The sequence below is a fragment of the Centruroides vittatus genome, unplaced genomic scaffold, assembly GCF_030686945.1.
Source record: "Centruroides vittatus isolate TY-2023 unplaced genomic scaffold, ASM3068694v2 contig_854, whole genome shotgun sequence".
Taxonomy (NCBI): Eukaryota; Metazoa; Arthropoda; class Arachnida; order Scorpiones; family Buthidae; genus Centruroides; species Centruroides vittatus.
In genome coordinates, this window is record NW_027122558.1 from 2,049,064 (window position 1) to 2,110,011 (window position 60,948).

The window sequence follows — 60,948 nt, forward strand, 5'->3', positions numbered from 1 at the left end:
GCAATTACACTCATTGTCATCTACGGACACCCAGAGGCAGAGTTAAGTGTCATTTATTTATCCATAAACCTGGTTTTGGGTTTAAATAAAAGCTTTTTTATTCTTATGATAAAATTCATATAGAAAATTATGAAATCGAACTCGAAGGTTATACATCTTTCAATTAAAAAAAAAACATTCGACCTCACTGCGATCCGATCTAGCGCTCTTGTAGTGATTGCAGGCCCCTGGTGATAACATTTGTCTCTAGTTCATACTAGCAAGTAGCGAAGATACGTAGTCGAAAGACCAGTTAATCTACCGACTCTGGTGGAAGTCAACATCATTCCCCATTTTTTTTTTCTTTTTTCTTTCCCAATATCCCCAGCAGTCGGCGTTTATGGTACTTCGTAAACGTCAGCGGTGCGTCAGTTCCGGCAGCGTTTCACTGGATTTTGAATATGCCCTTTCTTTACAGTTCCATGCAGCAATTAGCGGTCTCTTGACATTGGCAATAGGGGTGGGATCGGTCTAGTCAGTCTCTCCCCAGAATAATACCAGAGTCAATAGATTATCCGGTATCTGAATGCCTATTGTATTCACCGTTAATAATAGAGGTAATAAACAAGTTTGCCGATAGGTGTTCTGCAATATCGGTTTGTTTATATCCTATGCAGAAAAGCATTGCATAGGTGTAAAATAAATGTTATAATATCAGTAAATTGCATTAGCAACTGTATTTTACAAACCTAATCTTCCTATTAATACATTATTCTTATTTAATACAAGTACAGTAGGCTTAAAATAAATAAATAAAAACTAATAATAAATAAAATTCATAAAAATTAATTTTACATAAACTTTTATTTTATATAGTAAAGGTTATATTTAAAAAGCGATGGACAAATTCAGTTTATCTAAATAATTTAAAATCTAACGGAATTTTCATTACATTATATGTCAGTCAAGTAATTAATACGCATTAAAAACATATAGTTATTTAAATTACTTTTAAAGGTTTTAAATTATTAAGTTCGTATTGATTTCGAGTCATTTATTAAATAAAAAAATTCAGACGTTTAAAAATTAAAATTTTGTCATCTTTTATCGTCGTCGTCATTGTCTATTTGTTACAAATTACAGTCAAGCTGTATAAAGTCTACTATTGTAAATTATTAACGTATATAAAAATTTTGAATCATTTTAAGCATATACATAACATTTCATTGGATATAAATTGATAATTATTAAAAGCTATATTCCGTTTAGGTGAGATTGAACATTTTGGTTGCATCAAGCGAATGAGATGCGACCAAGATCACTTTTCATCTTTGATGTATACGTTAATGTGAATTTGTATACGTCACTGTAATAACAAGTACTGGGCAGTCGATCGTTGCTTTCTACGTATTTAGGAAAAGTGAACCTAATACCTTAAAAACTAAAATTTCAAAATTCAAATATATAACGCGCATTCGTTACTGTAAAACACGTGTTCTACCCGGGAAGTTGTTTCTTCTCGGAGACAGCTGCAACTTTTCTCTCCGATGGACATCGTCGCTTTCGGGGCACTTTAATGCTTAGGTGGATAATTGGGGAATTTAGATGGAAAAGCATCCGGAGTCGGTGCCCATCTATTGCGCGCAATCTGCACTAATTGGTCATCGATTGCGTTACCGAATTATTTTATTAACAATTGATCCTCAAAATGCTCGTTACGTATGTTAGACTCGATGTTGCTTGTCGGAGATTAGTAAAAACTGGTAACTGGTTATGTAACAAAGAAACAAAGATTACACCGTCTCGACTCGCGGAAGGTCAGCGCTGAAAAAGGGGATAGTGAAACGAGGTCACCGTCACCGCGGCTCCCCGAGGGGTCAACAGCGCCACCGACCTTTTCTTACGTAACGGAAAATATTTACAAAACATTACCGCGACACAATGCGTTGTGACAACGACGTCCTATAGCATTTAACAAAAATTTCAATCGTTGATTCCAATAACATATACGAGCCTTTGCGGTTAATTTCTTATCTTCACGTGGAACGAATCTTCTCCAGCGTTCCAAACGATTTTCCGGCACTCTTAAAAAAACGCCTTTTATCGTCTTTTTCACTAGGATATTCGGTACTGCACCCGTGAAAAAAAAGCAGGTTGGTACGTTTGCTAATGACTAAATGAGTAAATCTAAATAACTAAATGCCTTAACGATTAAATGCTAATAATTAAATGCATTAATTAATAAAAGATAGTGACTAAATGACTAAAAATCAAAAGATTAAACAACTGAAAAATAGAATGCCTTCTACCGTTTTCACATTATAACGAGATTCTTCTTATCCTTTTTCGCCCACTTTCGAACTCCACCACTTCTCTCTTCACTAACTCTACCTCTGTTCTGACTCTGTCCTTCTTCAACTCTCGTCCCTCTCTCACCGTTTTTTCTTCCCTTTCTTTTGCAACCCTTTCTCCACCTTTGTTTATTACTTTCACGACTGCTTGTAAAGATTGGATATGGACCGAAAAGACCTTAGTTGGGGGTAAGAGTAGGTTCAATATCACTACAAAATGGATTGATATGATATCATATGACATATACTTGTGTAAATTATATATTGTGCATTATATATAGCACTTGCCTGCGTAGTGTAGTATTGTTTTGCCCCCGTACGTCATACTTTTCCCGTTAGCAATGGAGACGTGCGTTATGTATCTAACTCCGAGAGAAAATTTTTGAATCGAGATAACGTGACTCGCGGTATAAATCGGAAGTTTACATACGGTTAATCTGGTCCTTTTCCCTTACGATTTCCACTTCTGGACTGGACTTTCGTGTATCTAACTTCGCTCTCGAGATTAAGGAAGGACAGAGACGGACGGACGAAAGTGGACAATTATAGGTGTACAATTTTTCCAAATTCCAGCCCAATAAGTACCCTCCAGTAACCGAGTGGATAAAACCACGAACACCGGTAGTTGGGGGGTTCGTGCACTAGCCACGTGGCGTTTTCCGGGTTTTCGCCGCGTCTGTAACGCCCGAATAGAGGTCAATTACCCTTAAAAAGACCTCCCGGAAGGCCTCCCCTTAGGCAGATCGCCCAAGTGTTGCGTTGCCATAACTTATCAAACAAACTTGGTTATGACTAGCGTTCAACCAATAGTAGATAAGTCCAAACGGAAAATTGGTAATCACCGAAAGTCTTTTTCCGTTTACGGCGTTTTCCGGTGTCCGTGGCCATCCTACGGTTTGCATTCGGTCACGGTTTTACAAAATCCGTAGCGGGGCAAGCTTTCAATTCTTTTCCCGGGAAAGTGACTGTGGTAAATTCAATCACGTCTTCTTATTTTTGTACATAAAATATTACGTGCATTAAATCGAAACCTCTTTCGACTTCTGACTTACTAATTGTTACGGCATTATTTTCCTAGCTTTTTCTATTGTTTCCGTTTATATTGTTATCTGCAAAAATCTGCCAAATCATTCATTTTCATCTTCGCCTTCCGTCCGCCGCCGACTTTATTGTTCGTAGAGCCGAGGGAATTCCACCGTTCGACGATGGGTAAACTTACAGTAGATTAAAACTATCTTTTTCTCGACGTCTCCATTACAATTATGTTATTGGTGTTTAAAGTTGGGTGCCTTACAGTCAAATTTATTTGTTAATATGTTTTCTTCATTGCAGAGGAAAATGACTAAGAAAGTTCTCCTACATTTAGTTTGCGAAAGAGATAGAACATTCGAAAGAAGCAGGCATTTAATATTTTTCTAATTCAGAAAATAAAGATGGCAATTTCATTGCTTTCGGAAACGCAAGTACGAGCGGTGGCTTGTCATACGTAAAACGCTGTTTATCCTTTGGTCGAGAATTTTAACCATCGCTTGGCTAACGTCTAAAAATTGTATTAATACCTCGTTAACTACGTAGGATGGAGTTTGTACCGTACACGATCAAGTGTGATTAAAGTTTGGTTTTTGCTAAGATATTTGACTGTTTCAATTCGGTACGACAAACCGACGGGAAGGAATCCGCGAATGCAGGCTGGATTCTCTACACATTTCTTACTAATAACTTGTATATATAGGGTGAAGATGCCGGATATGAGATACCATTTTTATTTTTGACTATAAAAAAATAACTATTACACTTGGAGCTTCACAAATTACAATTTCGAATAGGGAATTTAATATATTTAACAATATAATTGCTATTTAATCCTAATTTTTATTTATACTAGATAAAATGAAAAAAGTCTAAAATTGCGTCTCAGGTGAATGGTCTCCTATTATGAGATAGTATCTCATATTAGGTTTCTTCAGGTTTATAGTATAAATACCAAATGGAAAAACAAACCATACCCAATAAAATCACACTTTTAATTTGCACTTATTAATTAAATGTAAACTAACATCAATCTTCAACATAAAGGAGATCTCAATTAACGTTAATTATTTATCAAAGATCAAAAATAGACTTAATCTATATCAGTCTCAAGATATAATAACAGCGATTTTCATAATGGCACTTTTGAAACAATATCAAAAATTAACAAATACAGATAGCTTAGAGATCTCTTCAAAAGGATTCCAAATTTTACATATCTAAACATAAAGAAGACAAAAAACGATTTTCTGTTACTTCTCCAGTCCTCATAATAGCTCAAAACAATAGCTACATTATTTTTTCGAGCTAAATTTATTACGTCAATGTTGCGTGTATGTGTGTAGTGGTCATCTAAAATCAAGATAACTGGATCATCATCACTCGGTTTTACAAAAATGTTGAAACTACTTTGTGAATTGGTGGTCCCAGGTTTTCCTTTTAATTGGGGCCATTTAAAATATATAAAAAAGAACTTAAATTAATATTGAGAACACATCCAAATTTTACAGAATGGCTTCCTACTTTTTTTCTGACAGAGAAAACAATAGTACCGCACTAATATCGTGAAATTGACCGTATAATTGATACAATAAATTTAAATTAAAAGAATTTAGCGTATTGATAACGTTGTTAAATACCTCGTGAACATTTAATATCAAAAAATATGTTTTTGCTTCCGTGAAAATTCGCACGCCCACGTTCTAACAGCGCCTCTGGCAGGCGTGCACTGACATACGTTTGGAGCTGTTGCCAGGACGCTTCGGACGACAAATTTAACAAAATTAGTATCTTTGAGTAGTTACAAAAAAGTTCCCAGTTTATGCTGCTAAAAGCACATACCAATTGTTTTTATACATAGAAACAAACTTCAGATCTTTGGAGAATGCTCTATTGAAGAAGAAACAAAATTGTAAGGATTTCTTAATTGAAATTATAAATTCGGAAAATTCATTTTAAAGAATGCCACAACTTTAAAAGAAAATAATAAATCGTTTTATAACATTTAGACTTAAACTTTTTGGTTTAAAAAAGAAAAATTAAAGTACCAAAAAGTTATATTCAATAATATGATGGTACGAAATGGCACAAATTCAAATGAATGCTCCGGGAATATTGAAATATATTCCGGGTTTTCTTCACATCAGTAACAACTAAATAGGATCCAGCTTCCAATAAAAGTCTTCCCGGAATGCATCCCTTCGGCAGATCGCTCGGTGTCGCGTTGCTGTAACCAAATAAACCAAACTAATTCTAACCAGCGATTATTTATTGTGACACGGTCACAATAAATAATCGCTGAAACTTTTCCTCACAATCTTTTCAGTTGTTTTAGTGGTGGTCTTGCCCCTGTACTGTACATCATACTTAGCGACTTTCATCACGTGCGGGGCCATCACAACACACGAACACGGATCACTTTTCAAACAACAGACTGGTATTAATTAGTAGTAGTTGACTATCCAGGACAACCGCTACTTTTGATCGAATTGAGTTCAACCTCCATTTGCAACAGCTCCTTTTATCTATCGGCCCAGCAGTATGATGGCATTCGAATAGGAAAATTACATAATACAAGATTACAAGTGAGTGCAAAATATGTTTCAAGCGGTTTTGGAGGGTGGGTGCCGAGTTTAAGTATTTGGTCCTTTTTTTGCGAAATTTGATTGGCTGGCGGATTACCGTTTGATATTTAGCCGTGAATGGTACACTTTCTTATTGTTAACATTAGGACAAAATATCATACGTTAAAAAATTTAAGAAATCACATTTTCAATTGGTGTTAGATTGGGCACACGGTGTGATAAACCCTTGCCTAAGATAATCTTTGTACCGTATTTTCGCGGAATGACTGGTATGCCGCATAAAAAACGGAGGAGACCAGCATGCCGGAAACCTCGGGGTAACGGCACGTCGTTTAAACTGCGACTAAAATATAAAAAAAAAATTAATCAAATTAACAAAACTAGTTGTTAATTAAACGTTAAAGAAAACATTCTTCCGAGTACAGTGAAATAATAACATTGTAATTTGAATGACTTAAAATCAGGAAGGGAGTTTTCCATTACAGGACAATAAAACAATTAGCGACTTATTGACGTTAGTTAGGACTTGTAGTAGTTATTCGGTGTGGGCTACACCGACCACCAACCCCGAACTTAAAAGTTTCACCTTATTTTTCAAATTTCGCACAAAGCCCATGTTAATCGGTGTAAGCCGAGATAATATACGGCGAGTTACTTAAATTTAATACGTTTATTTTTGCGTTTTTGAATCAAATAACAATAAAATACATCTATAAGTAACAGATATGTAATATCAACGGTGCGGCTTCTTTATATTGTTTAAAATTCAATTTCTTTAAAAAAGATCTTTCTTTCTTAAAAATAATTGATGGAATGTCACAGTTAAGAACGATAAGTTCAACCGTTGTTATTTCATCAGAGACAAAGACTACTGGGTTTTATCTTCGTTATTCTTTATTTTACTATACATTTCGGGTGCAATCTTTTGGTCTAACTCGCACCCCTCATCGGGTGTTACATTTCTATAAGTGGTAGAAAACACATTTATTACATTAATTATTGTAGTGGAAATTTTTACAAGTTACACAAAGTTATTACAATTTTTTTACATGTTACAAGAAGTTATTACAAATTATATTATTATTAACATTATAGTGAACTAACCTTTTTTACATTTAGACATTCAGTTACGAGGTGTTGATGTTTTGTCCCCTAAGGCATTTCTAACGGCCTTTCTGTCGGTTTATTTGCTTTTTTTAGTCTTTCCCATTTCCTCCCGTACTTCGTCAATCTCCATGCCATTGTTTAAGTTTATGGTGTTGTTTTTATTAACTATTGCGAAGTGTTCTTTGAATTTTCGTAAATAATTGTCCTTCTCTTTGTGGATTATTTTTGCACTTTTGATATCGATGGTACATCCAAATTTGCTGCAGTGATTGGTTATATTTGAGTCTGATTGCCGCTTCGTGTTGTTTTATTCTGGTTTTGAGCTGCCTTCCTGTTTCTCCTACGTATATTGCTGGTTTTTTGCATGTACATTTTATTTCATATACCACTCCTGCTTCGTCTAGTTTTTCGTTATTTTTAATTTTATTGATGTTGATGTTGTTTCTAATTTTATTTTTTAGTTTGGCTGCTAGTATAATACCATTTTTTCTGAATACATTTCTATATTTTTCATATGTGCCTTTAACATAGGGAAATGACGATTGCACCCGAAATGCATAGTAAGATAAAGAAAAACGAAGATAAAATCCAGTAGTCTTTGTCTCTGACGAAATGCGGTCCACATAAAATAACAACGGTTGAACTTATCGTTCTTAACTGTGAAGTTCCATCAATTATTTTTAAGAAAGAAAGATCTTTTTTAAAGAAATTGAATTTTAAACAATAAAATAGATATTTAAAAAAAGCACTTTTGGAATTCCATGAGTATTTTATGTCGTTAGAAAGAAGACAAAATGAAGAAATTAAACGTATAATCATAGCTGACAGTTTCACAGTTTTAGAATAAAAACTCGTTGGTTTTTTAATGCGCCCTCTAGAGAGGGATGTACAACCTCACTTAAACCGGCATGCCGATTATTGCCATATGAAAATATCTGATTTTATGGTCTCCCCGGATAAACTGGCATCCGGTCATTCCGCGAAAATACGGTAGTTACGTGGGGTAAGTATACACGGACAGTTCCTATACTCTATGCTTTAAAACTTGTCCACCGCACCGTAGCGACCCTTGCGGCTGGGGTGACAATTAACTTCAATGTGTCATGCGTTGATTGGTTGGTGTATAAAAAACATCTAATCCATCGCAATAATCGATGCGTTGATTGGTTGATGTGTACATCCCAACCGCCAGGATCGCTCGCAGCAGTTGAACATGATTTTGCCCTCACTGTCCACTCCATTTATACTTACTCCATGGGTAGTTACTAGGGTTTCTCAAACGGGTCCCGGGATCCCTTGCTGTTTTTTTTTAACCCGTGAAATCTCGCAAATTTCTTAAAAGTTCGCTTTTTGCTTTTTTGTGTTAAGATTGAGGAAATTTTTCAAGTAGAAAGTATAATTAACTCATAAACTGTCAGAATACATTTATGTTTATTAATTTTTAAGCCTGCTTATTAGTTTTTTAAATTTTTGCTTGTTATGACATCTCACACCCATATCCATTGAAATGGAAAAGGCATTTTTAGTAACGGGATTTTTCATTATTAAAATAATAACCAGACTGAGTGATCGGAGTATCGACCATCTTTGGTTTTGAAAATCTTATAAAAATCTACAGTAATATTTTGTATTATGTTTTATTTAAAAAACGAAAATTACCCTCCAAGTTAGAAGTTTGATCTAAGTTCATTTTATTCTTTAAATTTTCAACTGAATTCAAAGGCCCGAAATCTCGGGAAACAGTTCACTTTTTTCCCGAAATCCCGGGACAAGCAAAGGACCCGGTAATGAGAAACCCTAGTAGCGCATAAAAACAGGTTTGACTGTACTATGATGTAATACAGTAGCGTGCCGTCCGTGGAAGCTGTGGAAGCGCCACTTCCAGGGGTGGATCTAAATTGGGACTAATAGGACTTAAGCCCTGGGCCCCAAAGTATCAAGGGCTCACAAAAATTGAATTATTATCATAAATTTTTAGTACTTTTACATTAGCAATGAGCACTTATCGTATAGTGAAAAATAGTTAATATTAATAATATAATAATAATGATAATCAATCAATCAATGTTTATTATTTGATATAACGGGTGTTATTACAAAGGGGTTAATATGGAACACCCGCTTAAAGTAGAATAACTGTATCGGTTCAAATTTGTCTACTAAAAGACCGCCCCAAACCGGAAAAGCATAAAACATACTTGGTCCAATCAAAGAATCAAATAATTTAAAATAATTATTTAATGAAGAGGTTTTAATTTTAATAAGTAACTTGATGAGATTGGAAATTTTAGATCTTGCAGCAAGTAATCCTAATAATAATAATAATTTATCGTATTATCTGTATTAACAAAAATGGGGTCTCACTGGACTTGAATAAGATCTAGGCCCAGAAGAACAGACCTGCCCCTGGCCGCTTCCCTTGTATTTTCTAAAATATGAATACATATTGCGCGATTATTTTCATATTTTAACGTGTCTCGAATTACTTAAAATAAATATTTTATTATAACCGCATTATGTATCTTATTACAAATTTCTATATTACACGTGAAAAAAATGTTCAAATTGCTATTGTATATTCGAATATAAATTCGTACACGGATATTCCGAATGGAAGCGCCGTATTGTCGGATACGGGACAGCTTCCACTGTGAAAATATTAATATTTGAATGGTGTAACGCAGCCAGATTATACGCATTCCCCAGTGGCGTAGCGAACATAACTGGCGCCCGGGGCACGACACTTTATTGGCGCTCCCTCCTCCCTCCAGAAACACGTATAGTTTGTCTTCGAGACCATTTGGGCGCCCGTCTGAGATTGGCGCCCGGTGCACGATACACCCCTTTGCACCCCCCTCGCTACGCCACTGGCATTTCCCCATGCGCCTTACAAAGCACCAACCTTTGGCGGTTTAGCTAGTGGATGCTATACACCGAAATATCGTATAACGCTTCCGATTAGGTTTATTTATAATTTTCACGGAAACACAGCTTCCCTATCATCAAATGTCACCGCACGCCACTGATGTACGTAATATAATAGAAATGTTAGAAGTACGTAATAATCTAATACAGCGGTTCCCAACCACCCAGTTTTTAGATTGACACAATTTATTTTTTTTAAACCTTGTGGTCCCTGCTAACAACAATGAAATCAAAGCGGTCCCTGGTCAAAAAAAGGTTGGGAACCGCTGATATAATAGATTATTTCTTACTTCTATCGATTGGTGTTGTTACTTTTTGCCCGGGCAATCTGCTGGTTTAATCTACTTTTAGAACGTAACATAAAACAACTTTAATTTTTTTACACTATTAACATTCGGGATATAAAATAAAAATCAATTGGCTGGTCACTCGTCGCGTAAACAAATTCCAGAAATTATCAAGTAGTATGTTATTTATATAGGCTCTGTACGGTCGTCCACTTCTCGGTAAAACGATCTGTACCGCGCGCGACCGGAAGGAAGCGAGTGGACGGTCGCACCTTATCTCGGTGCCCTCTGTCGGAGCTTTCAAAAAACTGGTGTTTATCGGTGTCGGACACGATGGACGGTAAACATCCGACGACGTAGGGCAACCAAATAATTCGGTTATTTTATTACAGTCAAAATAGAAAAATTTGAAGTGACGTAGAAGCAAAATGCACTACTATGAAAAAACTTCAAATTTATAAATGTTTATTACATTACAATATACGTCCTTACTTTAATTAATTAAACGAATACGAAAGTAGAAATTACTTAACCTAACCATCATTCACTTCCAAGTTAATTTTAGGGCCGCTGGTTTAAGTTTTACAGAGTTTTTTAATATCAGAAACATTATTATTAATGTAAGAGTAATATTTTATACCTTTAATTACGTTAAAAGTAAGTAGTCGGTGCATTTTACAAAGTTCTTTTTAGCAATGGCGGCCAACGTTCTTCGCTTTTAATATAAAGGTAAGTTTTCCTCGTATCGGTATTTATAATTGGCCACTTACTGTAATGGCTCAACGTTTTTAACCACGGAGAATAGTCGAAAATCGCAGAAAAATAGATGGCGCCTACGGAATTATTTCGCCATTTTCTGTCAAGTGTAATATTTATCGACTAAAAGCTTGGACAGATGGCGCCAGAGTAAAGTGCAAAGGCGCGGTGGCCGAGGGTTATATTTCCGGCGGTCGGCGGCGGGTTTAAAAACGCCGTTTCCGAATTGCGCGCGGGAATACGTTTTTATTATTATTTTTCTGTCGACTTTCACGGGAATTTTTTAAAACTTTTAGAGCAAGGCGGAAAGGGAAAGGAGGGCCCGTTACGTTTTAAACCAGCGGCCGTCCGTCTCCCGACCGCCTTATTATTAGTTTCGGCTTTAAGTGGCTCCGGGCGATAACGCATTAAAATAGAAGAGAAGGACTCTTCTTTTACGAAGACGGCTTTTTAAACAAAACGGCCGTCGTCTCCCGCTTTTCTAAGTCGTCCGAAAGGGTGGTGCTTTAAGGCTAAACGGACAAAAAAAAACATAACGCCGACCGGCGGTGAGCGGTACGGAAATGGACGGTACGACGCGACGTAAACAAAAAATTACTTTTACTTAGGAAAATTTCGTGGTATTCGTTTTCCTTTATCTTCTGAGAGTGCCGGGCCCCTCCGCCTCCTACCGACGCGGCTTTACCGCGGCGCGCAATTTCGGACGGGCGGGAGAGGGGGGCTTTAGACGCGGGTTTCGGCCGACAGAGGAAAGAGGCGGCGGGGGAAATAAGACGATGGACGCCGGCTTTACGGCAATCTTCTGAACTCGATTAAAATCGGCCTGGACGGAAAAGGAATCTCTCACCCGCCGCTCTCCTTTACCGCTAACGGGGACGGAAACGCAACTCCGATCTTCCTCTGCCCTCTTCCTTCCCCAAAACCGCATTAATTCCTTTCGGCGCCCGATAAACCGCGGGTTCGGTCCCTCTTTTCCCGGGACTATAAACCCGCCTTTCGGCCCGGCGCGGGCTTTCTCCGCTTCCTCTTCTCCTCCCCCACTCTCGGTCGAGTGGGGTGGATGGCGGCCCTTTCGTTATTTTCTATCGTAAGAAGTGCCAAATCCGGGAACCACGAAATCTTTCCCCTAACCGTTTCGGCCCGATCCTCCGGCCGAGGTGTTTCCGTCCGCCGCCGCTCGGCCATTTCCGGTTTACTTAAATGGCCACGCCGGCCGCCGATCGAATATATCGGGCGAGCACTCTTCTCCCGTAAATCGCTACTTATACCGTTTTTTTTCTATCGGACTGTCAAAACGTATACGAGAATCGGAGTTGTCGTTTCCCCCATCCCATTTACTTTTGGAGTCGAACCCGTCCGAGATTCCTCCCGTATATTGACGAATTGCAGTCGCATACCAACGCCGTTTACCGTCGATTGGACCACAATCCGACTAATCCGAGTGGAGCGGACGAAAAGAATTAAACGTGGCCACCGCCGTGGTTAAAGTCGACAGCCAAGAACGTGTTTAACTGTCCAGACGAAAAGTATTTTAAACTTATAAATGGTAAATAAAAACGTGGTTATTAAAATATCCGATAAACCCAGTCGAAAAAATGACTACTTACGGACAATTTGGCCGGATTGCGGTATAAATACGACTCGGTCCTACTCGTACTTTCCGCCAACTAAAACGCATCGGTATGGCGCGACGAAGACAGATCGTCCGAAACGAAAATTATATCCACCCCCGAAGTAATTTCGAATATCTCGTTGGAGAGACAATGTGCAAAATTTCGAGATTTTCTATAAAGCGGTTGCCGAAATACAAGTCATCGAGGAGTGCAAACAGGGCCAAAAACGCTGTATTTTCTTCTTCTTCCACGGGTAGAAAACAAACTTTCGGGTTTACAAAAAGCTGAAATTTTAAACTTAAGCCTTTCTGGTTATTGGTGGGGTGCCGGCCGAACTTCCGGATCGGTAGGTCAAAGTTCACGGGGGTTTCCCACCGGTTTTACGGCATTAATAATTTGAGCGGAAACGAATGAATTTTATTCAAAATGCTACTCGGAATTACAAAAGCTCAAATTTATACCAATTAAAAGTTTTTATAACGATTTTTCTAAACGGCGTGTCGAAAGCGTCGGTCGGCGCCCACCGAAATGAATGTCGATTAGCGGCCGAGTGCCGACCGAATCGTACGTCATCGTCTTATGTCCTGACGTAATAATACAATTACTAAACAAAAACAATTGATATCCAAACGAAAACATCCGAGATATAAAATAGTTCCTCCGAGTAAAAGTTGATGACAATTTACACGTCGATCAACGTTTTCTTGAGAGTTTTTCTTTGATAAAGATAAGCTCGGCGATGGGGAGCGATACCCACGCGACTTTCTCCTGTTTTTAGCTTACATTTCGCCTTAAGCGCCGAGCTCGTCTTTACCAACGAAAAACTCGCAAGAAAACGTTGATCGACGTGTAAATTGTCATCAGCTTTTACTCGGAAAAACTGTTTTATATCTCGGATGTTTTCGTTTACATTTCTAATGTCGACCGGAAACGTTAAGGCCCGGGCTGCGGTTTAGCACCGGGAGGAGTAAAAGTCGGCCGTCCCGGGCGTCGCACGGCAGGTAAAGTGGCCCGCACGGCCCGGGAACCACCTACCCGGTTCTTACCCCCTCGCCTAAGAACAACCGCTCTCCCCGGGATACGACACGTCCGGAATTTGTCCGCCGAACGGAAAATAACTGGTTCCGGAACCTGGATTTGTTTTCCCAATTAAAAGACCCCAGAAAACCGGAGGAGTGTTATTGGGACGCCGGCGTCCGTACTTACGCTCTCTCCCCGTTTCTGTTCCTTTTGTTCCGTCATGGGAAGACCGAGAGGCTAATTCCTTTCCCGTTGGCCCACCGCGTAAAATTACTCGCGCCTTCTCTAATTTCTCATTTTCACCAGTCCGGCAGACTTTAACTCCGGTCGTTCGGTTTTCGGCGGGGGACGGCTCCGCCCTTTTCTCACCTACTCTTACTCTTTCTCCGTCAGACCCCTTTCGCTCCTGCCAGCGCCCTCCGGTCCGGTGCCGGGGTGGGAGGAACTCGGGGGAAGCCGGCGACCCGCCGAGAGGTCGAGACCGCCGGGATCCGGGTAAACAGGACGGGAGGACAAAGGGACGCGGGGAAGACGCTTTCCCACTGACACACTTCCTCGGCGTCGACCCGGGGAGCGGCCGGGACCAAAAGCGAAAGTCGTCAACAAGGGCGAGAAATAACTTTTTCCGCTCGACCCCGGATAAGAATAGATGTTTATCGGAAGAGAAAGTAAACAGGGTCCGGGCGCGAGCATCTGTCTCGACCTAAAAAAACCCCCGGGCCGCCCGGCCGGACGTCCTCTTCGCTTTCTATTTCGGGCGGAAATTCTTTCGGACCTGCGCCCGTCGCCCTTCCGGGCACCCGATCTCGTCGGGCTTCTCTTTCGGGGCGCGGACGCCGGCGGCCCAGGCGTGGCCCCGGGCCCCGTCCGCGCCGAGTTATTAAGTCACGAAAGCCAGTAACGAATCACCGGAAATACCGGAGGAGAGACGTAATTAAAGCGCGGAGACGACAGCCACCGGCTGGGCACTGGGTCAAGGACGACGATCGACCCCGGGCGCTCCGATCAGCCGGCGCCCGGGGGCTGGGGCCCCCCGGCTTCCCGCTCGGCGCGCTGCCCCGTCGTCGACACTTGTCGCGCGTGCCTTTCTTTCTCGCCCTGGTCCGTTTCGGGACGGCGAGACGATGCGCGGCCCGCCCGCCCTCTACGGAGACTCTGGGTCCGGAAAGACGGGCGGCGGAACGACGGTTCGGACCCGAGAAGGAGTCGGAACCTCCGACCGGAAGGAAAGAAAAAGCGGAAGAAAAGGCAGGATCCGGAGCGGACGGGAGAGGTGAAAGCTGTTCGGGCGGTCGACGGCCGCGGATACTGCCCAAGGGCGCGCGGCGCGACTCGGCCGGGTCCACCTGCCCCTAATTGGGCGGCAGGTGGTGAAGAGGAGGCGACGGAGGCTCGTGCCGCGGGGAAGTCGAGAAGAGGTCCGCCGGTTCGTTTCGACCGTTCCGGAGCGTTCCCGTTTCTTTTCGACAGCGAAAACCGTTCGTACTTCCCCGGAAAATTCCGCCCCACGTACGTCCCATGTTACGTCACGGAGACGGAAAGAAGACACCCCCTGGAACGGCGGCATTTCTTTCCGTCCGAGACGAAAAGAGTCCCGGGGATAGGAAGCTCCTGTCTGCGCCGGCCCGACGATTCCCGTCCGATCCGTCGCCCAAATCTTTCGGAGAAAGTGGACGACCGACGGAGTCGCACCTGCCGCGCGCGGCAGGTGCGACGATCGTGCCACTGACCCACAGTCGATCGCGGCGGGGAGAAGGGCGGCCGCCGGGTACGAGGAACCTTACCTAACGAAGAAAGACGCGGGCCGCACGCTCGGGTAATGGGGTGGTTACGGAACGGGAGGAAGAAGACGGAAAATCGAGTCCGGAGTCGCGGCTTTCTGCCCGAACGCCTAATCGGGGACGTAGGGCCCGTCGTCACTCTGCCGAAGCCCGGGAGAGACATTCGACGGGCCTCCCGGGCCCCGGCCACGTTCGACGTTCCCGACGGCGCCGTAGCGGGAGCGGTAGGCCCCGTACCGGCGAGAGGACGGAAAGAAAGATTCCGGTAACAAATCTTTCTTGTCCGGCGTAAAGGTAGAAACGCGGTCGACTTGGCGAGAAGGCCCCTCTTTTCTTCGACGGACGGAGGCCCGCTCCGTCCTTCTCCCGGTCGGGCGGAAGCCTTCCTCTCCGTAGGAAAAACGAAAAATCGCCGGCGGCGGGGAAGACGGGGCCGCGCCCGGGTTCCCGCCGCGTGGCCCGAAGGGTCCGGGGCGCGGCCGCCGCGAGGAAGGGAGGGGCGCGGCCATCTGTCGGGAGGCGGGCGCGCCACTCCCGTTTTTTAACGGGGAAAGAGAAAAAGGGAGAGGAGCGGTCCCTTTCTTTCCTAACGGACGAAAGTGGGTCGGGACGCTCCTCTTCGGACCGAGAGAGCGCCGGTTCGTCCCCTTTTCGGCGGAACCGTCCGGAAGAGTGCGATATTTTTCGCTCGGAAAGATGGACTCCGTCTCCCCGTGACTTTTCCGTCCTCCGACGGAACCGATCCCCGAAAGTTCGGATCGGTCGACGGGAAAATTTCTACCCGATGGCAAATTGTCGTCTCTTTCGGAAAGGAAAACAACGCGTCTCGACCAAACTTCGACAACCTCCGCTCGTTCTTTCCTCCGTTCTTCGTTTCTGTCGTCGCGCTCCGTCCGTACGCCGAGCGAAAGGGCCGCTAGACAGGAGGAACTCCTTTTTTCGGAAGGAATCGTCGGCAAATTCCGGCCCGACCCGATCAGGACGGGAACTTCCTCCACCGACAGCCGTCGTTTCCCTTCCCGTTTTCTTTTTCCGACGGAAACGGAAAGGGCGCGCATCAGTCTTCCTCCGGACCGGCGATCCTCGTGGCGGGGAAAGATTGCCCTTTTCCGCCCCCGGCCGGAACGGAACCGCGGAAGGAGTCTTCCGAAAGGAGAAGGCGGCGCCGGGCGGTGCGAATCCGCCGGGGAACGCGCCGTCACCTCCGACGGAACCCGAAAGCGCGGTATCGACGGCGCATGCGCAGGGGCCGGGCGAAAACCGGTCGGCCGACTTTTTCACGGGGAGCGAGAGGCCGGGAAGGCCAGTCTGGCCGGAGTCGCCGGTCGAGAGGATCGTCATGCCCAAAGTGTTCCTGGTCCGCAAGTTTCGACCCCACTGCCGACCGGGTCCCGCCGGCACCGTCACGCCTCCGCCCAGTCCCGAGAGGGGCTCCGTCTCGGCCGGGTCGGAACCCGAGGTCGACCCCGCCACCGGTAAGAGCGCCGTCTTCCACTTCCTCTCTCTCTCTCTCTCTCTCTCTTCCGTCTCCGCGTTTTCGCCGGACGCTTTAAGGGCTCCCGCCGTCCGCCGTCCCTCGTCCGGGCCCGGAACATCGTCTCGGCCCCGCCGCTACGGAAGGGCGTCCTTCCCTCTCGCCGGGTCCGGCTCGGGCCGAAGGCGCCGTCGGACGCGGGTTCTTACGTAATCGGCGCGGCGGAAAACTGCCGGAAAGACCGGGTTTCCCGGAAATAGGATCCCCTTTCCCGCGTGGGAGACGAACCTCGTCCTCCGGCGCGGGGAGCGGAAAAAAACACCGAAGAGACGACCCGTTAGCGCGAGAGGAAAGTCGATCCGTTAGAAGGTCGCCGCGTCCCTGGCCTTCACCTCTCTCACTTTCGCCGCTCCTCCTCCGGTTTCAAGGTGACCCGCGCTCCGCGCGCCTCCGGCGGTCGGCGCCGAAAGCTCGACACTTTCTCCGCGCCGACCGTTACCGGACGGGAGGAGGCACGTCACTTTCCACCGGGTTTCGGCCTTCGGCACGCGCTGGGCGATTACGTTTCGGGCGGAAGCCGAAAGTCCGTCTTCCGCTTCTCTTCCTGTCGCTCAAAGTCCGTCTCGGGCGGCGGATAAACCGACTGCGCTGTTTTTCCTTTCCCGTTCCGGTAGAAAGGTCGGATCCGGGATTGCGTGCACGCGCCGTCAACGCTACTCGGACGAAGAAGAGCCGGAGTCGGGTCGAAGGTCGGCCGATAGGGGATAGTTCGCCGCCGACCCTCGTCTGTTCCGCTGCTCTAAAATCGATTTTAAATTAAAGATGACCTTTTTTCCCATTTCAGAGGAATCTCCCGGGCGCCCGAGGTGGACGGAAACCTGGCAACGAGAATCGGCCGCCGATGGAGGTCAGACGCCTCCCGTTTCGCCCCGTCGACCCTCTGTCAGTCCCGGACGCCAAGACGACGTCCGATTCCGGTCGGGAGGTCGGAACCCGGGGCCGGAGGGGGCTCCGTCCCCCGACGGTCTCCCGCTCTACCCTTCTCTACGCGTCGGAGTGACTCTTTTGCAGCAGAGGGTAAGTGTTGCTCCTCTTCCCGCCGCCGCCGCTTCCGGCGCTTCTCATCGGCGTCTCTCTCCCGCAGTTGGCCCTGCCGGCGGACGTTCCTCTGGAGTTCGTCAACGGCGGACACGGCATCAAAAATCCCTTTTTACGCAAGGAGGGGGGCGGTCTTCCCGCCGGGGTGTCCGCTCCCCGCCCTTCCGATTCCGACAGGTAGGTGGCGGGCGGGGGCGGGAACGGGGGAAGAGGCTGCCACCGTTTAACTTCCAGTCTTTTTCAGACCCAGTTGCGGAATCTGCGGCAAGACTTTTGGACTGCAGAGGCTGCTCAACAGGCACGTCAAGTGTCACAGCGACGTCAAGCGCTACCTGTGCACCTTCTGCGGCAAGGGCTTCAACGACACCTTCGACCTCAAGCGTCACACCAGAACGCACACGGGTGAGCGCGCGACGGCGGTTCCAGACCGCCTCTCTTCCTTACGGCTACTAACAGCGGGTCTCGTTTTTCCGGCAGGAGTGCGTCCCTACAAGTGCGGCACGTGCGACAAGTCCTTCACTCAACGATGCTCGCTGGAATCCCACAGGCTGAAGGTGCACGGCATCGGGCACCAGTACGCCTACAAGGAGAGGAGGACCAAGATGTACGTGTGCGAAGAGTGCGGCCACACCACCGACGAGCCCGAGGTCCACTACCTGCACCTGAAGCGTCGCCACCCCTACAGCCCTGCACTGCTCAAGTTCTACGACAAGCGACACTTCAAGTTCCGCGACGGAGCCTTTCCGGTGGGATTCTCGCAGCCCGTCAGTTGAATCCTTCGCTCGGGAGGCGGAGGGAGAGGTTCCGTTTCCGGCTCCCCGCCTGGGCCCGCCCCGCTGTAAATACCGGGACCCGAGTGCCGCCCGCTCTTCCCCCGGAGTTCTTGTACAAAGGCAATAAACCGAGTTTCGCCAACGCCGTTGTGGTTAATTTCCGCCGTTTTCCGGGGCCACCGTCCGCCGACTCTTTGGGGCCGAGGACGGGAAAACCTTATCGGTAAGAGGGAGGCGGGAGAAAAGGCGCGAGGGGAAGACGCTCCCTTTCCATGGAAATAAGAAGGAAGCGAAAGCGGAGAATCGGAAGTGCCGGCGTCGACCGCCGCGCCGCTTCTTCCCATTTTCCCATCTTTATTAAAGTGAAGACTCCGGAAAGGTCCTTTCGGCGGGCCGCGTCCCGAGAAAGAGAAGTAAGGACAGAGGACGGAGTCACGAAAATCTGCAAACTTCAAAAATGTCGGCCCGATTTAGGGGAAGGCGCTACCGCCACCAATCGTCGGGCCCGGAAGGAAAGGGCGACGGACGTTCCGTTGGAATGCGATCCGTTTCCGTACTTTAAGGATTTTAATTAAAGGGACGGAAGCGGGACTTCAAAACTCCTTAAATACGGGAACGGATACGGAAAGTTGTGCCCTACGGCTGAAACTAATCCGCCGAAGAAGGTGTCGTGGTCGGACCCTCTCCGGAAGAAACCGCGCTTTACGAAAACACGACGAGTAACGGTTGCGGTAGCGACCTTAACGCCGGATCGGCATATTTAGGCCGTTCGCGCCCTCCCGTTCTAATAAAGTACTTTACAAATACCCTTACTTTACCCGACCCTCCACCTCTGGGCCCCGTTCTACATCGGGTGGTGCCATTTCCTAAAGGAGTTTCCGGCAACGTCGCCGTTATAGGTGAACCGACGGACGACAATTACGGACTGGCGTCTTTTTTGGTATTCTCGCGCCCGAGTCCAACGGAGCGAGAATACAATACCAGCGAGAGTCCTGATTTGTTTATTTTTCGTAGAGACGAAGGAACTACTTGGGCAATTACGCCGACCACCCCGACGGGGGAAATAGAAACACCACGGGCTTCTCCCGGTCCCCCGGAGTGGCGATTGAGCCTCGACGGCAAAAGACGTCCCTTTCCGTCGCCGGCGGATTAATTAGTAACTGATGCGGGAAAGAATAGAATGGAAAATGGTAGTTTGGGCCAGGCCGCCCGTACAATAAACCGACACCTTTAGGTTAGATGCTAGTGGCAAAGCGCGTGGAAAACGGCCGAAGGTCAACGAACCCGTTGACCTTCGGCCGCAAAAGATAGAATTCAACCAACCTCTGCGGCACGAGAAAAGCGGCACAAAATCGTCTTCTGCGTCAAGAGAAAGTGATGTCATTCTGCCGCTTTTCCTTGCCGCGCCGCATGTGTGCATTTTCCTTTAGGCGTTTCCGAACGGTACCCGTCGCACTTCTATTCCTATTAGTCCCATCGTTTTCTACACAATACCCAGCTCATCTTGGCCAGAGAAGACTTCCGAGAAAGAAATTCCACTTTTTCGGATTGTACCGAGTGTTTACTCGGCGCAATTTTTTACGCCTCGTTTGGGTATCGATGGTTTTTTGGTTAATGATCATATCGCTTTCGATACGCCTTTTAGAAAAATCGCGGTGGAAACTTAATTGGCACAAGTTCCAGTTGCCGTTATTCCGGACGATGTTTCCGACGAAAATCATTTTTTTCCACGTAATTTTACCTTTACCGGCGTTAAAGTAAGCCACGAGAAAGAAACAACTCTACCCCGACTTCCACCCCTCCATCCGGAAATCTCTCCGGCACCTCCGCACTTGAGTTTAAAGTTCGGCTTTCTCCACCGGTGGTTTTTCTCCGGAAACTTCTCGGATGCCGAACGAAAAAGAAAAAGAAGAAACCGCGGCTTATATTTCGGAAACTCCTAGAAAAACCTGAAATTTCGTAGGCTATCCGAGAAAACGATTTTCTTTCCCGTCAGATATTCGGGTTTACTATAAACGTTTGGGGGCGGAGAGACGGCTACAGTCCGGGCTCGAAGACCACGTGGCTATTTACGTTAAATTTCCGTTTTTCTGTACGCGCCCGGGTCGAATCTAAATCAAATTAATTAATAAAAATTGTGTTAATTGACATTGGCGTAATACGAATGCTATTGTAGAATTCGTCTTTAAATATACTCGAGTTAAATTAAATGATAAGAATTTATTAACATAATGTATTATTACTAGCCGTTACGCCCGGCTTCGTCCGGGTTTATAAAATACCCGGGAAGTAATTGTTACACCCGGAGTTATTCGTTGTAAATTTCAAAATTTTACGCGGTAAAATCCATTTTAAGAACGTTACAGGAATTCTTGTAACTGCGTGGGAAGTGCGTCCCGGTAAATAGCCAGTTTATAAATAAATTATTACGATAAGTTTGGTATACGGTTTATTTGGTTACGGCAACGTCGATCCCGATCCGTCTGCCCACAGGAATTCCTCCCGAGATGAGTTTTACGGGAAACTAACAGGAAGAAAACCCAGAAAACCGCGCCCGGCTGCCCACCCACCCGCCGCAAACTAAAATCCATTGGAACCCTTCCCACTCCACTGGGGTTAGTGCTACGTGCTACCGGTTAGAGTAATATAGCGCTACACCGCTGTGGCATAACTACGCGAATATGCGGTAATATTTGTATTTTTTGCTTACCGTACATTCTTTTTATACGATTCATATTTAGTTTATTATTTCTTAAATTTTTTGTCAATAGATGGCGCTACACGCAATACCGGCAAATCAACGGAAACAGAAATTAATCGTCGTATAAAAGTCCGATCGATATTTTGGGACGGGACGAACGGCGTTATCCGAATTAGAAGTACGTTAACGTAAAGCAGTGGTCACACCTCGCGATTTCAGGCCGCGCAGGCAACTGCAACCGCGACTAGAAACGCCTTTGTGCTACGTCATACGGTGGCGACATTGAAAATAGTTCATAACGGGGGAAAGTAAGAGGATCGATATTTTTACAGAATCTAGATTGATCGAGCGTATTCGGGTTCACCAATTTCCGTGGGATTTTAATTCTTCGTTTTATCGAAGATTTTATCTCTTCGTGTATTCTCACCAGCTGTATCAAAATAATCGCCTTTTTTATTCATTGCAGAAAAGAAACTGTTGGCCATTTAATAAGAAAAGTGGTTAAAATTCTGTAAATTCTCTGAAGTAGAACGTAAACGATCGGTAAACTCACGAAAGTACTGTTGTCAAAAACAAGTTACTGTAATTTTATTGGTTTATTATAGAGTCACGTGTTTCCGAGTTGCAATGCCAGCAAACAATGTGTGACCACGAGAAGACGCGTGCGACTCGCGCTTGTTACAGTTGCGGAAAATCGCATAGTGTGACCACGGGTAACTGCCGAGTTTCGTAGCAATTGGCCGAACGGTCTAGTAGTGTATAGCGAATAAACAAACAAACATTCTCATGTATAGATATAGAAGATAATACACTCGTCGATAAAAAGCGCACCGAGAAGTTGTCAGAATCCAACGAAATTGTTCGGGTTGAGTGTAACGGTGATATATGTAAGCCATTATAAAACGAAAGAAAAACGACCGTTTATTGAGGAAAAACTACAAACGAAAGAGGTCCTAGCACCCCGTCGGACCGCCTCTAGCGCCAATACGGGGCCGTACGGCGTCTCGGTCCACAGTCTTCCAGTTCGGCCAAACTCCTAGCCGTCCCTGGTGATCCCGGGATGTCCACCGGTCCTGACACCTTCTGGTGGTGTGGTCGGAACGACCTGGGTCGGGTTATTCGGCTGGATGACCTGCCACCTTGCAGTTAAAAGTGCTACTTTTCGCAAATTCGGTAAGTCTACCAAAAATAACTGGAAAAAATGTTAACCGACAAACTTGATGCTATTTCGGCTTTGTCAAAACTACACAGGTAAGTTGATAAATTCTAATATTTCTCAAAGTTCTAAGAATAAGAGTACCGTCGATATGCAAAATGGTCACACTTTCGCTCTAACGACACCCGAGATTCTGTAGAGTAGCTATCCTAATAGTTTTATTTAAAATGAAACAAACAAGAGTACCGAAATACAAAATTTCATAGGATTTCTGTCCGATAAATTTGAAAATCGTTTAAAGTTTTCAGAAAAAGGTTATAATTCTCTACGTGAAAAAATATCTGAATTGCAATCGGAAAACTCTAAGTAAAAGGCGACATTCGGTTACGGCAGGATATATATTTATATATTCTCCAACAAAGTACAGTACCAACAACAACAACACTATGCAGATTACGAGTCTACTTACACCGATTGGGGAAGATCTAATGAAAATAACTAATAAAGTTTTGGCACTAATCTATATATATAATCGAGACGAGTTGATAATAATAATAATAATAATAATAACTTCATGATCGCCATACCGGATCAGGTCATAAATACTAAAAACTACAGAAAACACATACTCAAAGATGCAACACTCACAAATGACACATGCAGAAAATGTCACATCATGCCAGAAACTATACAACACATCACCTCTGGTTGCAAGCTCTTGACACAGACAGATTATTTACACAGACATAACCAAGTAGCAAATATAATACACCAAGAGCTTGCAAAGAAACACAAATTAGCAGACATCCACGAACCATACTACAAATACATTCCACAGACAGTATTGGAAAACAACACGCACAAAATGTACTACGACAGAGCCATAATCACAGATAAAACAATTTACCACAACAGACCAGACATCACACTCATTGACAAACACAATAAAATCACATACATTATAGACATATCCATTCCAAACACTCACAATATACAAAACGCATGCACTGAAAAAATTAGCAAGTACACAGAACTCGCCCAGGAAATAAGGCATCTGTGGAGGATGGATGGGGTGCTTATTGTACCTGTTGTTCTCTCCTCTACAGGTGTCATACCACACACACTACACAAAAGCCTGGGCACATTAGAATTGAATAGAAACACATACATCACTCTACAGAAGGCCACTATATTGAATACATGTCATATTGTGAGAAAATTCCTGAATACAGACACACACACTGATACACTTCTTTAATTTCTGTTTTGGTTACTATGCCTTGACTTTGGTCCGGCATAGTACTTAGCCACCGGTGTTAACCGAGTATATCTAACTTAACCCAACATAATAATAATAATAACTCTCCCATGGTCACCACCTGGTCGTAGTGGGAGAGCCCAGTAATTTTACTGATCCATAGGGCAATGCAGGCTGGAGCACAAGCTCCTGGTAGGGACACCCATGCCAGTAAGGTCTATGGGGAGAAATGAAGCTAAGAGTGACCACACACCCACATTCTGCGGAGATATGTATCATAGTAGTAACCAGATCTAAATGTGATACCGGCTCGGACGTCGCCCGGGTTAACAAGGTCCGCGTTCGTGAGTTAGGCAGAGGCTCACGTTCGAAAAATAGGCCACAGTCTCCCTTGGTTACCGGTGGCGAAAGCAGCACCGGCCCAAGCATGGCTACTGCAATGCCCTCAACAGATGTGAGGAACCAACCCAGCCTTGGTGTTTCTGTGGCAATGCATCCACAGACCACAAAGGCTGGAAAACCACGCCAACGGATGAAATGGACGGTAGAAATAAATGAGTTTATCATCCGTACTTACTACACGATCACAAAACTCGAAACAAACATGACAGCATACAGACAACAACTACACCTTAGATTCACACAACAGTATCCTCATCTCACTGTCACCGAACAAAGGGTTGTTGATCAAAAAAGAACAATTATACACAACAACCTTATTCCACAAACAACACTTGAACTTATCAAACAACAGGTTGCTGATCAAATACATCAACAGACAGAAACATCTAACATTAATGAAGATCATGTAACCTGTCAGGATAATCCAGGAACAAGCATTGATAATAACACACATACAACAATTACCACTAATGATACTACAGACACTTCCTCATCCATCACTGATAACATAGACATGGATTTAGTTAATACGCTCTCACTTATATTTCAGGAAACACTCACTAAATATACAGGCACAGATCCCACACAAAGACCACGAATACCAAAAATCAACACGTCGAAGGAAGTAGGAAAAACACTAAATTATGTAAACACTCACTTACTACCACACTACATTCATTCAATTTCTACACTCTCAGACATTCATACATTAGTTTATGCTGGGGCAGTCACAGTAGTGACACAACATGGACTGAAAGTACAATCACAGACAAATACACAGAAAACACAATTCTATCACAAACCTGCCTGGCAGAGAAGAATAGAAACACAAATAAATGACATTAGACAGCAATTAGGCAGGCTGACACAATACACTAAAAACAACATAACACCCAAATTAAGGAAACAGCTCAAAAACATTTTCAAGAAAATAAAAACACACACAAAACACGAACATCACAACACACGCATTACAGAATACATTGATACACTAAAACAAAAACTTGCTGCCAAAGCACGTAGACTCAAACGATACAAAACATGTACACTACGAAAACAACAAAATAAATTATTTACAAACAATGAAAAACTCTTTTACAGACAAATTAATAACAAAGCAAACACTGATACACAGCACAGTGGCACACCAACAGAAGAAGAACTCACAACATATTGGTCTTCTCTTTGGTCCAGTGCTGTCACGCACAATGCTGAAGCAGGCTGGATCGAGGAGGAGAACAGAAACTTACACAACATACCAACTATGCCCTGTGTTGAAATAAGCATACATGATTTCCAATACACTGTCAACAGAACACACAACTGGAAGAAACCTGGTGTAGACAACATTCACAATTTCTGGTACAAAAAGTTTACATCACTGCACCAGGAACTAGCTAAACATCTAACACACATCATCATCAATCCACAAGACATGCCAAATTTTCTTACTCAGGGCATCACCTACATGAAACCTAAAAACAACAATACCACAGACCCCACACAATACAGACCAATTACATGTCTTCCAACACTCTACAAATTATTGACATCCTGTATCGCAAACAAAATATACAAACATGTTGAAGAACACAACATTCTAACAGAACAACAAAAAGGTTGCCGTAGAAATCACAAGGGATGCAAAGAACAGTTACTCATAGATTCAGTCATTCTACGGCAAGCACACAAACAACACAGAAACATATACATGGCTTATATAGACTACAGAAAAGCATTCGACAGTGTTCCACACAGTTGGCTGCTACATATTCTACATATGTACAAAATACATCCATCACTCATTGCATTCTTTCAAAACACTATGCAGCACTGGAGAACAACACTACATCTCAGGGTTAGTAACACTTCCATTCAAACAAACCAAATTTTTATTAGGCGAGGAATTTTTCAAGGAGATTCCTTGAGTCCTCTCTGGTTCTGCTTAGCCCTGAACCCATTATCAAACATGTTAAACAACACGCAATATGGTTACAATATCAGACATGAAAAAACAACACAGTTTACACTGTCACATCTCATGTACATGGATGACATAAAACTTTATGCATCCACACAAAAACAACTTCATCAACTCCTACAAATCACACATTCATACACCAAGGACATACAAATGGAATTTGGCCTAGATAAATGCAAAACAGTTCACATAGAAAAAGGAATCCTCAAGAAAGAAGATTTTGCACTTGGAAATGGAGACATTATTGAATCCATGGAAGAGGGCAAGTTCTATAAGTATTTAGGATTCCAACAGACCAAACTAACAGAACATACACAAATAAAGCTAAGATTAATTAAAGAATACCAAAGTAGGTTAAATGCCATTCTCAGAACACAGTTAAATGCAAAACACACAGTTAAAGCAATAAACACATATGTCATCCCAGTACTCACATATTCTTTTGGAGTTATACATTGGACTCACACAGATCTTGAGCAACTCCAAAGGAAAACAAGAACAACACTTACTAAGCATAAACAACATCATCCTAAATCTGCCACAGAAAGATTAACCCTTCCACGTAAAGATGGCGGACGTGGCCTGATTGACATAGTTAACCTTCACTACAAACAAATACAGTCACTGCGAGAGTTTCTTCTACAAAAAACAAGAAACATCACAATTACATAAAGCAGTAACTCTAGCAGACTCAAATAACACACCATTAAACTTACACTCACGTCATATGGACACAACGCAACATATAAAAAGCATAGACACCATTAAGCAATCGTGGGCTCGAAAGGCACTCCATGGCAGGCATCCTTATGATCTGACCCAGGATTTTGTTGACAAAACTGCGTCAAACAGCTGGTTAGCTCGGGGATTCCTCTTTGGGGAGACGGAAGGATTCATGATTGCCATACAGGATCAGGTCATAAATACTAAAAACTACAGAAAACACATACTCAAAGATGCAACACTCACAAATGACACATGCAGAAAATGTCACATCATGCCAGAAACTATACAACACATCACCTCTGGTTGCAAGCTCTTGGCACAGACAGATTATTTACACAGACATAATCAAGTAGCAAATATAATACACCAAGAGCTTGCAAAGAAACACAAATTAGTAGACATCCACAAACCATACTACAAATACATTCCACAGACAGTATTGGAAAACAACACGCACAAAATGTACTACGACAGAGCCATAATCACAGATAAAACAATTTATCACAATAGACCAGACATCACACTCATTGACAAACACAATAAAATCACATACATTATAGACATATCCATTCCAAACACTCACAATATACAAAACGCATGCACTGAAAAAATTAGCAAGTACACAGAACTCGCCCAGGAAATAAGGCATCTGTGGAGGATGGATAGGGTGCTTATTGTACCTGTTGTTCTCTCCTCTACAGGTGTCATACCACACACACTACACAAAAGCCTGGGCACATTAGAATTGAATAGAAACACATACATCACACTACAGAAGGCCACTATATTGAATACATGTCATATTGTGAGAAAGTTCCTGAATACAGACACACACACTGATACACTTCTTTAATTTCTGTTTTGGTTACTATGCCTTGACTTTGGTCCGGCATAGTACACAGCCACCGGTGTTAACCGAGTATATCTCACTTAACCCAACATAATAATAATAATAATCAGCGCAGAGCCCAAACGGTTAGGAGTTGAAAGTTGAAATTTGGTACACAGTTAGGGTACATCACGAAAACGCACACTAAGAAGGGATTTTTCGAAATTCTTCTCCACGGGGGAGAGGAACAGGATTAAAGCTTCTATATACACTAGATACATCCAATACACCTTATTGCTGAGAACATATATTTATTACGTATAACTAACGTTTTCGGCCCACTTTATGGGCCATCCTCAGGTTACAGTTGTTCGACTCTAATACAAAATCGAACACGTTCAAAATTAAACTAAATTAGAACATACATTTTAAATTTAAACAAATAGAACAAGTATAACACCAAATAATAAATAAGAAAATCCAAATAAAACACAAATGTAAATGCAAATAAAATACGGTGACTGGCCGTAAACATTAAGGAAAAATTCCTTATCCTTTAACGCATATATCTACTGAGCCTCTGTAGAAGCATTATTATGTGTGTTACTTTTTACCATGTACTTCCATGATGACGGTAACCCCGTCGCATCTTTATAATTTAAACATCTGCCAGACAAACCCGCTCTGTAAATTTCGCATTTCTCCGTTATGGATGACAACGTTGGCGAGTGTACTTTTGCAAGAATTTTGGCATCCTCCCATTGCACAACAGAACCATCGGCTTGCGCAATCCTGGATAACGCTGTTGAACCCTTATTTTTTGCGACATCATACTGGTGCTCTTTAATCCTCACTCTAAGGTTTCTATTGGTGACCCCTACGTAGTCCTTATCAATTCCCAATTGCTCATTTTTGTAGGGAATCGCATAAACTCCTGCCTGCTCTCTATCGCCAATTCTTTCTTTGTCATTTCTAATCAACCTATATACTGTGGGGGCCCTTTTGCATAATATACTGGCGTTTTTGTGTCTCGATATTTGCTTCATAATAGGGAAGAGACATTTATTATAGGTAAACTTTGTGAAGTTACCCCCAGCTTCAGGTTTCTTCTTAGAGTTGCTCTTAGACTTTACGTATGCTGTTATTAAACGCTCTATAGACCTTGTTCCAAACCCTAACTCCTTTGCCACCATTTTTATTCTACCCAGCTCATCCATCGTGTCCATTATATTCGAGCAATACAAAAATGCTCTTCTGATTAGGGCCCTAAATGCGGATAATTTATAAACGGTTGGGTCATTAGAATTTGCCGGAATATACATCGGACCATGTGTGGGTTTGATGTACACCTTCGTGTACAAAGTTCCATTCTTAAATTCAATGCCAACATCCAAGAAGTGTAGTTGCTTGCTACTAATTTGCTCAAGGTTAAGTTTTAAGCCATGCTGGTTAGAGTTCATTTGGTCTAAGAATCGTTGAATCATTGCGTCATTATTCCAAATAATTAGAACGTCGTCTACATATCTTTTGTACATGATTATGTATTCATTATAGTTGAAAATCGTCATGCGTTCCATGTTTCTCACCACCAACTCACAGAGCAGGCCAGACATCGGGCTGCCCATAGGGACCCCTCTTAACCGCTTGTAAACTTTACCTTGGAAACTGAAAAATGACTGAAAGCATATCAGATCAACCATTGTCTCTAAATCTTTTTTGTGTTCGTATGCTTTTGGGTGCAACTCACATAACAGGTTCATTAACTCTTCAAAACATGAGGTAAGATTTATTGATGGAAACATACTCTCGAAATCCATAACAGTCCCAATTTCTTTGTCCATTAACGATATATCATGCAGGTTATTAACTAAACTAAAAGCGTCCTTTGTGACGAATTGGTAGTCTTCAATTAGTGGTGTTAAATGCCTATGCATACGTTTTTCCAGAATGTAGGTTGGTCCTTTACATTTCTCTACTACCGGTCTGACCTCCTTACCGCTTTTATGTATCTTTGCGAACCCAAACAACCTAGGTACGCCTGGGCAGGTGATGTGGGCCCCTTTTTTCTTCTTCTCCACGGGGGAGAGGAACAGGATTAAGTCTTAACACTTCCATCAACAATGGAAGTGTTAAGTATCAATAGAAGTGTTAAGTAACAATGGAGAACAAGAGAAGGCGACGTGCAAGATTTACGGGCGCTGGAGGAAAAAAAAAAAAAGTAATATGTTAGAACATATTCGATTTTCAAATTTAAACAGATTAATTCGGTTTTTCTCGACTTTTCTTCTTTAGAACATTCGATGAAAATCGAACAATATTACAATATTCGATTTTCAAATTCGACTTTTTATTAAAAATATTTAGTTTGTTGATGAAATTACTCTTTTTCTTCCGTGACTATAACGTAATAATCTTAATCTTCGCTATCATTACTTTTGCCCGAGCAACGCCGGGCCTATCTGCTAGTTGATAATAACTTCGATAAAAGTAATGTAGTTAATGTTTACCGAATTAAATCACTGAAAAAACTTTGACGAAAATTAAATCTAAACCGATAATTAAGTTAACCAGTGTTACTACGAAACAAAAACTTAAGAATAGGATAAAGGAAAATACATTGAAAATTACAAGCGGAAGTTGTAGAATCATAAATGAAGAATTTAAGATTTTTATAAATTTTCACTTCACACCTTACTTTGCAAACTAATGTTACAAAATCGTCTTCGTCAGCAATACGTGTAATAACGTTAGACACTTGACAATTCTTGATTTCCACGGATCTGCTAATCACTAACTTTAATATTGAGAAGGTCGAAACAGAAATCAACCAACAAGGAGGTCTTGTTTTATATATTAACCAGCAGGTAAGCCTGGAGTTGCCCGGGAAAGAAATGATTGGTTTACCTATGGTATACAAAATGGCTGCTCGTCTCTAATTCCAGCAAACAGAAGAAGGGAAACAGTGAGGATGCACGTTCTAACCTAACCTAACCTATTCTAATAATTTTGTTGGTAATAATTATGGTAATTTATTAGAATAGGTTAGGTTAGGTGAGAACGTGCGTCCCCACTGTTTCCTTTCTTCTGTTTGCTGGAATTAGACACGAGCCGCCAGTCTGTATACTACAGGTAAATTTAACCAAAGAAATAAGTACAAACATTAAGTTTATTAGATTATTCCGTACTTTTAACCATTCTAGTATTTGATTTATATAACTACAAAGGTTATCTTACGTAAGGGTTTATTAAATCCAGTGACCAATCTAACACATTTTAATAATTCTTTAAATTGTGTACGGTAGAAGAAAATTTTTAAAAATATTTTAACTGGTCACTCGGTGTAATAAGCCCTTACGTAAGATAACTTTTGTAGTTATATAAATCAAATACTACGATATAACAAATACTAAAACAAAAACCATTTAAAGAGTTTGGTTATTTTAGCCTACCATTGTCACGTTTATCGCGACACTCGAACGGTACGAAATGGTACAATTTCATTGGTCAAATAGACCAATTGAAAATATGATATCTTAAGTTTTTTCAAATTTTTGCCAACCAATCAAATTTGGCCAAAAACGGACCAAATATTTAAACTCGGCACTACGGAAAACCACTTAAAACATATTTTGTGCTGGCCGGTAACCTCGTATTATGTAATTTTCCTATTCGAATGCCATTATCCGGTGGTCCCGTAGAAGGAGCTATTGCTTGAAGTATCTTTTGAAAATGCGAGAATAATTACTTTTATGTGATAATAAAGTGCTTATATTTTTGCAACAGATTGTATAAACTACGTGGGAAGTATATTCTCGTAAATATTGTATTTATAGAAAAATTATTGGGCTGCAAATTAAAAAGAAAATTGTAGACTTATAAATTTTGACTGTGGTCCCCTATCTATCTGTCCTTCTTTAATCTCAAGAAAGGAGTGAGATAGATGACAATTGAGACCAGATATGAAAGCGTAGCAGAAGGAGGCCCAGGTTAACTGTACGAACTTCCGGTTTAAACTGGAAATCACGTTATTTCAGTTCAGAATTCTACCTGAAAACAGTTAGATAGATGACCGGCACGACTCTGTTGCCAACAGGAAAAGTATGATGTAAAGGGGCAAGAATGAAAAAAATTGACGATGTCACAATAAATAATCTCTCGTTAGAATTAGTTTGGTTTATTTGGTTACGGCAACACGACACCGAGCGATCTGCCGAGGGGATCATCCCGGGAAGACTTTTATGAGAAACTGGACCCTACTTAGGTGAAGAAAACCCGAAAAAACTCCACGTGGCCAGTCCGTTGGCCGTGCCCGAACCAACGACTAACTATCAGTGTTGGTTTTATTCATTCGGCTACTGGAGGACACTTATTAAGAAAGTACCGTTCAGAAATGAAAAATATCCAGTGGCAAGTGCTATATGCTACCCGTCACAGTAATTATATAGTGCGTCTATTTTGCGCTATATTATTGTCGCAGTAATTAAGTGAATATAATATATATATTTTAAAATTATATCCTTTTTTTGTAAGAATTATATTTAGTTTATTATTTTGTTTAATTTTTTGCCAATAGATACCGCTACGTGTAAATTAGTAACTAATGTAGATAAAAATTAATCGATTTACAGAAATTCAATAAGTATTTTCGGGTGGGATGTACGACATTATTTGAATTAGAAGTATGTAAACATAACTTTTGAGTTTTGTAGCAATTGGTCGATCGGCCTAGCGAACATACAAACAAACATCCTCATTTATATATGTAGATTACACAATAGCGAGGTTGAGGCCGAAGTTTTAAACGCGAAAACGTGTACGTCGGACGTTCAGCGCCGTTTTCCTGTAAGCCTAGAAGTTTGACAATGGCGTTTGGAAAGTCAGTGGAATCATGCTCGACATTCCAAATGCCATTGTCAAACTTCTAGATTTACAGGAAAGCGGCGCTGAAAGTCCGACGTACACGTTTTCGCGTTTAAATTTACAAGATCATATATATATTTTTTCCTAAGTGATGGTTGAATTCTGAAGAGGTTACGCAAATATATATACATATATATATTTATTTTCTTCATTATTTCAGATATGACAGCTGAAATTAAATCTGCAAACATCTCGTCACTTGTGCGACTCTGTCGCTGCTGCAGGATCGTCATAACTGGCCAAACAGCAGTTAAAGTGTTCACTGGTCTCTAGATCACTGGCAGTTTCCCTCTGCCTGCTTCTCTTTTCTCTTTGTCGCACACTGTTACCAGATAGCGGTGCCACTGATCCGACAGTGTCACTCGAGGATAGAGAGGAGATACCATCATCGAGTGTATTGCAACTCTCAGTCCTCTCTGTCAGCGAACAAGATGTCCCGTCTTCCGATACACACCGGGCATCTTGTTCATTGTCCGAAACATCTACTCCGGTTAGTATATCAAATGTACTCCAGGGTGAGGTGTCTACATCCCGAGATTCGAGCTTTGCTTCTTTATTAACCGGAGCAGCATAATTACATCGAGTCCCGAAAGCCAATAAAACTATACGAGAATACCGTGCAAGAGCACAAGGGCTTCAAAATATAGTTACGCACAACATACTTGGATTGTTTTACGATATTCTTTAGGAACATAAACGGGTAATGTGATGGCCACGTCGGCCGTGAGGTTTTTCCGCTCTCAGATGGAATATACCGCCCGTCTTCTTTGCCGAAACATTCTCTTAATAATTTCCATCTGGTCTGGACTTTGGGAATTGTATGATGCATTATTTTCAAATATCTGCAGGTTGATATGTAATACTCATATATATTTTCATAACAACGAAATATTCGCGAGGTTGAAGTCGAAGTTTTAACGCGAAAACGTGTACGTCGGACGTTCAGCGCCGCATTTCTGTAAGCCTAGAAGTTTGACAATGGCTTACAGGAAAGCGGCGCCGAACGTCCGACATACACGTTTTCGCGTTATAAACTTCGGCCTGAACCTCGCTATTATCGTAGACTACATTAAAGAAAAGTTTAATTTAACAAATTTAATCAAGTTATGGAAAATGAGTTACGTCGAATCATTTTTTTTTTTCAATTTGTCTAAGTCAAAGATGGAAGAGACGTAATCGAAATACTGTAACAAACGTTTATCGGCCGGCATTACCGGAACCCGCGCGTTTTGGGCGGTTTCACGCTCGTCCTTCGGGAGGCATCCGTCACCGGCGACCTCTGGCGGTCGTCTTCCGCCTCGACCGATTTCTCCGGTTGCGTTGGCACGGTTACCGCCGTCCCGCGTGGCCGCCGCCGATCCGAGTGCTCCGCCCTACCGAAAGCCGGATCCGTTCCCGGGTGAGTATGTGTCCCGGCCGTTAATAAACTCCGTTCCGCGGTTTTCGTCCGAGGAAAAGAAAGGCCCCATCGCCCGCAATTACCGGACCGGACAGAAACGCGCTTCCGCCGCGGGACGGGCGGCGGCCGCCGAGACGACAAAAAACGGCCGTCGGCGCGCCTCCCGCGCCCGGCAAAAGTCGATTACGGACATTTCCCGGCCGTCAGACAAAATGCCCGGTCTCCGGCAGAGGAGTGGCCATTCGCGGTAAAACGCTGGTCGGCGACGACTGTTTATTCTCCCTTTCCGATAAGTGTTAAATCCACGACCGTTATCGTGCCGCGTCTTAGGTAAATCGCTAACGCCGAGGAATGACGTCTGTCCCGTGGTTACGCGGCAGGTGCTCCTCTTCCTGCGGCGTAGGTATCGGCATAGAAAATTTGTAAGCGCCACCCAATGTTCTCACCACGTTACGTAATCTTGATTCGGGGTCCGGGGACGGAGGATGGTAAAACTCTAAAAACGTTACGAGTTAATGTAACCCTTGGTGCCAAGATGGCGGCTCGTCATTGATTCCAGCAACGAACAGTGGGACGCACATTCTAACCTAACCTCACCTATTCTAATAAATTACCATAATTATTAGCAACCAAATTATTATAATAGATTAGGTTAGGTTAGAACATGCATTCCACTGTTTCCTTGCTGGAATCAATGACGAGCCGCCATCTTGGCACCAAGGGTTACATTAACCACGTTACGTCATTTACGGCCTCTCCCTCCTTTGCTTTGTTTTTACTCTTTCTGCTCCCCGGTTGCCCGGGGATGGGTTTTAAAAACCCGGCGGTGGGCGTGCTAGTTCTTTCTTCGTATGGGTCCGTCGAGTCTCCCGCATTTAAAAATGTAAACAAACAAAAGAAAACAAAAAATTGTTTTCTTATTTAATAAATTTGCACTTTATTATCCGTATCGATAAATGTAATGTTTTGAAAAATGTATTTATAATGTTATAACCGTGCATTATGTGTCATTTTCCACGCATTGCCGGCTCGTGTAGTTTAAATGTTTTGCGCGTGTCGATCTTTCTCGGTTTGTGCAACGGCACGGGCTGCAAAACACCGGGTTTTTCGACTGTTGCTCGGGTGTTGCCGTGCTGTGCCGTTTTGCTGTTTCGACTCTCGTTTTGGACTCGTTTTCTTCGATTTTTGCATTAAATTTTGCAGTTTTGCGAAGTCTCTTTGGTGGTCCCGTCCGGTGCTGACTCTTTTGCCGAGGAATGCCCCCTTTTGTTTCGTTATTTAGGTCATTGGGTGAGTAAATTGCCCGACGACCTGAATAACGATACGTTCTACGTCTGTTGAATGGGAAAATGCTCTAAATGGCTGTTTTCTGCAGTTTTTAGACGTGCCATATTTTCTGACCATTTCGTATACTTTATCTACTCCCGTTTAAATTGTTATGTGATGTGACTATTCGTGGAAGCTTGCACTTGCTGGAATCATTATCGAGATCATTTCGGAAATGCATTGCGGATGGCAGTGGCACTCGTTTGTTTTTCCCCACAAAAACAAGAGTGCCACTGCCGTCTGCACCCATTTATTTTTCCCTGGAAAAACAAACGGGTGCCACTCCCCACCTTGTAAACTCTGTGTTTTAAATTGAGTATTTCTCACATAATATTTTTGGTACATCCAGAAGGGTTACTAAATCCAGAATAATTAAAAATTGATCTGTCGTTATGAATTACAAGAGTCGTTGAATAATTACAATGATGAAATACCAGAAAGATCGATATATCTCTGCAAGAAGCCGAGATTAACCGATCGTTATTTAGTGGTGAAAAATTTCGAAGTGTTTGTGCAAACCCACAAAAAATCAGTGTCACACTAATAGATGTGCAAGCTTTGGAGGTAATGTTTCCGCTAGTTTATAGATTATTTTTGTCATTTGGCAGAGGAGGAAGAATGCATTGACATTAGTGATATGAATGAAATTACTTGTGTTTATGCTGTTGTTTGTGAGCATTGTTGGTCTCTATTGTTAGTGAAAAATTGAAAATTGGGAGAATAATGCAAATAAAATGCAAAAAGCAATGTGGTATTTTGTCAGATTTTCTGCCAATAGTTATCCTCTGTTGTCTTGTATTTTTTATTTTTGTGTGATGGAAGCACTTTTTTTCCTGGCCCAGTGGATACTGAGAAGGCTATTTTGAATCTGTTTTAGGTTCAGTTGGGCACACTATGAGAGGCTGTGTGGTGGGGATGAGATCGAACATATCTGCAATACCCTTTAAAAAATCTTTGGAATTTGGACCTATCTTGATTCATTTATGAGTTCTCTAGAGTGGTAGGCTGATACCTTACTGCTCATCTATTTGGCTATTGTAATAGAACTAATGTGGAAACATTGTTTTAAAATTATTTTTATAACCCACAAAACATTTCACTAAGTGCTTTACTATTCAGTAACATCAGCTGAATAAAAGTTAATGATGGAAAATGCCAAGTGGTCGAGTGATTGCACTCTATCGTGTTTGAACAAACGAAAAAAATACTGACACGGTTTCAAGAATGTTAAATTTGGTAACATGTCCAACTAAAAATTGTTACTGACTTGAGTTTCTGCTAAAGTTTGATATTCTTATTAGCTCTGATGAGTTTTCCTTTAGAATTGCAACTCTCTTGGCAAGTGTTCTGGTCACTAGTCAAAAAACTGCTAATTTTGCCTTGTCTGGTGTGATGGTGGCCATAATGCAGCCAAAGAATGACTTTGATTTGTTAGTTGGGGCCATGCTGTCCTTTTTGTAAATAAAACACATGGAATGTGTTCCCTTCTCGTCGATGGAGGGTGGTCAGGTTCCTCCGGAGCCTCTCAGAGAGTTGTACCTCTCTCCCAGGGTTGTCTCTGCTAATTGTCTTTCCATGGACGACAGCCATCAGTGTTCAATGGAGGTTGCACAGAACTCGAATTTGTGGATCAGTCGACCCTGTGGCATCTCCCGCGGGTGCCAGATGCGGTGTTCATTGGCAAACTCTTGTGTATACCTGCCCGAAGTTGGTGCCAAATGAAATGAGAGGCAGAGAAATGTTAAATTTGTTAGAAATAAAAGATGGAGTAACAAAATTGAAGAGTCTGTTTCAAAATTTATTATAAAACGTTTAGTCATTAAATTTATATTTAAAAGAAATTTTTCTGTTTTAATTTTGAGAGCAAATATAGTTCCATCTCTCCATTGTCCAGTACACTCTTTGAGTGATTACCTGCACACTTCCATTTCCACAAAAATTTTAATTGTGTTGCATGTCCCACAGGTTTTGAGTATGCTTTTATTGTAATACTCTGGCATTCTTGTCGATTTGGCACTCCTCCTTGCAAGGAATGGCTATGTTAGTGAGAGTTTAGCTTACTACTATTCACAGTGTATTTATCATTGGTTTATAATTTAATTATTATTATTAGGTTTTTGTATTTACTATTCTGTTTGTTTGAATGCTTGTACGTAAGCCAGTATTGGCTTGAGATAAATAATTGTGCAAGTGAGGACCATTAAACACATTGTTAAATTCTAATGATACATTTCAAATAAAATCATATTTTATTTTCAATAATAATACTAATTTTATCTGTTTCAAAAGAGAGAGTCAGTTTTATAAGAAATAAGAACTCAATAACAACTTAAAGAGAAAATTTGAAAAATAAATCAATATTTCAATCTTTAGAAGATGTAATTAATAGAAATATTATAATTCCACACAAATGTGTGAAAATTTGCTTTTTGGGTTAATTTACCTGTTTTTGCATTTTTTTGAAATATATTTCCTGCTTTCATCACATAAGCATACCTCGTATATACCTGTAAGAGAATAAATATTGTGCGCGCTAGATTCTTTTTTGTTTTATGAGATGTGGCACTGCTGTGTTGATGTAAATTAAGATTAAATTTACTGTTACAGTAACTATTTGGTGATGTCTTTTTCATATTTGTCGAATATAGTACCAATTTTGCCATGTCTATAAGATCGTGTTTTTTTTGCTTTTTTTCCTTCACTACTAGGTGCATTAATAGACAAAAGGCATTTTTACTTTATCTTTATTTTGGATCTTCTATCGGCCAATAGAGGATTCAGAATAAAGATAAAGTAAAAATGCCTTTTGTCTATTAATGCACCTAGTAGTGAAGGAAAAAAGCAATAAAAGGAAGACACGGTCTTGGAGTACATAACTATAATTGTGTTCTTTATTTGCATGGAAATTCACTGTTTATTTTCTGGTAAAAGTTTTAGAAGGACAGGAACTATTTGACAGAAAGTTCAAAATTGTTTTCATATTAATATGACTAACGTTTAACACGACTTGATGAAAATTAAATTTGAAAACTTGGATACTACAAAAAGCTGTTGAGAAATTGCTAAAGAAGTTAGATCTTGCACTGCTGTGACAAATGATTTTAAAGCTGTTGAAAACTATGGAATAATAAGATCTGACAGACCAGAGAATTTATTTTTGAAAGACTGGACAAATCTTTGAATTAATTAACTGTGACTAATAACTTTACTAATGACCGCATGCCGACGAGAGAAGTGACCAGAACTGCTTTTCCTTTGGCTTTGTGGTGTTCTATTTGGAGAACTTCGAAATCAACAAATTTGACGTTCTCCCAGAAAATTGAAAATGGCCTCAACTCATGCATGGAAGCTCTGACCTGCTAGAAAAATGTGGCCAAGGATACAATCCTAAAAAATGGTTTAATTTGAGTAGTTTTTTGACAAAAAAAAAAACCAGAATCTAAGTGAACGTGCATTTTTGCTCGTTGAAAAGTTTTGTGGAAATATTAATTTTGATTGTATCGTCGATAAAAATCTGAATATAATATACCAAAAGAATGGAATTTAGATGGACCAGATAGATCAGCATTTCATTGACATGATTTAAGAAAAGGAGAAAGTTCAGTTTTGGATGTGGACATTATATCTGTCATGACTTGGGGTACTTTGGTTTTAGATAAAGATTTGGCCATCTAGAATCTAAAAAATATCAACAATGATTGCATGACAATTCGATAGCTTTTGCCCCATTATGTATCTCACTGGAAATTTCAGCAAGATAATGTTCTTATATAGACATCAAAATACTTTTCAAACAGCTAAAATTGGTTTTATTAAAATCCATTAAGGAATGGTTAAAAAAAAATAATTGAAATAATTAAAAAATATAATTAAAACATGCCAGGACAAAATTTATACATTACAATATTAATTGCACAGAAGTAATCACAAAAGTGTCTTATTTTAACGTCCTTTTCACTCTTCGGGAACTAACTGTCTTTACCGCAGAGTCGACCTTCTTTTCGTATAAATTTTGTCCTGGCATGTTTTAATTATATTTTTTAATTGTAAATTAAATTTAATAATTGTGCCGAAAACCTAGGGAATATTTTATAACCGTGTTTAACATATTGAGGCGGAAGAGTAGCCTACAAAAGAAGGTCGACTCCGCGGTAAAGACAGTTGGTTCCCGAAGAGTGAAAAGGACATTAAAATTTAAAAGAAGACACTTTTGTGATTACTTCTGTGCAATTAATATTGTAATGTGTTGAAATAATTGTTGACAAACCAGAAGTCCCCATATAAATCTTAATTGAAAATTTATGAGCGATAATGGTTCAAGAAATTAACAAAAAATATTTAACATTAGAGAGCTTAAATTAGCCATAATGAATGAATGGGAAAAATTTATAAATGATTGATAAAAAAATTTGTTCATTTAATGTCTCATATACCATACAAACTTGAGGGAAAAGATTATTTTATTGATTTATAACATGGATTAAATATGCAAAGAACTGATATAATGTTATACTTTTTGATGCCACTAAAATTGGATTATTGTTAAAAGTAACCGCTTGATTGTTAAATTTCCATCACACTGAGTAAAATGTCAAGTATGCAAAGCCTCGATAATTCCAACGAATAATTTATGTTAAATTTTATACTTGAATCACTATGATATGTGTACTTGGTTATAATTATTGATCCAGTTACACGAAGAAGTATATTTCGGGTAAATTGTCTTTTGTTATTCCTTACTACTACTATTAATTGGGAATGCTTAGATAAAACATTTTACTAATTAAGAACAATTGTTTCTTCTAATCTATAATTTTGAAATGCATATCATTAAAAATACTCTATAAACAACAGTATATTTGTGTTTAATTGCATATTAAATTCACTGTACATTTTGATGTGTTTGCTTTTTATATTTTATATCATTACATAAAAAATTTAATATTCTGATGTCCACAAAGAAGTTATTAATTGGTATTTTTTCGTAGAAGAAGATTGTCACTCGTCATTATGTCGAAAGTAAATTTAAAGGATTTTAATTTCAGGTATCAGATTGCTGATTTTTGGACAACCGATGTGCTGATTAAGTGACTTTAAAAATTTGAAAAATGTCCAAATCGACATCTGATTATCTCGATCGAAATTCGGCGGGACAGAATCTACAGAATATGTCGTCTTTAAACGATGGCTTTGATAATTGTGATAATTTGCATCCGGATAAAACCGACGATGATGAGCCGTCCCTCGTTCAAGATACTAACAGTCAGTATAAGGCTATGCCTGCAAATACGATGTGGAGTTCACAGATACCTCCCGGTAAGTTAAAGTAGTATTGAAAATGAAAGTAAATGTTACTGTATTTTATGGACTATAAGATGCATTTTTTTCTTCGAAAAATTGTCTCCAAAATTCAGGTGCGTCTTATACTCCGTAGCGTCTTATAGGTATTTTTTTTAAAAAAATTGCTTAAAAATTAAGGTGCGTCTTATAGTCTGTAGCGTCTTATAGTCCGTAAAATACGGTACCATCAGAATGCATTTTTAGGCAGTAAAAAATTCAACTTAGGATAGGCAGCAAAACTATTAAATAGGCATTAGAAACTAGTCTTTTACTGTAAAAGAATGAGTGACTAGGAGTGAATACATCGATTAATGCATAATGAGGGGTATTACAAAATAAAGCTATGAATATCCAAAAGACCATAAATTTATTTTTCATAATTTTGAGCACAGTACATTTCATTACTTTTTCTGTTAGCAATATTGTAAATCTGTTTTTTCTGATGACTCCATTTTGTATGTAAAGAATGATTTTTCTACTGATATGTTACAGATTGGTGCTAGTATTGCCACCTTTTCAAAATTGCTGACCTGGACATTTTAAAATTAGGATGTTATACTTAGAAATAAAAGAATTAGGTTTTGTGGGAAAGTACTAAATCTTTAGAGTATTTTCCCCTTGCAGGAACAAACAAAATTAAACTTTGAAGAGATAAATCATGCACTCTATGACTCCAATGCAAGGAACTTAAGATATATTCTAGTCCACAAAACAAATAACACCAAAAAAAAAAAACTTGCGATTTGCTCTATTTTCTCCTAAAAGCCCCCCTCTTCTTTTGAGCATGTGCGATCTCCTCCGTGATCCGGGTTCTTCAGTTGTCGTCAAGCATCCGCATCCAAAGGAGCTGGTCGTACAACAGAACACATGGTCTTCAGACCAGTTTTTTTTATTGTGAGTAGGAAATAAATATTTCTTTTATTAGAAGGTAAACACGTACACGATATGTTATTAAAGTAATACAATAATCACGTGGCATATCCAAAAATAATTAATAACAGTCTGATGTGGATATTAGTTAAAAAATAATACAAAAAAGTAAGAATAATAAATAATAACCCACACCAACATTAATAATAATAAGTTACAAAAGATACATTGTATCTGATACAATATATAATATAAATGTAGAAATTTGAAAATTAACATGAATGTAATGGATACATATATTAAGCTATGTGAAAATAATTGAGAAAAATTACATAAAAATAAATATTACATTATTTTTTATTTACTGCCTTAAAAGTGTAATTTTGGTTGCTCCTAACTGCTACTAAAAGTTTATTTTTTATTATTTCTTTGTAAAAATGTTTACATTTAATTTTTATGTTATTGCAAATTAGTAGTTCAGCTTTAACATTTTCTGGTGTTAACTTATAGTGGGATAAAATAAACAGATTATCTAATATGTACCTTTAGTAGCAAATTACTTTGTATTAATTAATTAAATTAGTGGAATTATAGCCCGATTATGTAGGCAATTATTTGGTGATATTTCTGTTATATTTTCAATAATAATAATTTTAGATTTTTAAATATTTAAAATCTGCGCATTTCTTTTTTATAGCTAATACAAACATTCCATTATCATCTCCCAGTCCAGTACAAAATGGAGAAGAATCAAAACCTCAAATTGCTAAAGTTGGCCAATCCAAAATAGACTATTTAAAACAATGGAGTATATCTACTTATAAATGTACCAGACAAATTTTATCAGAAAAACTTGGAAAGGTAAGTTTAATATTATTTGTTTTGTATTTGTATAAATAAAATTTTCATTAATTCAAAATAAAATTGATTTGCATGTGAAATATATATAAGTTTATTGTATTGATTCACAAACACAAGGTGCGTTATTGTTTCAACACTAGGCAATATTCCATTTTATTTAGTTGATCAACTAAATAAAATGGAATATCACCTAGTGTTGAAACAATAACGCACCTTGTGTTTGTGAATCAACAGAATTAAACAACATGGTTTCAGAAGAATAAAAAAAAACGTTTATTGTAATTACTCCAGTATTACTAAAATAAATCATATCTATAAAACACATCTAATAGTTTATTTTATCACAGATTAAATATCTTTAATTATAACCTCTGGCAAAAAATAATTGAACATGATATAAGAAAATAAAATTGTTTAGTTTGAGCTCATTTTACAAGAAAATAAAAATTTAATATTCAAAACGAATATTTTTGTTTTATTCATTTGTACTGACTAAGGCTATACCGAAATATAGCCAGTCTGGTTGCGGGGTAACTCGACTGAGGACTTTACAATTAAAAAAAAGGACACGTGTTGTTAGCAGGAAATACTTTAATAATATAACAAAAAATTACTTAACAAACAGCTAATGGACTTAACTAATATCCTTAAAAACTATACAATGCCTTGAACTTATACACTAATTAAGGTAATGCTTGGACTAACATGAAAGAAAAAAATTTCACTTATTCTAAAATACATATATAGATATATATACAAATATTTACATGGTGGCATATTTGGTTGTTGCATCCAATTGATACGATTACGTCACAGATTCGATACCCTTTGTTTGCAGGCACGTGGCCGGACTCACTCCACGAACACAATATACGGTGCCAAATTAAAGAACTAATCGTCCTGATGAGTACTCCTAGTTCTTACATATAATTTTAATTTAATTTATTACCAGCATTCGCAAAATTCAGGTCGATGGGGTTTGATTGTCTTCATGCACGGACTTCACTTCTCTTTCTTTTAGATTCAAACATTACCCACAATCCTCTCCCTTAGTGTAGGATCAATCCCGTCTCCAGAGTCCACGTATGAACAAAACCCCAAAAAAAAAAAAGATAGCCCTACACGTGTGACATACGTTTTTATATCTCCCCCTCATCCAGGAGCCTTTACTGGGCACGTGACCTTCTTTCCACCAATCCGCATTTACCATTGTTGTGACCCCAAAAGGTGATACGGAGCTTAAAGTAACACGAACGCGTCACAATTAACAGAAAACCCGATACAATATTATAAAGAAAAATGGAATGAATATGTATATAAATTACAACTATTAAGTTCTTTACAATTACAATAGTGGTGGAGCATTACACATTGGATTATTATGTATTTTACTTTAAATTTTAAATGACTAAACCAAACCATTTTTCCATAACAAATTTTTACATAATGCAGTATCCGAAAAAAGTTTTTGAACATTGTAGTAACCCGTGATGCTTTGTTGTATGGAACTAATGTAATCAAAGAGTAGTTGGCTCAAACAATAACTTTACTAATCAATTTGATTTTTACTATTACAAATTAAATGTTTCCTCATGTACTAATTTCACAATATGCATGCATTTCATTCTTAAATGAAAATAGAAGAGTAAGTTAATGTAGGAGAAAAGAAGGGAGGAAGCAAAATCTGTGTGACTGGTAGGATTACTACAGTTTCACTCACTTGAACACAAAAGAAAAAATACTGTCCTCAAACAGCACGTCTGCGGTAAGTCCTCTTGAATTTACAAATTCTGTGTAGTTCAACGGGACAGATTGAGCCACTATGAGTTTCTTGCTCAAGTTTGGCACGTTCTTTGCTCATTTCTTTTCTGATGTTTGTCACCTCTCCTACCAGCAATCACCAACCAATTCTACAACTTCCAAGTCTAAGGTGGAGGACAAAAGAAAGGGTCCCTCTCTCTCTCATCCTCACTGGTTTTTATACCTTTCATGGGGCAATTGCTCCTAAGCATTTGGCTCTCTCCAGCCAATCCAGTTGCCAGTCTTCACACAGGTTTGCTGAAAATGTGTAAATACAGGTAACTCCCATATAACACGGTACTTTTATAGCACGGATTCGCTCTAATACGATTCGAGAATTGGGAACATCCCCCGTATAACATGGTGCTTTTATAGCACGGGTTCATTCTAACACGGTTCGGGAATTAAATAAAACTCTCGTACAACATGAAATGTAATAAAAACTGTTACTAGTTGATGATACTCATGCTGAGATCATCATATAGGATGAATAATCCTCTGGTAAAATAATAAATAAGCATTTTACCCACGAAAAAAATCTACTGTATAAAGCTGAAAAACCAGATTTTATCAATGTATGCCAAAAATGGCCACTAGGGGTGCCCCTAGCAAGTATTTAAATTAACAATATAAATTATTTTATATTTTTACAGTATAATATTCAGTATATTGTTATTTTTATTTGTAATTTTGTATTTGCCTTTCGACTTGTGAATAATAAATCCATTTTAAGAAGGATTTAACAGCATGTTTTTTTAATTCTTGGAATCTAACCCCCTTTTTCACACTAGTTTTTTGTTTCGTATAACACGGATTCGCATAACACGGCAATTTTTTGGAACGTAACTCCCGTGTTATATGGGGGTTACCTGTACAAAACAAAATGGAAAAAATGGGATATAGAGTTAACAAGTAATCAGAGGAGAAGGCAAGAAGAGGAGGGAAAAAAAGAAAAGGAATGTAAAAATGTAGCTTGGATGTATGTACTTAAAAGAGAAGAATAAATTGACACAAAACTGTTAAAGAGCTTTTAATTTTTTGCAAGTACTTTCGACATTCCTATAAACGTTGTCTTCAGGCAATAACTGAAATCGGATGCTTTTTCAGAACAGATTTTAAAGTACAGAAATGAAACAGCATTAACCGAATGGAATACAAAACTTAAAACACAAAATTTAAAAACTTTTTTAAAAAGTCACACGCATGTGCTTAGAAATGTGGAGATAAACACTTAAAGAGATGTAGGGAAGATCCCATTGGGACACCCAGTTTTTGGAGGTATATCCTCCCATTAAAATGGAAGTAATTACTTGGGGAAAAAGAGGAAGAGGTTTGGTCATCACATCCACAATCGTGAATTCTGTCGGACAATATTTCATTTCAACAATTTTCTTCTTGTGCAGATCATGCATCAAATGACACTTGATGTCAATGGGCTTTGTTTGCTTGATCTGTTGGATTTCACCATTTCAATGCAATGTTGGTTGTCTTCAAAAACTGTAATTGCACTTGACATCAGTATCTGCACTATGGGCTAATGGTAGCCAAATGACTTTGTGATATGCATATGCAGCCAATATGTATTCGGCTTTAGTTGATGATATGGCAACTGTAGCCTGCTTCTTGCTATACCATGATTTGGTTGACTAGAGTGATGATGTATCCACTGGTAGATTTTCTGTGTTGTCTCAGATTGCCCATATCAGTATCCACGTAGCACTGTAGCTTTAGTTCACACTGTATCAAAAGATGGAATTTCACATCTCGAGTGCCAGACAGATAGCACATTATATGTTTTACTGCATTTTAGTCCTGTTCATTAGATTCACTTACTTGTCCACAAAAAATTAGTGCTGCTATTGTTGCTATATTTGGTCTTCATATGTAGTGATATATAGGAACAAACCAATAGCTTGTCTATACATTGTGTTATCTGGTAGTGTTTAACTGTCAATGCTATTTCGATGTGCTATTTCCATTGGGGTGGTTGCAGTTCTGGCATGTGTCATTTTATACATATCAAGCATTTTTTTCAACTTTGGATCGTTGGTGTGGAAGGAATGTACCATCTTTTCCCTCTCAATTTGGATCCCAAAATAGCAGGATACTTTGACTAGGTCCTTGGTTACAAAACTCTTGTTTAGGCACTTGCATATATTGTCAATGCTTGTTTGCAACTAGAATGTCATTGACATATAGAAGATATATTTTAACAAACCATCCTTTTCTATTCTTGAGTATAAACTTGCATTAGCTTTGCTTGGCACAAACCCAAGGCCTTTTAATGTAGCATTGGCTTTCTTATCCCATGCTCTTGCAGATTACTTTAAACTGTAGATGCTATGCTATGCTATGCTTGACTACTAGATTTTCTTGGCTTTTTTTTTCTATGAAACCCTGCAATTGTTCCATGTATATTATATCCTCCAAGTCTCTGTTGAGGAAGGCTGATTTTACATCGAAGTATCTCACTTCTACTTCTTGGTACGTACCAACAGCAAATAGTATTTGAACAGTTTAATGTTTGATGACAGGCAAAGGTTTCATCAAAGTCCTCCCCATATTGCTGTTGAAAGCCTCTAGTGAAAAGTCTTGCTTTATAAGCAATGGTTTTTCTACTTGCATCATGTTTCTTCTTGAAAACCCATTTTGTTGTGACTGTCTGACGTCTTCTGTCTGGGTAGCAATTTGGTTAACATCCAAACCGCTCACTTTTGCATAATTTTAATTTCTTCTGCTGCAATAATCCATTTATTTCTTTCATGAAATGGTAGGATATCATATCTTCCTTTGAAGTAGTATCATCTGGATGTTCTATTTTCACTTTATACGATAGTCCTTTTGTGGGGATATCTTTCTTCGAGAATGGCATGATGTTTCCTCATTTGTAGAAGAGATTGCTTGTTTGTGGCCGCCTTTCCAAGTTACCCAGCCTGACCGAGTGCTTGGCTTGGGCTGCCCCTTCATCTCTACTAGGAAACCTTCTTTCTGCTTCCAGTTCTCCTGGGCCAATACAATCCTTTCAGCACATTTAGTGGATCTTTAACTCTTTCTTGACCAAGGTACCAATATGTCGCACCCCCCAATTATTAAGCAAATAGGCCAGGGTATCGATTCATCAAAACTCTGTTTAAAATCGATTTTTATAAAATTTATCAACAACAGATGTCAGCACTTGATGGCAGCATCTTGTTTATTGTCTGTTTCACATATTTTTGTCCAGGTGGTGTTTTGCTGACTTAAAAAAAGCATTAATTAAATGCTTTTTTTTAATTTTTCATTTCCTAATAATTTTTTATTTTATTTTTAGCATATTCATGTAATAATATTAGTATAATAAGTTCATTCATGTTATAATAAGTTTATTCAGTTATCATAAGTCAACATGTTATAAATATTCAAGTTGTGACCTTCAGTTTTGATATTTTATATATATTTTTAATTTTTAATTTAATCTAAAATATCAGCAAATGTTACATCTATTACTACTGGTAATCATATTTTTATTACAAAAATTTATAGTCTTGTTCGATATGAAGTGAATAAAGTATATCAGTTTGTGGCCGAATAAAGTTTTGATTTCAAACAAATGTTTGATGTAATGTGCGATAATTTCACAACGAATAAATGTACATGCATAATTCTTATATCGAGTTGTACAAAACAATATTCTACGTCTTTCTGGCTCAGTGCCAGCAAAAAACTAGGTAGACTAGACAATGTTAATTTTGACAAAAAATTATCAAGTTTAAATGTCAATTCTGATATATGTTACATTTTATTAGAAAAATTTATAAGAAAAAAATATTAAAAAATATTGTATTTAAAACTAAAGATATTAATAAATGTATGTGATTTTTTTTTTTTCATATGAATATAATGATGATTTGATTTTTGGTGAATTTTTAAAATAATATCGCCTGACTGACCTTGACTGACCCACATTGCCCTCTGCTGTTTTACAAAATAAACGTAAACAAGGGAGGTAGCAAAGGGTCAAGAAAGAGTTAAGCACCACTTCTCCCTTGAGACATAAGGAGTGGCTCTGTCCAATGCCTGTTACAGTAGATATCAGTGAGCAGGATCCTGTAATCCAGGGATGGGCAACCTTTTTCTATGTAAGGGCCACATTTTAAGAATTTTGAACTGATGCAGGCCACATACAAAAGAAAGAAAAAAAAAAATGATGATAAATCAGAATTATTTATTCATACATAATTATAAATTAGCATAGGTATACTTAATTTAGCTTTTGGAACTGATGTAAACGTAATATATTGGAAATATTTGGTTAAATATTCGTCACTGTTAGTTTTAAATTAGTTTCAATGTGCCTGTTAGTTGGTTTCTTGTTTTAATTTTTACTAAATTCATTGCAGGAAAAACTATTCACATACATAAGTTGTAGAAAATAACGTTTGAAGTTTTGCTGCATACTTCCTTAAGCTGGGAAATTGATATATTTATTCACATTTTATGCATCGTGGGCTGCAGGTTGCCCATTCCTGCTGTAATCCATTATAGGCACTATCCCTCTGGCCACTAGCAAGGCTTCAGCTATGGGAGAATGATTCCTTGCCCCACTGGCTTCAGCATGCAGGCTATGGCCCTCGGGCCAGTAGTGGGTATGTGAAGCCCAGTCTTCCTCCTGGGAAACTGATTCGCCTTTACCAGATAAAGGGAGCTTTATGTGGCTCGTGCTGTCGTGGGCTTTTGGTAGGATGGACTGCATTCAGCCATTGATCTCGTGCCACCGAGGAGAATGGGGTAGTTTGTGAAGCATGTCTCAGATTTTAGAGAGTAAGAATTGTCAGATTTATGGCCTCCAGTTTCTGTACTGCTACAGGATTTGAATCTGGAAGTTCCGGCAGCCTCTGTGGCTAGTCACTTGATGAAGTCTTCGACACAACAATCACCTCACTACAAGCAGATGCAATAACCATTGCAAGTATCGGCCTTGGGTCCATTCTGACATGGCAGAAGGTAACTACCACATTTTGGCAGCACTCCTGTTGAGTGACAGCTGTGTTGTGGACCTGCAAATGCCAAGGGCTGTCAGTTTGCACCAGACAAGCCCAAGCAACTACACTCCACTTATCCCATTTGAAGACAAAACCTCTCTGGTAAACCTGTTTGCAGCAGTTATGGAAACTGCTCTCTAGGCTGTAAACATTTTGGAGGCCCATTACAGGCCCCTATGGTGACAGACAGCACCACTAAAAGCAGCCGCTGTGCTTCAGCTATATCAGTCTCCCTTCTGTTTTGATGTGAATCTTCATGCCACAATGCCAAACTGCAGCTCTTATTGTCGTCTGTCTGAACAGGGATAGATTCCAGTTTAAGGAGACGTTCAAAACCCTGATGGAGGCTGCAGATATGGACATGGCATGCAGGCAACAAGCTTCATTAAGGCCTGGTACACAGACCCAAGGCCCATGATATTCTGACACATCTGGAACCTTAGGCCTAAGTCTAAAGACTATTAACAGCCGAGGCCAAGGCAGTTTAGATCCTCAAGGATCCACCATCGGATCCTCTAACCTGCCACCTCTCACTGCTAGGACCCTGTCATGCCAAGGATGGTTCCCCTTATCTCAGGGAGTGGCCAATGATAAAGTGATTTTTTTTTACTTGTCATCTACTTTGCAGGTGCCGTGGGTCTTTCTGTTGTAGGTTTGGCCGGGTTTACAATGAGGACAATCCCCGGTGATGAGGAATGCAGTCTGGCATATTGGAGAGGGACCATTTATGAAAAATGACTGAGGTGACTGCAAAACATTGTCACAAAGAAGGAAGGAACTGCTAAAAGCAAGGAATGCCAAAATGCTTTTTAAAGAAAGTTTTAAATGATAACATATATTACAAAAATTATTTATTTTTTTTTTTACCTTATCATTTAGCTTCAATGTGAGATAAACCATTCAGATTCAAATGTAACCTACAATAATTGGCACTTTTATTCTTAAAATTATTGTATGTATTAGCAATATAATAAATTTTATATAAAAACATGGTTTACACAATTAAATTCAAGAAGGAAAAAAAGAGACTCAAAGTGATCAGATATAACACACTTATAATTCACAATTTTTCATTTAAAATCGCCATGGTTGTCCATTTCAACTGGGGTAGCATTGTTCCTCATCACCTCGGATAGTCGGGGTTCTACTGTACAATATATATTGTTGGAAATTCTATTTTTTAAATTTTGAAGATTAAATCTAGGTATAATATGTTTAATTATCTTTATATTTTTGAATTTTGTAGGTAACTATTAAATTTAATATTTTTATTATAATTGTGAATAGCCATTTTAATTAATAGAATAATTTGGAATTAATAATAATTAAAATAGTTGCTTTAAGAAATATTCACAGATGTGAATGTCATTAATTTATCAATAAGAAAAACTCTTACACACTTTGCTGGAAAAGCGTGTATAGTTTTTTTCTGTTAATATATGGCAATATTAGCTTTAGAAGTTTTTTGTGATCATTAATTCATTTATGTATTATTTTGTAGGGAACTAGGACCATAGATATTGAATTGGAAGCACAGATTGAACTGTTAAGAGAAACTCAACGTAAATACATATATATATTACGTCTGGTTCGTGCCTTGTCTAGTCATTTCTATCATGTGGTACAGACCCAACAGTCATTAGGAGAAGTGTTTTCAGATTTAGCCCATAAATCTCCAGAACTGCAAGAAGAGTTTTTGTATAATGCTGAAACACAAAGAAATCTATGTAAAAATGGAGAAACTTTACTGGGTGCATTACATTTTTTTATATCAGGTCTTTCTACACTTTGTAATAAAACAATGGATGATACATTATTAACAATTAGACAGTATGAAAATTCGAGGCAAGTATTTTGTTAATACACAGCAGGAAAAAAATAATTTTAAGAACTTATTTAATACATTTTATTTCAGATTAGAATATGATGCGTATAGAACTGATTTAGAAGAATTAATGCAAACTGCAAAAAGTGATTCTACATCATCCAAACTAGAAGAAGCCAGAAGAAATTTTAGTATCTATAAAGAAAAGTATGAAAAATTACGTTCAGATGTCTGTGTGAAAATGAAATTTTTGGATGAAAATAAGGTTAGAACAGTTTCTCTTATACTATAAATTGTCTTGGATGTTGTAAACTTCTGGTTTTAATTTGCATTGATGTGTGTAGTTTTTAATTTGAGGTTAAGAATCACTGCAATAAATTAAATGATTTTGTGGAAATAATTTAAATAATTAAGTTTACATTTATTGCAGTACTGTTTTAAGGTGACATGATAAATATGACGTGATTGAGGATTTCCATTTTCTTTCCATTTGTGCCATGAAGATCATTTATGACTATGCATTTTTTTTTAAATGTTATTGAATGCCATCTTTGACTATTTAGGTTTATTTTTTCTTTATATTTTAAAAACTGATTTATGTAGAAAGCTTAGGGGCAAAAGGTCCAGATTAACCATATAGAAATTTCAGGTTTAGAATGGATGCCAAAGTTACTTCAATGTAAAATTTTTCCCTGAATAAAGTTAGATGACTGGCATGACTCTGTTGCTAACAGGCAAAGTATGATGTACAGGGGCAATTTTATTGGTGGTTTTCACCAATAAAATTGAGAACATTGTGATGAAAAGTTGCAGGCCAGTAGTGTGACAATGTCACCAGCGCCATAACTAGCCTTTTATGCGCCTGGTGCGAGCTTCTGTAACTATGTCCCAAAACTATGACCCAAAACTTGGTCCAGGTCATTTCTGTGCTCCACTAGGGTCTACGCCCTGTGCCTGGGCACCGCTGGCACTGCCCTAGTTACGGCACTGAATGTCACAATAAATAATTGCAAATTAGTTGGTTTATTTGGTTACTGCAATGTGACACATCAGTGATCTGCCAGAGGGATGCATCCCAGGAAAACTTTTGGAAAGCTGAATCCTATTTAGGTGGTGAAAATCTAGAAAACTCCACATGGCCAGCCTGTTTGTCATGCCTGAACCCATGACTGACTGTGCAAAAAACACTGAACCTGAGTTCAGTGTTTTTTGCACATGGCTACTGGAGGGTGGTTATTACAATTAAGAAAGTACTATACAGAAATGAAAAAACCCGAGTTGTTAGATGTGGAAAATTAAATACTTAATAGACTTTTCACAGGGTAACACTTGATTGCATGCAGGCAAGTGTTATATGCTATCTGTTGCAGTAATTATATAGTGTGTCTATTTTGTGCTATACCATCATTGCAGTAATTAAGGGAATATAATATATATATTTTAAAATTATATACTTTTTTTAATAAGAATTATATTTAATTTACTATTTTGTTAAATTTTTTGCCAATAGATGGTGCTATGTGTAAATCAGCAAATATAAATAGAAGTTACTTGATTTACAGAAATCCAAAAGATATTTTGGGGTGGGATGTACGACATCATCTATGTTGGGGTTATATAAACGTACCTGTTAAGTTTCATAGTAATAGGTCGAATGGCCTAGGAGTGTATAGCAAACAAACCAACAAACATTCTAATTTATATATAGATTTAAAAAATATATATATAATAATCAAAAAAACACTTAAGATACTTTGTGAGAGACAGAGCCCAGTTTTTAAAATAGTAATGGCATAATGGTCAACAAGGTTCCTGCTGTGTTGGTCAGGGAACCAAGACACACACTGCTAAATATGCTTGTACTGAGCTAATTAAAAAACAGTTATCAATATTAAGATTAGGAGATGTAAAAAGGTGCTTTAATGGATAAAAATAGAAAAATTATCAACCTTCCAAATGCCATTAAATACAGAAATATGGTTAATATTGCAGCTAATAACATTTCTATTACCAAAATTGGATTTAGAGGAGGAATGGCAAAAATTCAAGGAAACATTGGTAGAATTGACAAAAATAGTATGTGGGGAAGTCATTTGCAAAGATAGAAAGGCTAGAACTCCATGGTGGAGGAAAGAGGTTAGACAAGTAGTACATGAGAAAAAGGCAGCTTATAAAAGATATCTGGCAAAGACCACAAGCAACCTATTTGATTATAAAGCTAAATGTAAGACAGCTGTACTGTGTGTGAAAACAGCTAAACAAAGATGCTGGGAAAGTTTTGGAACAAATAGAAAGCAAGTATAAAGAGAGGGCAAAATATTCTGGCAATTAGTAAAGAATCTCAGAACCAGTGGGAAACAGTAGCCAGAGGAATAAAAAATGATAAAGGTGAAATTATAACAGAAGAAAAAGATATTTTAAAGGTATGGAGCAATTACTTTGAATAGTTACTGAATGAAGGAGTGACAGATTTAGCCAAATGAGAAAAGTTCCAAAATTTGGAAGTATCGGATCTCATCTCGATTATAGAAGTGGATAAGGCCATCAAAAAACATCAAATGTGGAAAGGCCGCTGGTGTAGATAATAGACCAGAAATGCTAAAGTATGGGGAATAACAGGAGTACAGTGGTTACATCACATAATTCAAAGATGTTGGTCTGAAGGGAAGTTTCCAGAGGATTGGGGAAGAGCTTTAATTCCACCAATTCATAAGAAAGGAAGTAAAACAGACTGTAGTAATTATAGAGCAATCTCACTCCTTGGTGTACCAACATTTGAGACATGCCAACATTTTAGAAAAAAGAGTTAGAAGAATAGTTGAAAGTGACCTAGGAAAAGAACAGACAAGCTTTAGACCAAATAGAGGATGCCAAGATCAAATATTTACACTAAGGCAGTTGACAGAGAAAGCATAGGAATATAACAAACTATATTTAGGATTCGTTGACCTGGAGAAAGTATTTGATAGCGTGCCTAGAGGATTGCTTTTTGAAGTATTTGAGAAATATGTCATCAAGGATACTCTACTTGGGGGAATTCAAAGCTTGTGTAGGAACTGCAAATTAGCTGTAAGGATTAGGGTTTCTCATTTCTTGGTCTTTTGCTTGTCCTGGGATTCTAGGAAAAGAAGTGACCTGTTTCCCAGGATATAATTAATTATTTTTAAAATATCATTCAATTTCAAGATATTTTTTATATAATTATTTTTCATTTTAAAAAATAATTTAGTATGTTCTTCAACCTCCAAAATCATAATATTAATAATGCTGGGTAAAATATATATTAAAATTACCTTTGAATTACATAGAAATTTTCACAAATAGAAACAATTTATTAAAGTTTGTTGGAAACTGCTTACAAAAAAAAATGCCTTTTGAATTGAGTTGAAAATTTAAAGAAAAAATGAACTTAGATCAAACTTCTAACTTAGAAGGTAATTTTCGTTTTTTAAATAAAACATAATACAAAATATTACAAATGAACGTCCTATTAAATACTGGAGGAAATATAATTCATCCAACAAAACCTTTGAAACTCCAGTGAAATATGTTTACAAATCAGCAAACGTTTTCGACCCCATCTGGGTCTTCGTCAGGCTACAGTTGTAAGGAATTCAAATACATGTGAAATGGAACAGCATTCACTTCGGTTTTGCTGTTCCATTTCACACGTATTTGAATTCCTTACAACTGTAGCCTGACGAAGACCCAGATGGGGTCGAAAACGTTTGCTGATTTGTAAACATATTTCACTGGAGTTTCAAAGGTTTTGTTGGATGAATTATACAAAATATTATTGTAAATTTTTATAAGATTTTGAAAACCAAAGATGGTCAATACTCTGATCACTCAGTCTGGTTATTATTTTAATAATGAAAAGTTCTCACTACTGAAAATGCCCTTTCCAATTAAATGGATATCTTCTTTCAGTGCTTCTTTTGCTCTCAACTATTCTTGATTTGTCTACTTCAGTTTCTTTAATAGAAACATCAAGCTTATAGCCCGATAATTCGGCAGTTCATTTGTCTTTAGTAATTGGGTTTATGTAGAAAAACTTCATACTTGCAGACTTCATACTCGTTTCTATCCTTGCCCAATTTGCACAACTTGGCATAATGCAGTTACTGAAGCTACTGGGAATAGTTAAAATTAAGACAACATTGATGCAATTATTCAAGATATTACAGGTTCTGACAAGTAAAGAATTTCCAGAGTCCTGCCACAAATACATACTGATTATTGACAATCTGTGAGATGTCATAACAAGCAAAAAATTTAAAAAACTAATAAGAAGGCTTAAAATTAATAAATACAAATGTATTATGACAGTTTGAATTAATTATACTTTCTATTTGCAAAATTTCCTCAACCTTAACACAGAATAAGAAAAAAAGTGAACTTTTAAGAAATTTGTGGGATTTCCCGGGATGAGGAGAATTTCCCGGGTTAAAAAAGCAGCCAGGATTCTGTTTGAGAAACCCTAGTAGGGATAGAAGGACAAATAGGTGACTGGTTCCAAGTAAAACTATGAATGAGGGAAAGACGTACAGTACATTGTCTCCTTTATTGTTCATGATTTTCATGATGATTTAATAAAAGAATCAAAACTATTGACAAACTTCAGTTTGGGAAATATAAAAATTGGTTCTTTACTTTTTGTGGATGACATTGTCCTACTAAGTAATAAACCCAAGGACCTCCAGCAATCTTTAAATAATTTAGAGGAAAGTTACAGGAATTTCAGTATGTCAATCAGCTATGAGAAAACAAAAGTTATGGCTGTCAGTAGGGAGAAAGAGATTTTAACAGTTAAACTTGGTAACGAATGCTTAGAACATGACAAGTTCTCATACTTGGGAACAATCTTTAGTGAAGACTGAAAGTTAGATTTGGAAATCAGCAATAGATTAAACAAGACAGGTCAGGTAGGTCAAACATTTTATAATTATCACTGGTATCTTCCTCCCTAAGCTGTGTTTTGTCTGCCTTAGAAAAGCAATTAGCTCAAGAAGAGCCATGTATAGCAGACTTGCTGACCTTATCAGCAGAGTAGAGGACAACATATACAGAAAGGATCCTTACATGCTGGCATATGTTAACCTAAGAATTATTAATCTTCAGTAACAAGTTAATATGGTACTACAGAAGAAGTATATTAAGAAATTGCAATGGATTATACACAACCAGAGACAGGAGCACAAAGTGAAGTTGAACTGTCTGATTATATGTTGGGATAGTATACAGCCTCTAGGCTGCCTCATAAGGGCCTTCCAATACAGATCAATGTTCACCCTGCAACCAACTGCATTAAGTCCCGATACTATCATCCCAAACATAGAAAAATTGTTAGCAGGTACCAGTGAGAATTATTTGTCAACATTCCTCTCCTTTTGTTTTGAATAGTCTGTCAAAGGTGTCAAAAAACATTAAATTAAATGTATATTGTTCATAACAAAACTTGCTGATCTTAGTTAAATTTCTCAAGACACCATTAAGAATGCAAAAATATGTATGGTGGGTGCAGCACTCATTCTCCAGTAACTGCATTACAAATCCAACTGTGAGGAGCAGTGTTAATTTTTTAAAACGTATTTAGTTTCTACACACTGCAGTAGTATATGAATAAAATGCTTTTAAAAAATTAGAGAAATAGACAGAAAAGGGATTTTAATAGGTTTGTTGGCTGTTACATGCTCATGAACAGCAAGAGATTGTCTATTACCAGCAGCTTAAATTCAAATGTAAGAACATAATGAATTTGTAATTTGGTTCAGGTTCATTTTTTTCTTTTGTTTGGGGCTTTCAAAAGAAAGCATAGAAAATGAATAATGTTCTTATCTTTTATGTTCTGTTTATTAAGTTTTGGTGCTTTGATCATGTTGTTCATTCATGATGAGTTTTATGACCGAAAAATTTGTTTGTTTATTGAATTAAATTTACAATGGCAATACCAAAAAAGGCAATAATTGCTATCCCCAAATTAACAATAAAATTACAAAACTCTATTAAAAAGGAGACTATATTTGGGATAGAATGTAAATATGTTTTTCAAGTTTGCAGTTTTCCAATAAAGTAGATTGTGGAACTGATATATTTTTGATTAGAATGATTACATATCTGTTTTAGTAGTTTGTACCTCAGATTAAAGTGATTTGAAACTATGTTATGTATGAGCTTATTTTGATGCAAATGTGGTTTTCATATGGGAAACATTATTTGTAGCAGTCTGTACAATCAGTCTATTTCTACCTTATTTGAGCATTGGGTCAATCTTTTTGAAGGTTTGTTTTAAAAGATTTTTGCAAGAAAAGTTTTTTTTTTAAACTAGTTATTTTTCTGTTTTGCAGATAAGCAATTCTTACTAAAAAAGTAACTATCATTTGCCAAATTATACTGTAAACAATATTTGTTAAATTTCAGTTTCATTTGTTCTAATTTATTTTTAAAACAAAAATGTTTTAAAAATTTTTGATGTTTTATTTTTGGGTTTGATTTTATCATCATGTTAAACTCAAATTTGATATTTTATATTCTATAATATCTTTACCTAATCTCTCTTAACCTGTAACTTAAAGTAGCAAAAACAGATTTTGATAAAGGGAGGAATTTCTTTTGCAGGTGAAAGTGATGCACAAGCAGTTGCTGTTGCTACACAATTCTGTCTCTGCCTACTTTTCTGGAAATCAGACCATGCTGGAAACCACACTGAAACAGTTCAACATCAAGCTGAAGAACCCTAACAGTGGAGAACTTTCTTGGCTGGAACAGTGACTGCACCTTCCCAGAATCATCTGAAATTATTGGAAGAGACCAGATGCAGAGCATTCGTAAACTAGTTGTGGGCAAGTGTGGTAAAAAGTTGACTGCAGATTTCGGGATACTTTTTATATGTGAAACTCTGTGTTTAACATAGGTTTAATATATATATATATATATCATGACATAATAATGGGATGCTCGGACCACTTTTACTCCAGATGGTGACGGAAGCTTTTTATCCCTTAGGATTGCCACTGTAACAAGCTTGTGGAAATTGCACAAGCAATTCAATCCTGTACCTGGATGTATTCAGACACTTCTGTTTTACATATGATTACAGAAGTAGTGTTAGAAATGCTGAAAAAGATTTTTGGTAGAAAGAGTTCATTGATAAATTAATCTATGAGCATTGATTACTAGTCTGGCAGGCATTTCCATCTTGTTCCATTTTGCACCAAGGAAGTTTCGGTGTAACCTAAATGAAATGCCAGGAAAGGGTAAAAATGTCTTCCGTCCAGTTCCCATGCCAAAGCATTTTTGTAAGGAATCATGGAAATGGTCAGTTTCCTCTAGTTTAAGGAAACCCTGTAAACTGCAAAATTTCCAATAAAAGAGTGAAATTAACCATGCCTTTCTGTTCTCCTTTGTAGTCTCGCTAAATTGCATCTGCTGCTCCTTTTTGACTTAGAGTGTTCATGGAGTATTTTCAGGAATGTTCAAAGATAAACAATCTTTGAACATTCCTGAAAATATCGCATTTACCTTTCTCCAATGGAAGTTGATGATAAGTCTGGATAATTAATTTAATTATCCAGACTGTCATCCCGTTTGTTTCCCCATTTTGACACGTGAAAAGTGTGCCATCATTCGAATCTTTGACCCTTCCTAAAAAATTTATTGACAGGCCAAGGATATGGTAGCTGACCACAGTGATACCCATTTGAGGCCATCTTTCATACAGATACTTGTTGGTCAGTGAAAGACCAATGTCTTTACTTGACTTAGAATTAAGATATACTGTACTACTTAAATGGAGATGTGCCATCTATTATATTCCCAGCTTTCATGCTTACATCCCCATTCTATTTCATTCCTTATACAGTATATATTTCTTAAAATTACTTTGTTGTTTATTTCTGAAATTTCATTAAGAAGAAAACTTTACTTTTTCGCAGGACAACCTTCGAAATTCTCTTATTGATGCAAGAAATTCAAAAAGAATCGTAATTTTACGTAATAATTCGAATAAAATCCTTCGGCCACATTGGCCAGTTGTAGGCTTTTCGTAATGAGAAAACTGAATATCACTTAGTGCATATGACGTGGTCAATACGAGTATTCTCAAATATATAAAGTATTCTTATTCATTTAAAATTATTTTACAAAATTATTGCCGAATGGATTATTTTCCAAAATAATTATAGCACCGAACAGTTCTTCGCACAAGTCCAAGAGATAGACTATATAAAATGAAATCTTATTGAAACTCAGCGCCGTAACTAGCCTTTTTATGCGCCTGGTGCGAGTATCTGTAACTGCGCCCCAAAACTATGACCCAAAACTTGGTCCAGGTCATTTCTGCGCCCCCAGGGTCTACGCCCTGTGCCTGGGCACCGCTCTAGTTACGGCACTGTTGAAACTTACATTATTTTGTTACGTTTTATCAAATTACAGAAGTTAAGACACCATAACTTTATTACTGTTTAATAAATAATAAATATATAAGATTAACAGTTTTATAAATAAAAATAAACAAACATAAGCTGAAATTTTTTAGTCTGGTACTTATGAATGTAAATAAAAGAATCGCTGAGTGTAACTTAACTTGTTTTCTATTAAAATATACAAAAATCCAACAATAATAATAATATGAAATTTATAAAATTAAAAACAATGTCTCCTTAATAGCTTCAACGATTCGATTATTCTTGACGTGTGTCACTATTAATACGACAGGGTATGCAGCTCGGCTCTTATTCTCTGTTTACGCTCTCTCTCTGTTCATGTTCTTCGTTTTCACTCTTTCATTTTGATTATTTTCTGGTAGCATCCTTCCAATTTCTCTTTCTCTAATACATGTTAATCGCTTTCTTTCTCTATATTTTCGTAGTCGTTCTTCCCTCTGTTCTGTTCGGGCGTTTCGTTTTCACGTCTTATTAGTGCTCGCTCACGATCTCTTTCTGTTCGTCTTTCCATTTGTTCTAAGAACTCTATCATTTTTCTGTCAATATTAATGAGATTTCACAATTGATTAGTATTGATAAGGTTTGGAATATTTTTTTTTAAATCGAAAAGATGTATCTAAGCAATTATAAGAATTATACTAAAATAATATATTTTACAACTAATACTATAAATTTAGAATATAAGCTTTATCGATAAATACTGCAGAGGTAGAGTACATAATCGATTAAAAAATATATTATCTTTAATAGATTACATATTATAATAAATGTTAAGCCGATAATTTTGTGACTGAATTATTATTCTAATATTTGTACCGTACGTTTATATTAATAGAAATCCCCGGTGCAGTAAAACCCCATAAGCGAGGTTGAGGCCGAAGTGTTAAACGCGTAAACGTATACAGTACGTCGGACGTTCGGCGCCACTTTCCTGTAAGCCTAGAAGTTTGACAATGGTGTTTGGAAAGTCGGTGGAATCATGCTCGACGTTCCAAACGCCATTGTCAAACTTCTAGTAATTCTCGAATAAAATCATAACATTATCTTATATAATTTCTCCCGTTAGCCTTATTAACGGCTAAAACTATGCGTACGGATTCTATTGTTAATACGCAGACGTGTATCTAATCGACTTTGGAATTATGGAGACAATAGATTTTTGCGAAAAATGTCCAAAATAATTAAATGCAAAACAGATTTCTTCCACAACATACTAACAAACTTGTATAAAATACAAAGATAGTTCAAACACTGCAAGACTGGAATAAAGTATATCATAAAAAACGGAAACATTGAACCTTACAAATGAAA

General features: G+C 38.8%; 3 protein-coding genes across 4 annotated transcripts; 2 read left to right on the forward strand and 1 right to left on the reverse strand.

Moving 5' to 3' along the window:
- The first annotated feature begins 16,616 nt into the window (after window positions 1–16,616).
- LOC136982583 (transcription factor ovo-like homolog lin-48) lies at window positions 16,617–18,920 on the forward strand. Its single transcript, XM_067279108.1, has 5 exons — window positions 16,617–16,908; window positions 17,752–17,984; window positions 18,052–18,182; window positions 18,250–18,407; window positions 18,483–18,920. Exons 1-5 carry the CDS (start codon window positions 16,773–16,775, stop codon window positions 18,776–18,778), a joined length of 954 nt encoding a protein of 317 aa, XP_067135209.1. The 5' UTR covers window positions 16,617–16,772; the 3' UTR covers window positions 18,779–18,920.
- A 9,480-nt stretch (window positions 18,921–28,400) lies between these two features.
- LOC136982535 (uncharacterized) lies at window positions 28,401–29,765 on the reverse strand. Its single transcript, XM_067279030.1, has one exon. The coding sequence runs from the start codon at window positions 29,763–29,765 to the stop codon at window positions 28,401–28,403; it is 1,365 nt and encodes a 454-aa protein (XP_067135131.1).
- A 4,232-nt stretch (window positions 29,766–33,997) lies between these two features.
- LOC136982597 (arfaptin-2-like) lies at window positions 33,998–58,576 on the forward strand. Of its 2 annotated transcripts, none has more exons than XM_067279138.1 (6): window positions 33,998–34,150; window positions 40,522–40,792; window positions 42,384–42,547; window positions 50,870–51,213; window positions 51,284–51,458; window positions 57,812–58,576. In XM_067279138.1, exons 2-6 carry the CDS (start codon window positions 40,585–40,587, stop codon window positions 57,962–57,964), a joined length of 1,044 nt encoding a protein of 347 aa, XP_067135239.1. In that variant the 5' UTR covers window positions 33,998–34,150; window positions 40,522–40,584; the 3' UTR covers window positions 57,965–58,576. The 2 variants fall into 2 exon arrangements, with proteins under 2 accessions (XP_067135239.1, XP_067135240.1); XM_067279139.1 differs by lacking the exon at window positions 33,998–34,150 and adding an exon at window positions 34,363–34,397.
- The last annotated feature ends 2,372 nt before the right edge of the window (window positions 58,577–60,948 follow it).

Bases quoted from the DNA above. Each gene is read 5' to 3' on its own strand.
- LOC136982583 (XM_067279108.1), top strand. From the start codon at position 16,773: ATGCCCAAAGTGTTCCTGGTCCGCAAGTTTCGACCCCACTGCCGACCG. The intron at 17,985-18,051 runs GTAAGTGTTGCT...TCTCTCCCGCAG, and splicing joins TGACTCTTTTGCAGCAGAGG to TTGGCCCTGCCGGCGGACGT. The intron at 18,183-18,249 runs GTAGGTGGCGGG...AGTCTTTTTCAG, and splicing joins CGCCCTTCCGATTCCGACAG to ACCCAGTTGCGGAATCTGCG.
- LOC136982535 (XM_067279030.1), bottom strand. From the start codon at position 29,765: ATGCATAGGCATTTAACACCACTAATTGAAGACTACCAATTCGTCACA.
- LOC136982597 (XM_067279138.1), top strand. From the start codon at position 40,585: ATGTCCAAATCGACATCTGATTATCTCGATCGAAATTCGGCGGGACAG. The intron at 40,793-42,383 runs GTAAGTTAAAGT...TCTTTTTTATAG, and splicing joins GAGTTCACAGATACCTCCCG to CTAATACAAACATTCCATTA. The intron at 42,548-50,869 runs GTAAGTTTAATA...ATTATTTTGTAG, and splicing joins TATCAGAAAAACTTGGAAAG to GGAACTAGGACCATAGATAT.